This window comes from Stegostoma tigrinum, chromosome 24 (assembly GCF_030684315.1).
Source record: "Stegostoma tigrinum isolate sSteTig4 chromosome 24, sSteTig4.hap1, whole genome shotgun sequence".
NCBI lineage: Eukaryota > Metazoa > Chordata > Chondrichthyes > Orectolobiformes > Stegostomatidae > Stegostoma > Stegostoma tigrinum.
This window is the reverse complement of record NC_081377.1, coordinates 21,801,275-21,869,178: the sequence shown is the minus strand read 5'-3', so window position 1 is coordinate 21,869,178 and position 67,904 is coordinate 21,801,275. Positions and strand designations below refer to the sequence as shown.

General features: G+C 39.2%; 1 protein-coding gene across 1 annotated transcript; it reads left to right on the top strand.

The window, feature by feature from the left end:
* The first annotated feature begins 37,621 nt into the window (after positions 1 to 37,621).
* On the top strand, positions 37,622 to 64,890 carry psmb2 (proteasome 20S subunit beta 2). The gene is made up of 6 exons (XM_048558293.1): positions 37,622 to 37,794; positions 43,151 to 43,273; positions 47,086 to 47,156; positions 62,403 to 62,565; positions 64,076 to 64,125; positions 64,708 to 64,890. Exons 1-6 carry the CDS (start codon positions 37,704 to 37,706, stop codon positions 64,807 to 64,809), a joined length of 600 nt encoding a protein of 199 aa, XP_048414250.1. The 5' UTR covers positions 37,622 to 37,703; the 3' UTR covers positions 64,810 to 64,890.
* The last annotated feature ends 3,014 nt before the right edge of the window (positions 64,891 to 67,904 follow it).

Sequence of the window (67,904 nt, the reverse complement as noted above, 5' to 3'; positions counted from 1 at the left end):
TGGTGTCAATGTTGGGAGCCTAGAAAGTCCTGACAATGGCAAGTTGGAGAATCAGGTGAGTGAGACACCACAGGGTTGTGAATCATGGATAATAAGTCTGGGATGATAGAACTCTGGTTCTCTGCACATACACGTGACATGGGTTGACTGAACAATTTTAAATAGTGTCCTAGTGTTATGCAGCACAGAAACAGACCCATCAGTCCAAATAGCCTGCACCAACTTGATATCCTAAACTGACCTATGTTCCATTTGTCCCATATCCCTCTAAACCTTTCCTATTCAGGTACCCATCCAGATGCCTTTAAATGTCATAATTGTACGTGCCTCCATCACCTCCTCTGGCATCTCATTCCAAGCACGCACCACCGTCTGTATGAAAAAGTTGCCCCTCAGATCCCTTTAAATCTTTCCACTCTCACATTAAACCTATGCCCTTTAGAATCAGAACCCCTACAGTGCAGAAAAAGGCCATTCAGCCCATTAGGTTTGCACCAACTCTCCAAAGAGCTGCCCACAAAGACCCAGTTCCCCTACACTATCCACATAAGCCCACCTATACTGTGGCTAATCCAACTAACCTGCACATCTCTGGACACTACTGGGTAATTTTCTATGTCCAACCATGGCTAACCTGCACATCTTTAGACTTTGGGAGGAAACCAGCGTACCCAAAGGAAACCACACCCTCTTCTTCAACTATCTTGGCACTATGCCCCACCTCTTCCTCCACTACATCGATGACTGTATCCGCACCGCCTCATGCTCCCACGAGGAGCTCAAACAGTTCATCCACTTTACTAACACCTTCCACCCCAGCCTCAAGTTCACCTGGACCATCTCTGATACCTATCTCTCCTTCCTGGACCTCTCTATCTCCATCTCTGGTGGCCACCTCAAAACTGATATCTATTTCAAGCCCACCGACTCCTCCAGCTACTTAGACTACTGCTTCTCTCACCCACCTTTCTGCAAGAATGCGATCCCCTACTCCCAATTCCTCTGCCTCTGTCGCATCTGCTCCCAAGATGAGGCGTTCCGCTCCAGAACATCCCAGATGTCCTCGTATTTCAAGGTCCACAAGGACCGCATCTCTGTATTTCCCACACCTCTGCCCTCAGACCACCCCCCACCAATGAAAACAAAGACAGAATTCCCCTTGCCCTCACGTATCACCCCATTAACCTCCAGATTTGACGCATCATTCTCAGCCACTTCGGCTACCTGCAATCTGACCCTACTTTGTAGGATATATTTCCCTCCCCACCCTTATCTGCCTTCCAGAGGGACCACTCTCTCCGCAACTCCCTCGTCCGCTCCACGCTCCCCACTCCTACATCTCCCCCCTCACCTCCATTCCAGGCCCCAAAAAAAACCTTCCACATCAGACGGATGTTCACCTGCACATCCGCTAATGTGGTCTATTGTGTCTGCTGTTCCTGATGTGGCCTCCTGTACACTGGGGAGACCAAGTGGAGGCTCGGAGACTGCTTTGTGGAGCACCTGCGCTCAGCTCGTGACAGACTACAACACCTCCCAGTCGCAAACCACTTCAACTCCCCCTCCCACTCCCTGGATGACATGTCCATCCCGGGCCTCCTCCAGTGCCATAATGACACCACCCGGAAACTGCACCTCATATTCCACCTTGGGAGCCAACAACCCAATGGTCTCAATGTGGACTTTACTAGTTTCAAAATCTCCCCACCCTCGACATCCTCCCTCTCATCCCCACCTCCCTGACCTGTCCATCTTCTCTGCAACCTATCTGCTCCTCCCACCTCACTGACCAATACCCATCACTACCTACCTGTGCTCACCTATCACCGTTCCACCTACCTTCCCCAGCCTGAACCACCCCCATATATTTCAGAGTGTCCTTCCCCTCCATCATTTCTGAAGAAGGGTCCCATCCCAAAAAGCCAGCTTTCCTGCTCCTCTGAAGCTGCCTGGCCTGCTGTGTTCCTCCAAACCCACACTGTGTTATCACAGACAGAGAGAGAATGTGCAAGTTCATACAATCATCTATGGCTGGAATTGAACCTAGGTCCCTGGCACTATGAGGGAGCAGTGCTAACCACTGGACCACCACGTCACACAAATAATTTTTTACGGAAACCCTACAGTGTCTGGTTTTGAACTCGCCTACACTGAGAAGACATTTGGCTATTCACCCTATCCAAGCCCCTCATGATTTTATAAACGTCTATAAGATCACCCCTCAGCCTCTGACACTCCAGGGAAAAGAGGCTGAGCCCATTCAGCCTTTCCCTATAGCTGAAATCATCCCAGCAACATTTTTATAAATCTTTTGTGAACACTTTCAAGTTTAACAACATCTTTGCAAAACAGAGAGACCAGAACTGAATGCAGTATTTGAAAAGTGGCCTCAGCAATATCCTGTTCAACCTTGCTAACCAGTCTACCATGCGAAACCTTGTTGAACACCTTAATGAAATCCACACAGACAACGTCTACCAGTCTGCCTTCATCAAACTTCTTTGTCATCTCCTCAAAAAACTCACCGAAGTTGTCTTTGAGTTATTTTGACTGAGAATTTTTGCTTCAGTGTTGCTGGGCAAGGCTGGATCACATACCAGGAAATCTCCTGCAATGATTTCTCAATATAGTTATAATAGCAGAAAAGTCTTTGTTTGGAATTTCTCCCTATCCCAAAACAGAGCACCATGCTAGTGTAGAAAATCCAACCAGAGGACAATATATTTCAGTTCTATAGTTAACATTTCAATAATCAAGTTTTACGTGAGTGACACACAGAGCTCAGAATTTCACTGACCCTGTATGATTTTTATTGCTTCTTCTTTATCTTTCACAATTTTCTATTTTATCTCACCATTCCCCCATACCACAACTCACCCAATTTCTTTGATAAAAAGAATAATCAATCACTGTTCTTTATCCACTTTACAGTCACTCGGAATTTTGTATGTGGACTCGTTAGTGTTTTCTTTGTTCTAAAGGAAGTTCCTCCCACTCTGTGCTTTGCTTGCAGACAATGTAACTGACAATGTAAGCCGAGATAATGGGAACGGCAGATTTTGGAAGGTGCTGTCTGAAGAACTTTGGTGAATTGCTAATAACAAAGTGTGGAGCTGGATGAGCACTGCAGGCCAAGCAGCATCTCAGGAGCACAAAAGCTGACGTTTCGGGCCTAGACCCTTCATCAGAGAGGGGGATGGGGAGAGGCTTCTGGAATAAATAGGGAGAGAGGGGGAGGCGGACCGAAGATGGAGAGAAAAGAAGATAGGTGGAGAAGAGAGTATAGGTGGGGAGGTAGGGAGGGGATCGGTCATTCCAGGGAAGACGGACAGGTCAAGGAGCTGGGATGAGGTCAGTAGGTAACTACTTTAGTTAGTAAGGTTAGTAAGGGTCTAGGCCCGAAATGTCAGCTTTTGTGCTCCTGAGATGCTGCTTGGCCTGCTGTGTTCATCCAGCTCCACACTTTGTTATCTCTGACAATGTAAGCCCACTGTTGGAAGCTTCAGGTGCAAAATAGCGACTCACTTCCCCTCTTAGGGCAGGATTCAAGTATATCTTGCTAACAGGTTTGCGTTGCATTACATGGCATGGAAAATGCCACACAATATAACCAAAAGAGATTACTAGCTGTTCCAGAGGTCCTTCATTTCTTTTCCAAATTATTCTAACTAAACTGCCTGAAGTAAAATGAGTAAATAGGTTGGTTTACTTAGCCAGCCTTTGAAGAGTGTGGATCATGTAATAGGCAGTGCATGATCCGAGACAACATACATACAGTCCTTCTCTGCAGTGTGTTCATGGTGTGCTATGATAATGATTGCACCCATTGTTTATGCAATTCAGAGGCATAAACCTGTTTCAGATTTCCTCCCAAAACTGGTTCCTGGTTGATCACAGTGTGTGCTTTGCTGCTGTGGTCACTTTCTAACCACAGCACATTGAAAAGACTGTGAGCAGCCGCCACCAAAAAGATGGGTAAAAATGGACCACAAAGTCAAAAGGACAATTGCTACACTGATCAATCAGGATATCCATAGCACCTGTTTAATATATAGAAGTTCTCTTGTGAGGAAATAAGGATTTTTAAACCGAAATTAATAAAGTCTATTTCATACAACATCCATATAAGTGGCTACTATGGCCTAGCGCATTATCTGGAAATTGGTGTCACAAAAAACAAGGAAGATCCTGAGTCTTTACTGGGTCAGAGAGCGCTGAGGCACAGGGTACCAGAATTAGCATCAGTGCTGTTGATTAAATAATGGAAGCCAAAGTTCTAGCTCCTGCTCTGTAGCAAGGCTTTTATACAGCAAATGTACGTGCTGGTGAGAATCACTCCTTTATGGATCACAACTTGCAACAGGCAATAAAGGCTGAACAGTGCTCATGGAACACATTTTGATGAGGAATTTAGGTGCATTCAGCTGTGGCCGAGGGAACTTGATGAGAAAAAAATAGATTTTTATTTTTAAAGTATATTAGCAATTAAATGGAATAAATCATTGGAAAGATAGCTCGGGTGGTTTCTATAACAAGAGGCTAATCCGCTGCATCAGCTTCTATGGTTGAGTGAGGTGTTGCCTCCACAGCACACAGACCTCGGGACAGATCTACTGCACGTCAGCATTTTTTGAAAGTTTGTGATCTGTAAAGAAGATTCGCAAAGAGGAATCCATTGATGTTGATGTTTTCCCTTAATAATGTATTGCCATTAGTCAAATGAAGTAGTCCATTCAAATAGCCACAGAATCAAATTGATCGATGATTGTTCAGCCACACCTCTGTACATGATGAGCTTGTTAAAATTCTTACCATTCATGCAAGTGAAGTCCAGGCAGAGCTTCAGAAGAATCACTGTTGGAAGCAGCTCATTGATTCTGAAGTCAAAGTTGGCAATCCACTGCGTCACGGGTTAGCTGTTGCCTTGACATATTGTGCCCAAATAGTGGCGATAGTCTGAGACCAAGGGGTAAGCTTTTACGTATATCACAGGGGTATATTCACTTCTTTCCATAATGGAAAGCAACCTTTGGACTACTGTTAAAATATTGTACACTAATTAAAGGTAAATTGCCCAAATATGATTGACTGACAGGGTGATTATTATGTAATGGACTAATTTCTTTTTTTTGATCTCTATTTCGCAGATTCTATTATGTTATTATCTCATCATGAAATTTAACTTTTACAAATGGAACGCCCGTCCAGTGCTTTCAAAAAGCTTTGAATACAAACCTCTATTATTTGTATTTAGGAATATAGTCCTGCTGTTATCCCTGCTGTACGGCTCCTTGCATTTGTAATGAGTAAATTAAATTAATTAATACTGAGCAATTTTTACTGACCTGGAAACAAAGATGGCAGTTGCAAACAGCAGTATTGAATGCTCCACTCTCCCACATATATGAACCATAATCTAAGATTCCGGGCTATTGACTACAAGCCCTGTTCATTTTACTTTACACTGTGGAGGTATTAGCATCTAAAACCCGTTAAATTGTGTGGACGTAGTTCAGTTGAGACATTTGGTAGTTTTTAAGTGTATTTTTTGTTCTGCATCTAGTCAAATTTTCTGAGCTTTAATGTTAGAAGTGCTACAGAATAATGTAATAAAATGACACTTTTTTTATAGAGGAAGTTAAGGCAAGAACTGAAGACATGGCATTGACAGGTTTTGTTCTGTTACTTTTTTTCTGCACTAAGTAACAGCCTGCAATATTTATCAAAAGTGTCACAAAATCTTTGGTGATCAATTCATCAATGTTTCATGTATTTTGTTGATGCATCTGCCTCCTGTGTTATGCAACTCTGTGTATTGATTATCTATGAGTATAACTACTGAGTTTCTCCTGGTTATGGGATTAGCTCTATAGAAGTTGCTGTATCAAATGACTACTTCCAGCACTAGAGAAGGGACAGCTGTTTGCATCCAAGACAATTTTAAATGAATTTCTATTAGATAAGGACTACCTTCTGAGTTAGTTGCCATCAACTCATTCTTTTTTTTTAAAAAACTGTGATTGGTAAGAGGTTAAATTGCTACACATAACAAAAATGCAAACTTGCATGCAAAGCATTGCTGAAAGGAATTCTTCCCAAAGATTAAGCTAAGCATAAGACAATGGGCATTTATGGTCTTAGAATATTTTCTTCATGGTTGCCAGTAGCCATTTGACAAGTAAGCTTTAGCCAGTCCTGATTTCAACTTGCCATTTGGTACCAAAGCCTCTGTAGCAGCTTTAATGACATTCATGAGGCATGTTTTTACTGAACCCATGGTCTGTATAATTCCAGTTCTTTACTGCAGGCGCCATTTATTCAATGGAAGACTACAGGCTGGTCAAAGGCAATTTTATGTTGTTTACTCATGAGAAGTGACAGTGTGTTTGTGTATCATAGTCATGTGACCCAGATCACCTTGGACTATCTACAAGAAATATAATTCCTCATCACATTCTGACTGGGGTTCCAGCCTCCATTTCAGGAAAGAAATACATTTCATCATCTGATGATATCCTGAAGCATTTTCCAGCCAATGATGCACTTGATGGAGTGTAGGTATTATGGAAATATAGGAAGAGCTGACTCACTAGGTTCTTCTTCCAATAAAAATTGAAAAAGGGGATCATCAAGCACCAGGACTGTTATCCCTTTGATAACTCTGATTTTCATCCTATGATTCCTTACCAGTATGATTTAAATGTCCAATTTGTGCGTATCTATTGTGATGGCTGATTCAAATTGGTATGGTGCTGGTCAGTACACTGACAGGTGTATTATTCAAGTTCTGCAGAAGAACAATGGTTTTCATTTCATGTTGTAAAGACAGAGGATAATAAATCATGAGTAAATAAGGACACATCCATCTGACAAATGCACAAACATGGTAATCAGAACTATGTTCTTGGACACAATCCCTGCATGTTGATATGACTATGCAGAGTTTGTGCCAAATACAGAATATTTGAATACTATGGCTCATGCCACAAATTCTTCCAACCACCATTAATCCTGCCAACAATGGACTGCACATCCCAAACAGCTAGGTAAGTGTTACTTGAAACCAGTGTCATACAGTCTCTGCAGATTTAATTATAAATACATCTTTTCCAATAACCTCCACTGCTATGACGATTAAACATTAAACCATGGAAATTCTGTCTTCAGTACTTTTTTTCTTTCACACAGGGAAAATGTAGAGCACTTCATATGCATTTTTTGTATTTCCGTGGCATTTGCTGAATCAAGGCTGACATCTCTGGTCGGGACACCACCTCCTTGCATGCCTATATATCTTCAACAACTCTGACTCCTTTTTCACATTCAGATCGATCTGTGCCATCCTACTGTTATATTAATACCTTAACCTTGTGTTCTTGCATTCTTTTTCCAGATACCATTGCATCTGCAAGTTGCTGATACAGAGGTCACCACCTCTATGAAGTATTCTTTATCGTCCATTGCATATTTAGGATTCACATTCCTTCCACCAATATTGACTTTGCTATGCTCCATTGCAGGGTACATGAGAATTAATTGCACCTAGCCAATAAGATGAGACCTTCTGACATTGTTGTGCCATAGTCTACTACAGTTGCAAAGCGCACAGCTAGACAAATTTCCAGTATTTATACCAATTAAATGACTCATTAACTGCTCAAGAAGCATTAAATAATTATTGCAGGCAATCGCTGTTCATTATTGTCATGAAAAAAGTGCACTCTCCAAAAATATAATATCCAAGATATTAGTTCCCACAATTCTTTAGCAGTTTGTTAGTCTTGATATAAAAAGAAATGGTTTGCCTATTTTCTTTTAAAATTTCTAGGAATTTCAACTTCTTCACTGCTATTCATTTGAAACAGGAACCTCCAGAACAGCCATAAGTTACTAATAATTGAAAAGGATAAACCTTTCACCTTCAGCAGGAGATTCTGTTGGCACAATCTCATTGCAGTAGTGACTTCCAAATACAATGGATTTGCACCATAGGACCAAAAATGAAATGGAAACTACTTGTGACTAAATCAGCAAGTCAAAGTCACCAGTCAAGGACATTACTCCAGGATATGCCTAAAGTTTTGCTGAAAGATTGGAACCCCACAGTTGCAGCAGATTATTTCATTCATAAAGTTAAAAAAAATTTCCCCCAGCACCAGTAATTTTCCAGAGTGGCAGCTGAAAATGGACTTTCTAAGCCACTTGGTATAAACCAGTGTTGTTCAGAAATAAGGACACACAGAAATAACACATAATAGGTTAGGATGTAAAGGTAGCTTGCCTTCATACATGTGGTACCTATAAACTGTTTAACTATACAGATAATGTCTATATACTGTACTTATGTCACAGATTTGCAGACATCAATCTTAAGTCCATGGTAGCACTCTTCCCTGTGAATCAAATGTCATGAATTCAAGTCCTATTCCAGAAACATAGCCACCCAGCTTAGACTGACATTTCAGTGCCAGAGGTGCTGTCTTTCTTGTGACATGGTAAACCAAGGCACCATTTGTCTTCTCTAATAAATGTGAAAAATTCTATGGCACTATTTGAAGAAGGGTTAGAAATCATTCTATTTGTCAGGTCAGTTTTTGTCTTTTATCTAATAGCACTAAAACACAGATTATCATTATCTCAATGCTTCTTGTCGACTTTGCTGTGTATAAATTAACTATTGTGTTTCTCAACATTACAACCACAAATGTTTTAAAATATTTTGTTGGCTATAAAATATTCTCGACGTTTTGCGAAAGGTGCTACTTGTTTTAAGTCCAATCTTTATTCCTTCTATCAGTTCTAACAGCACTAATTGAAGAATAACTTAGATCTTGCTTGCAAATTTACTTAGGCCAAGGACGTTTTTGTATTCTACCTGCATATATCTAGGACAGCACGGTGACGCAGTGGTTAGCACTGCTGCAGCACTGTACCAGGGATTTGGGTTCAATTCCAGCCTTACGTGACTGTGTGGATTTTGCACATTCTACCTGTCCCTGCATGGGTTTCCTCTGAGTGCTCTGTTTCCTCTTACAGTCTGAAGATGTGCAGGTTAGGTGGATTGGCCATGGTAAAAATGCATGGTTACAGGGATAGGGTAGGGGTTGGGATGCTCTTTGGAGTGTCACTGCAGACTCGAAGGGGCAGAAGGCCTCTTTCTGCAATGTAAAGATTCTATGATCTGAAATATCACGTTGTTTCAGCCAGCTTCTGCACGATATCTGAAATAAATCCACACGGGTTAGTATCCTGTCACCAAGTCATCCTTTCATACATTTGGAGAGTTCTTGTCACTGATCCAGGTCACTCAGAGCCAGCTGACTGACTGAGGAGCCAGGCATATTGTGCTCCCGCACCATTTGCAAGTTTGCAGCTTTTATGGGGTTCATGCGCTTGTTCAGGACGATCTTAAACTTTACACATCACTGGACCTGTCCTCGTGTCAGCCATGTCTCTTATCCATGCAGAACCATTCCTATGGCTCCTACACCAAACTTTGTCCGCTAAAATAAACTGTCTCTCTCACTTAGCAAATCTTGTGTCTGGCATTGGCATTTCTGATGGCATTTTATCCTCCCCCAGGTCCAGCAAGATCAGATTTAACCTGGTGCAGTGTCTTCCCCCCATTAGCAACTCTGCTGGAGCAATCCCTGTAGTTGCATGAGGGGTGCTCCTACAATCAAAATAGGAACGAAGACAGTTTGGTATCTACTGATGCTGTAGGCTGTTTCTTTAAGTCAGCCTTCAAAGTTTGAACCGCTGTTTCTGCAAGACCATTTCATAATGTATGGTGTAGACTTGTCTTTGTATGACAACAACCAATCAACTTTATGAAATATTCAAATTCCCTGCTGGTAAACAATGGCCTGTCATCTGTGACCAACATTCCTGGGAGTCCATGTATTACAAAAGATGCACGCAGTCATTATATCATTGCCCCCATGTTTCACAAATGAATTTCCATGCAAGTCCAACCATTTTGAGTGTGTGATCATAATGTCTAAAAACATTGAGCCGATGAAAGGACCTGCATTGTCAATGTGTAACTGAGTCCAGGGTTTACCTGACAATTCCCATCAATGTGAGGGAGATGCTAGCAGTAATTCCTCCGTTCAGGATATGCTGAGGGTGAGGCTTTGCAATTGCCTTCGCTCAACTGGTGTTCCCAAGCTCAGTCGAACAAGCAAGGGTGCCCACTTCCATCAGAATACCCTGCAACTCATCTGCAGCACTTGCCACATTTTCCAAAGATAAAGCTAGTTATAGTGTCTCTTTGATGTCTAGCTGGGCTTCAGCTACTAGGGCTTTTACATGGTTACGTTATTAATCCCATATACCAAACGGTCTCTCCGTATCTTGTTAAGGGTTAAACCAAAGTCATATGCCTCTGCCAGTTGTCTTAACCTCATCAAAAATCCTGACATGGATTTCCCTGGTTCTCAAACTGCCAAGTGAAACTGATACTATCTCTGAATTAGAGGAGGTTTAGGGTCATAGTAGTCCTTAACCAAATCCATCAGCTCTTAGCATCTGGTGCCTTAGGGAAAGGAAAGCACCTAATAACTGAGAAAGCGGCAGATCCACAAGCTGTCAGGGGAATTACTTGTGGCTTTTCATCTGCCCCAATGCCATTTGCCTGGAAAAAAATGATGCTTTCTTTCCACATACTGGGCCCAGTCTTTGACAGCAGGGTCAGACGGGTCAAGCCACCCAAATAATGGTACAATGCCAGAAATGCTTACCCCAACTCAAAGATACCTGTTGCAACCAAATTTCTTCAATAGTGTGTTTTTCTCTCATCACTGCTGAAATAACTCCACAGAAGCCTGTATCCCAACTCCAAGTCACCCTTTATTTATGTGTGGAGACTTCTTGACACTGATCCAGCTTCTTCAGAGCCAGCTGTCAGACTGAACAGAACCTCTGACACTTCTGTTTATATCTGGCAGCCAGGGCTCCCTGATTGAACCAGGCTAACAGCCCCAATCAGGGAAGTCATATTCTATGTGGTTCACAAGGCTAGCCTCGTTACAATCACTACAATATCATTTGTACTGCGTCTCCTTGGAGGCAAATGAAAGGGTTAAATATTTTCCTTTTAAATCACAATTATAATTCACAATGCCTGGAAACATAACTGTGCGGGATAAAGTTGAAGATTAAAGTAAATGATTAAAATAATTAAATACTTCAAGTTGACAAGCAGAACTATAATTTTGCCTTCAGACATTTGTCTGTAATTAGTTAATTAATCCTAACGCAAATTAGGAACAATAATGAGCCAGTGAAGCTGAACACATCAGGCAATTCAGAATTTAAAAAATCTTTTCTTTCTGCCTGAGCTGTGCTTCAGTCTTATGCTAAATCACCTTTTTGCTCAGGTACACTGTAAAATCATTCACATTATAAAGACAGTTGAAGACTAATCACACATTAGCAGCACTGTGTATCCTGTTACAGACTTATAACTTATGCGTACGTGATATTAGTATCTTCCTACTATCGTACTTCATCCTAATCAGAATTTACATGGCTGACAGAAAGAACTCCTAAGACAGAGATATAATTTGGGAGTTTACCTATGTTATGAGACTAATATTGTTACCTGAACACTGATTTGGAATTACCTTCTAACCCCATCTTTGCATATACATTTGGTATGAATTTCCTGAGTAATCAAATGCACAATATTCATTAATAAACCAAGCATCATTGTTATCTTAGATAATAAAATGTGAGGCTGGATGAACACAGCAGGCCAAGCAGCATCTCAGGAGCACAAAAGCTGACGTTTCGGGCCTAGACCCTTCTCTGATGAAGGGTCTAGGCCCGAAACGTCAGCTTTTGTGCTCCTGAGATGCTGCTTGGCCTGCTGTGTTCATCCAGCCTCACATTTTATTATCTTGGAATCTCCAGCATCTGCAGTTCCCATTATCTCTGATATCATTGTTATCTTACGCATGTTGCTATTCAGTTGAAGAAATTGATACAATTGCTGTGAAGCACCATTGCTGTAGTGGCAGCCACGTCAGGAAATGTAGTGAAAATTTCTACAGAGCTTGAACAAGCAAAGTATTATCACATTCTCAACCAAAAACTGACACAGAAAACTGGAATTTACAAAGGAATACACAATGAAGGGTTCATATAATATTGTTGTTAAACATAAGAGAAAACATTGAACAGAATATTAATGTCATCATCTGAAATACAGGTAAATTAAGACGTATAAAGACCCTTGGCATGATACATAAAATTTACTGACCTTATTTGGGTTGGAATTATAAACGTTTCTCTAATGTGATGACTACTAATGAAACTGATGTTGCTATAGAGTTAACAAGATATGTTGTGACTGCAACATCACTAGTTTTTGCAAAAGCAAAATGCTGCAGATGCTGGAAAACTGAAATAGAAATGCAAAATACTGGAAATACTCAGCACATCTATGGACAAGTGAGAAAGGTTAAGCTTCGGGTCCGTGATCTTTCATTTAGGTTTATTGTTCCTCAACTCACATTTACAGTGTACATTATGATTTCAGAAAGAGGTTTGGAGCTAGCAAATGGTTAATGCAAGTTACATTAAATCATGTGTACACCATCTGTAGTAAACCAAAGTGATCTGGTCTGATTTTACTACTTACTAAAAGGAAATCCATTGCATTTCATGGATTGATGGATTTGTAACATTGTACATATCATACACTATTATAAATACAGGTAATTTTCTAATAGAAACTGTAAAAATAGCGTTTAATGGACACCTGACCACGATTACAAGACAATGATCATGAAACTCAAAAGTCATTATAAATTGTATTCGTGCAACTTGCAGTTAACAATCAGAAAATGAACTCAACAATGAGATTACAGTATGATAATGATCAATCAAAGATGTCTGTTAATGTTTTTATGTTGTAATCTCTTTCCATTTTATGTGGAAGTTTCAGTCTGATTTTATGATTTTATGTGCTGTCATTGCTAATGTGTGATAATGTTCACCCTGTAGGGCTGACAAATAAAATGTCATTAAACTGACCTATTAACTATCAAGTGACATATCTGAGGCTAAAGTTGCTTTGGTCTGAGAGTATGGTGAAAGGATACAAGCGCTATTCAGGACACTTGTATGGCTAGAATCAGGAAATCAACATGCACATCTGGAAAAATGCAACATTCAGAGTTTTAAATTCTCCCACTTGCCTGGATGTGGGTGAGGGGCAAAGAAAAGAGGGGTCTGTGTAGATTTCCAGGTCACAGCAATGGGGCAGGCAGGCATTGGGGATGTGCCATAGTAATGCAGCTGCCCTCCCCCTTGCTCTACAAAGCCTTGCAGGCTTAACACCAGATGGCAGATTTCCATTACAATTGATAATATAACATCCTATAGATTTGTGGGCTTTATATTTACAGTAGTACACACTGTGCAACAGAACAGGTCTGCAACATCACTGCAGTGTCGGTTTTGCATATTTAATCATCTGCATCCACTGAACAACCACTACAATTTCATTATTTTATTAAAGCTCACATAAAAATATTGTCATTGAATAAAGTCATCAACATAATGACCGTATTAAACCAATCAGACATAAATCAAACTGAAACATAATTTTACATGGAACAGCTGATAATTGGTGCAATGTAAGGACTTCTCACTAATTAGTGATCCATTAAAATTCACTCAGATAGCTTTTATGCTCGTTCAGTTGAAAAGCATTAGTAAGTCTAATGTGGAAGTGACCCATTCAGACCAGCAAAGTGCCGGGTTCTTTCTGTATTGGTGCGATAAAAAAAACTGATCTCAAACAGCAATTGGTAGTTACAACTGGCCTCAGTAGCCTTGTGCAATGGAAGGAAAATCAGTAAGAGTTCCTGATCCCAAACGCTATCGACTGATTTCTTCTGACAAGTGTGATTTTATCACCTAATGATCAAGGCACAAGATCAGACTAGGCTGTCAACAGCTGGCAACATTAATTGTTAAAGTCACTGTTGGTTCATCAACTTGTTGTCAAGGACTTAATGAAAAACCATACAGTTGAATCTTAACTGGGCGATCTAATATCCCACCACTTAAAGTGGAAGCTGACCAAGCTCATGTTGGCAGTGAGGACACCAAAAGGCACTTTTCTGGAGATGGCCAATTAAGTCAATCAGAAGATTGAAAATGGCAGGGAGAAATATAAACGAAACAGTTCAATTTCAACGGAATCACTTTACCTACTGCAAAGAAGCTGAGTAAATCCTGTCTCCTTGTTTTTTTCTGGTGATCTCATTAAGGAAATAAACTGCAGACTCCAAGTTCAGCTAATATCCAAATACCGGAGAGGATACATATGTTAGCTGGAGACTTTATTGCCATCGCAAACTACTTTACCAAGTACCCCCATCATTCACCAATTACAATATACATCAAGAACAACTGTCATGTATGCTCTAAACTCCATTTTTAGCTCATTCAAATCTCCCAAAAAGATCATTATGGACAGTAGTCCACAATTTACTCATAAACTCTGCCAGACGTGTGAGAAATGGAGTATCAAACCACACCACATCTTTTCCACATGATGCCTTGCCCAATGGACTTGCTGAAAGCATGATTTGAACAGTCACAAATCTAATCCTCAAATGTAGACAGTCAAAGCAATTCAGTGTTAGAGATAATGGGAACTGCAGATGCTGGAGAATCCGAGATAACAAAGTGTGGAGCTGGATGAGCACAGCAGGCCAAGCAGCATCTTAGGAGCACAAATGCTGGCACTTCGGGCCTAGACCAAGGGTGTTGATTCAGCCAGTGTTCATCCAGCTCCACACTCTGCAATGTTATATTTGAAAATAGTACCTTTAAGTGCAATCGCTGCGTCTCTTGTGACGCTCTGTCCATGACACCTACTCACCTACATTAAGAGATCTCGCGGCCATCCCTGATGAAATTTCTGGGGCACTGGTGATAAAGAAGCATACGGCATGCTTGCCTTCATCAGTTGGGCCACTAAGTATTAAAGTTGAATTGTTGTTGTTTCTGGAAATCTGAAACAAAAACAGAAATTGCTAGAGAAACTCAGCAGGTCAGGCAGCATCTGTAGAGAGAAAGTAGAGAAAGTGTTTTGGGTCCAGTGACTCTTCTTCATTAGTGGAACTTGTGTTTGTCAGACCAGTACACACCAATTTACTGACATGACCTAAAGTACTCATTTTGAAACTCAGAAAAGCTTGTAAAACTGCAAAACAGTAGGTCCACCATGCATGATAAACATGCCGGAATTAAAAGTAGGACAACAAATTTACATTCAGGACCCCGCAGTAGGTACATGACAAACAGCCAAGGTAACAAGGAAGTGCTGAGGACAGAGATCCTATGAGATGCAGACAGAAGATAGTGCAATGGTGAAATGGAACCAAGCACAAATGAGGTCTAAATACAGTTTTCTAAGTGCCTTCCATTCCATTTTACTGGATCCTGAACACAACATTATCACTGAGATTGTGGGTGAACAACAGCAACTCCAAATAAAGTTGGAATTTATGATTTATAACTTCTAATTAGTTGTACTGTTTTAACTAAATGAAACCAGGAAGTTAATTAATCCCTGATGAGCGACTGTTTATTAGACTATATTAAACTATTGTTCATTGATTAAATGATGCTAAATTAATCCTTAGTCTGGATTTTAATGGCAGGTCAATGATTAAACTGAAGTCAGACAGCCTTCCTTTCCAAAAGCCGCCCAGCAAGCGTTATCAGCTTTTCTAGTAACCTATTCAGTTAGGTTTGGAAGGGACCCTCATTATTAGGTACATATACCTGATTGAGGGGAGTAGGCACTGGGAAAGGGAGGCTGCTGAAAGCCATCACTCACATGCAATCTGTCGATTTTTGATTTTAGAAGGAACTTTGGCCCCTGACACTTCTCTTGTGACGCTCTGTCCATGACACCTACTCATCTACATTAAGAGATCTCGCGGCCATCCCTGATGAAATTTCTGGGGCACTGGTGATAAAGAAGCATACGGCATGCTTGCCTTCATCAGTTGGGCCACTAAATATTAAAGTTGAAAAGTCATGTTGCAGCTGTATAAAATTTTCGTTAGACCACATTTGGAATACTGTGTGCAGTTCTAATTGCCACACTATAGGAAGGATGTGGAAGCTTTGGGGAGGGTGCAAAACAAGTTTACTAGGATCAAAAACAGAAGTTGCTGGAAAAGTTCAGCAGGCCTGGCAGCATGTGTGAAGAAAAAATCAGAGTTAATGTTTTGGGTCCAGTGACCCTTCCTCAGAACTTTTACAGCATCCACAGTTCTTTTGGTTTTTATTTAGGTTTGCAAGGATCTTGCCTGGTTTGGGGTGGATTAGCTATAAGGAGAGGTTAGACAAAATTGGATATTCTTCGTTAGAACATCGGAATCAAAGCTGCGATCTGATAAAAGCATATAAAATTATGAGGGGCATGGATAGGGTAAATAGTCAGACTCTTTCCCAGGGTGGAAATGTCAAATACTCAGGGGCATAGGTTTTAAGGTGAAGGGTTGAAGTTTAAAAGAGATTGCAAGATATGTTTTATACACAGAGGGTAGTAGGTGCCTGGAATGTGCTGCCAGGTGAGGTGGTAGAAGCACATATGTCATCAAAATTTAAAACGCATTTAGACAGACACATGAATAGGCAGAGAATAGAGGGATACGGACCATGAGGAGGCAGAAAGGATTATTTCAGAATAGCATCGTGGTCGATGCAAACATGGTGAGCCAAAGGGACTGTTTCTGTGCTGTATAGTTCAATGTTCTATGTTGTCTCAGCAGACAGAAGTTCCGTCATTGAGGTCCTAAACTGCAAGGAAGGTCTAATGCTGGCCACTTAATTGTCTCAGAAGGACTTAATTCAGTCAGGCGTCTGACATAGAGGGACACAGATTTCCCACTGGCTCTCAAATCGGTGGGCAGAGCCCACGTTGGAAACATAACATTACTCCCAGCATTTCAAGTCATTGACCTTTCATCATGAAGTGTGCCATTTGGACAAGGTGCCCTCAGAATTAGATTCTGAAATAAAAAATTAGGAAGCCAATTTGAGTGGGGAAGAAGAATGATCAAGTTTGTCAAAACAAGTGACAAAAAAAGCTTAAAAAACCTAACACCAGTATTTTCATTTACATTATTAATACGGTCAGCTGCATTATCTAAAGAAATATTTCAGCGATCTATGATTAATTCCAGTTAAAGGATAACTTTGATCTTCATCTCTAATACTACAATCTCAAATTCATTATTTTGTCTATTCGCACTTTTGCCCAGTGGGAAAGGCTTTGGGACCACCCTAGAATAAGAATTCATCTGATTAAAATTACGTAGTAGTCCTGTGAATGCAACATCAGGGTATATTTGACCCTGTGTATATACTTAAAGCAAAATAGGAGAGGCATTATTTTGCAAGACAGCTGAGCAATATGACTTCAGTGCCTGAGACTTTTGCCCCTTATCTTCCACCCCAGGCAGCTTCCCAGGTGTGAAACATTTTAATATTTTAAACATAATTTCCTACCTCCTTTGGGAATCTGAACTTGGAGGAGGGAAGTAAATCAGTGCAGCTTTGGTTGCCGTCTAGGTTGGCTGTATGAGGCAGCTGAAAGAGTCAGCTTGACTGAAACATTTATTAAACTTCTGAAGCCTGAAAACTTGACATAGCCGTTTTAATTCCCCGCTAACCTACATCTTCTCTTCACAATATAGAAATGCTACACATCAGGGCACATAATTTTCCTACCAACTTATAACAAATTATTGTCATTGGCTCAATGTCAATACAAAATGGTTACCCACACAACTGCGGACGTATCACACTGGTGAAAAATGCTGGAGATGGTGATGAGTGTTCATTATATTAGGCTGGGAACTGACCTATCTCCAGTGGAAAATGGTCAGTCACCTCCTAAATGAAATTATCCTTTGATCTTAATGGATGCTAACTAAAAGAGGCCTTCCTTCATAATCAAAAGCAGAAATTGCTGGCAAAACTTAGGAGGTCTGAGAGCACCTGTGGAAAGAAAGCAAATCTAATGTTTCAAATCCAGTGACTTTTTATCAGAACTGATAGCAACTAAGGAAAAGTGGCATTTTATGTTGCAGGCGAGTTAGGGTCATGATACTGGGGGGAAAGGTGCAGACAGAGCCTAGAGATTTCATAAGACAAGGAAATTATAAAAGGACTTTCCTTCAACTGCACATAAAAAGAAACGTATAACCTTCCTACAGTTTCTCATTAAACACACTCTGAAAGCATAACATTTGTTCATAGTAGCAAAAGAGATTTGATATCAGCACCTGCAAGTTTCTAGCCAAACCATAGACCATCCAGGCTTGGAACTGTATTGGTGTCCCTTTACTGTCGTGGGGTCAAAATCCTGGAACTCCTTTCCCAACAGCTTGTGTGTATACTCCCAGACTGCAGCTGTTCAAGAAAATATCTCACTACCATTTTTTCATAGGCAATTAAGACTAGAAAATAAATATTGAGCTGAACTGGGTTAACCGAAACAAATGAAATCTCACAAAACTTAAGCACTATTTAGAAATTGCAAGATAGTCAGTTCCTTGATGACTTAATAGCAACATAAAAGACTCCTTTTATCAAGGCAGCAAAACATCAATATCTGTACCAGTCTATGGAACAAAGGTGTTAAAGCTAAATACTAATAGGGATCTTGGTTTATTGATGTATAGTCTAACAAGCACCTTGAATTTTTTTTTACACTACAGTAGGTGTAACAATAAATGAGTGCTAATGCTTGCCAACACTGAGAAGGTACAGCATTATTGAAAGTCCTAAGCTTTGAACGAGAAGTTACATAAAGACCATACCTGCCTGTTCTGTGGGTTTAGATGGATGTTAACAAATTTTTCATACTGTGAGAAAGGGAAGGCATGTCCTGAATTGCCTGACTACATTTCTACCTAAATTGACGTGTTAATACTTACATTTTCCAAATGAATTCACCAGTGTGATCATAACTAACATTTATTGCACATCCCTCGTTGCCCTTGAGAGGTTGTTAGTGAACATTTCACTTGAACTGCTGAGTCTATGGTGTCTATATATTCCAATAGTGCTACTACTGTGGATTTCAAGGATTTTGAAGAAGTAATATACGTCCACTTCAAGATGGTATGTGATTTGTTTGGGTATTTGACAGATGATTGTGTTACAATGCACACAAAGGCAAATTTGTCTTTCCAGACAATGAAGATCATGGGTTTGGGAGTTGCAATCAAAGAAGACTTGCTGAGTTGCTACAGCATATCCTATGGATAGTACATATCAAAGGCAAGGTACAATGGTGGTGGAGAAAATGGATGAGTTTCGTTCAAGCAGATTGGTTTTTATTCCCAGGCTTTTTGTTAATTATACAGTTTTTCTAAGACATAATGACTGCCCCATTCCAAGCTGATGCATTATATATTGAGGGCTTTGAAAGATCTCTGACAAAAGTGAAAATACGCTATACAAGTAGAATTTTATATTTTTATATACATTAATCATATTTTGGGACTGCACCATATTTTGTTGTCTAGATTCCATTTCTGTAGTAACATCCACACCAGATAATAAAATGTTAGATGATTTTCAGTCATTCAACACTCCTCTGTTGGTCTAGTTATTTTTACAGCCATTGGTTTTGCCTTACCTTTGTTACAAACATCCACGATCTAGTTCCTGTTGCTGATGTTGCTAGATCCACATTATAGACTGGTAGCAGGGTTAAAGAGCAAAATAAAATTAGATTCACAAAATAGCCATTGATCTACAAAAGAGTGTTCAACTACATAAATATCAAGAGCTGATACACAGACACCAATCTCTAATAACAAAGGAAGAACAAGGACACTTTCTATTTACACTACTAAGAATTTGCCTCATAGAGGTACATTTAGGGTATCAACACATGGGGGAGAGTTAAGATATGTTGAACAGAAACCTTTTGTTAATTTTGACTTAATAAACACCATGGCCATTTCACAAGTTCACATGATAGAGACAAAATAATTGCTGCAGTGTGAATTTTTGCTGTATGATGTCTGCAGTATTAAAATACTGTCTGCAGTAGTAAAAATCATTAAATATTGTGTAGCAAAGCCTGTTGCATTATGGGAACTATTTTATGTGAACTTTAAGTTTGGACGGAAATCAGAGGTGGCAATGGCCAAAGCATGTTGCAAACTAACAAGTATGTCTCCATTCCCCTACATAGAGGATGAGGCTGAGGAAATTTTGACATGGGCTCCCACTCAAAACCAACAGGCAGGAATTGAAATTCTTAATAGGTCAAGCTGCCACCAAAAACTCATGGAAACAGTCCCCTGAAAGATATCTCTGCAATCAGGCACAAGCAGAATGTAAAGAAAGTAGAGTGGGGGGGTGAAGGAAAGAAACCAGAGGCAGATAGTCCAAGTTATTCTTGTGGTACTCCAGCTCTTCCATTGTTCAAGTAATCTTTAAAAAAAAGTCCCAAGGCCTTCGGTGGCAAGGATCTTGATGTCAGTTGTTCCTCACAGAGGCAACAAGATGTGTTCAGTTGGTGGCAATGCAGTGAAATTGGTGTTCACATCCAACTAGAATGCTACATTGCCATTTAAATTAGGTGCTCATTCCTCTGAAGCAAGGGGATTACAATGTCAAAAATCAGGTAAGTTAAAGTGTGGGTAGGATTGTGTTGGGAATACAACGCAAAGGATCCACCATTTAAACTCCAATCCTCTGTCGACATTCCCATCAGGTGTCAGGCCGGATGTTCTTTAAAGTACATGTTTATTCCCATGGAAGCTGTATTAACAATCAATTTTGGCATTTCCTACTCCAAACTGTACAAAAACATTGCTAGCCACCTGAACATATATTACTGATGGTGATAATGAAGGCATTTGTGTTAACCACACTCACTATTAGAAAGAAAATTCACAAGAGTCAGGGTTGGCAATTAAAACAAGAACAAAAACCACAGATATCAGAATCAACTGGAATAAAAAAATACAAGCGTCAGATGTCACTACTTTTAAATGACTCGCCATACTCTGACTGGATCAAAAGTGACCTTCAAAGAAAGAACAGAAGGCATTTTTCCAGTGTTTTTCCTGAAGCAAGTTTTATGTGGCTGATGTGATTCCTTTTCTTATAATTTATTACCAATGACAGCTGAAAATGCATTGCCCAGCAACTGGACGTGAGGATTGTCAGATGGAATCTGTTAAGGGCTGAGACATCATCAGCGTTCCTGTACTCCACTCCATGTCAGTGGTGATTATGTGACAACTCAAATAATGACTGACATCTCCGAACCCACTCAACTGTGCATTTCTACAGCACATCTTCCGCAGTCTGTAAAGCCCATTTCACATCCCATTTTACATAAATCTCATCATCAAAATGTTATGATTCAAGAAATAATCTCCAATGTTTGACAATGGAAAGTCTTTCCAATTTTGTTGCATGTTTATGCAATAATGCTTTATAATCAATATTTATTGTTCTAATTAAAATTATCACAAAGACAAATTAGACACATCATAAGGGTTTACTGGATGCAATCAGATCTAGACAAAAACAAATATGATGCTAGTATCTCAGAATATTTTATTCACTTTCCTCTTATGGAACTACAATGCACTGTAGAGGGCGCGCATTCTATGGAAATGTAATGCATCTTGTCCCTTCTCATTTTTTTGGAATACTGTATAGGTAAAATTCAGCAAGGACAGAGACTCAAAAATAGATGGAATCAAATTTGCAGAATATGATGCAATACAACTAATATTCAATTCAACTGAAGGCAACAGAAATGAATATCAGTACAGCATCTTTTGAATGATCAACACAATAATACCTCTGTAATTCCTGTAAGCATTTTATCCCCCAGCTCATTATAACACTTCAGCTGAATGTCAGTATATGCAAATATAATGCACTTGTTCCTCTTCACTCAGTCATTTCATCATGAAATAAAACGTGTTGTTTTCTTGTCCAAGTGAAGTATGAATACACCAAGCCCTGAACTATTGCACTGTTGCTGTCAATCTTTACCACAGGTCATATAAAGCAATTTGTTCCATTCTTGAGCTACATGTGCTTGACTAGTAATCCTAGAATGGGAGCAAGGAAAGCACGAGTACATAGATAACAGCATGGAAACAGTGAAAGATGTATATGAGTTAAGAGTAATGCCAAATACACAACATTAAGTGTATCAGCTTGAGTGCTATGTTATCTACTGCATATAACAACAGAAAGATGGTAAAAATGAGAATCTGCCCAATGATCTCCAATATAAAGTAGGCGAAAACTCTAAATTTCCAGAAGTGCCATTATAGCATCCAGTTCTATCTATTCATCATCTATCTCAATACATCCACTATCATTGATTTGTCATTCTGCTTGCCAATATCCACTACTGCAGAAGCAAAGAGTTTCTCCAATTAAATGTTGCAAACTCCAAAGCCAGTGTCTTCAGTGTTTGCTACAAATTCCATTCCTTAACCATAGTTTCATGTCCCTCTCTAGTCACTGTTGAGGCTGAATCACAGTATTTACAACCTGTGAATTTGACAGTTGAGCTTCACACTTTCTATCTTCCTTATCACCAAATTCATAGCATAGTCAATCTGCCACCCCCTCCTCCGTTCACCGGCTGTTGAGACCATCATCACGCATTTAATTGCCTCGCTACTTGACTACTCCAATGCTTTCTTAGCTGGTCTCTCAGCACATGCTCTCCATAAACTTGACCTCAGTCAAACTCATCAGGTGTTATGATCTAAAATATTAATTCAGTTATTCTTTCCATTGTTGCTGTCAGGCTAGTGCTGTCAGGAGTGTTTCCAGAATTTTCAGTTCCTATCTTAGATTCTCTGCATTTTACAGTGATAATTCTGTACAATTAAGTATTAGTCCCCTAGATTGATATAATTCTGTTGACAATTGGAGTTTTACTTTCACTCCAAGATTTGAAACTACACATTTTAAAGCTGTTTCCAAAGCAGAAATTACATTGCCAGCAAAAAAATGAAACCAAACTATCCACAATTTAACCTTTTTAATATATAGCAAAAATCTGCTTCGTAAAACTTAAGTGTGCAGTTTGGAATCAGATTTGTTTTTCTGCTGCAACCCAACTATGTCTTACAACACAAGCATTTAATGAAAGTGGCTAAGATCTTTCACTGGCATTAGATTATGGGGTTGTCCTGTAAACCTTTGAAATGATGCCAATACAAAATCATAGTGAAGTGGCAAAACTCACACCATTTCAGGGTAACCATAAATCGAAAGAAAACATTCAAATATCCTCCATGTGAATATGCCTTAAAGGGACCTGTCAAGTGTAGTGACTGTGTCTGGATTACATTCACCAGAGACAAGAGAAGTGAGTGAAAGTAATTTCCCAATAACTTCAACCTTTTGAAGGTCAATCCCAGTTACTGACCCTCTGCAATCCTGACAGACTATTAGCTCTAGTAAAGAGCAGTGTGAAGAAATGATAACTGTTTGATTCAGCCTGTGACAGGGGATAGGTGAGAGTCTCAAATACCATGTAAAGGTTTTTACAAAAATCACAGTTTATAAATTTAATACCCCAGAGTCCATGAATCTTTGAAGCTACATGATATGGGATATGATGTTGAAAGCCTTTAACATTGTGAATTGAGTGATATAATCTGACAACTACAGTGTCATTCATAATTAATTGAAACAGTACTTCAATTAAAAATATTATAAGGACACTGAGTGATAACAATTCATTATACTTCTGATAGAATTCTACACTTATTCCTGAATAATAATTGATTATTGATGTATACCTGAGAGATTTACACCTACTTCAAACTGGGCATTGGGCTGAGGAATAGCCAGTTTAGTGTTGAACCTATAGATTTTGTATGGAAAGAGATTTTCAGTGCGATAAATACATCTATCTCTAAAGCAAATTTCCCGTGAACATGTCCATGATTTGCAGCTAAGCAGGCTTTTTCAGGATTGGAATGGTCAAGAGGGTAGGATAGCATTGATACTGTTGAGCTATTATGATCATTAAAAGAAAGACTAATTTGCTCTGCTTTCAGTTTCTGTTTTGAGTCTATTCAGCATATTTTTCTGTGATTTAGTAAGACCATAAGTAGGCTATTCAGCCCATCAAGACTGTTCTGCCATTTAATGATAGTATGGTTGACCTGGTAATCCTTAACTTTACTTCCCTGCCTTTTCTCTATGACGCTTGACCTTGTCCCTCCATAGTTGGTATCATCCTAGTGAAATTTTTCTGGACTGCCTCCAATATCTTGCCTCAGATAGAGTTCAAAATTGTACACAGTATTTCAATCTGACTAAAACTTTGGATACTTTTAGCAAAACCTCCCTAATTTTACCATAGTATCCCCACAGTCTTGGAGCAGGCCATTTGGCCCACCAATCTACAACACTCTGAAGAGCATCCCAAACAGACCCAGGTTTCTAACCTAACCCTGTAACCCTGTATTTCCCATGGCTAATCCATCTAGTCAGCACATCCCTGGACACCATGGGCAATTTAGCATGGCCAATCCACCTAACATGTGGACTGTGGGAGAAAACCAGAGCGCCTGGAGGAGACCCACAAAGACACAGGGAGAATGTGCAAACTCCACACAGACAGTCACCCGAGACTAGAATCGAACCCAGGTGACTGGCACTGTCAGACTGCAGTGCTAACTGCTGTGCCACCGTGCCATTTTATATTCCATTCATTTTGAAATAAAGGCTAATATTCTATTTGCCTGCTCTATTACCTGCTGAACTTGGAAGCTACATTTTTGTGATTCATGGATGAGGACTCGCAAATCCGTCTGCAACTTTCTGTATTCTTTCTGATTTGAAATTTAATTCTTCAGTGCTCTATGCAAAATAATTCTCACCACAGTATCATTTTACAAGTCCTATAATTCACAAAGTCCCGTGAGGTAACACAAAATTGACACTACTTGCACATACAAATCCTGGTGTCCGTAATGTTTCCAAACTCAAATGAGCTATGAAGTTGTTCTCATTAAATCAGAGAAGGTTAACATGACATTTAATAGAGATGTCCAATATTATGAATTGTATTGAGTAAATAGAGGGAAATAATGGCAGGAAAGTCAGTAACTAGAGTAAAATGATTATCCAAAGAACTGAGACACAGATCAAAAATTTGTTTTAATGTGAAAGCAATAATTGAAAGGATGATAAAAGCAGATTCAATTGTATCATTCAAAGGGGAATGCATATATGTTTTAAAAGGAAAGAATTACAGAGCTATGCAGAAAGATGGGACTGGATTGCTTTGGGACAGCTCTTTTAAAGAACAAAAACAGGAACACTGGGGTGATTGACTTCCTTTTGAACTGTATAATACTAAATGGCAAGAGTAAAGATGTATCTTCTTCATCAGGATAAAAGGGAAGTTAAGAGGATATGTCTGTATCTATACTTCTTGGCTTGCAGTTTTTTTTATTCTTTTACGGGATTTGGACATTGCTGGCTAGGCCAGCATTTATTGTCCATTCCTAATTGCACTTAAGAAGATAGTAGTGAGCTTCCTTCTTGCGCTGCTGCAGTCCTTGGGGAGTAGGTACACCAGAGTTCTGTAAGGAAGGGAATTATAGCAAGATGAAGGAACAGTAATATATTTCCAATTCAGGAAATTGTGCACTTGGAACTTGCATTCGGCAGAGTTACCACACGTCAGCCGTCCTTGTCCTTTTAGGTGGTAGAAGTCACAGGTTTGGAAGATGCATATAAACAGCCTTGATGAGTTATTTCAGAATACCTTTTAGATGGTACACACTGCTGCCACTATCAGTTGGTGCTGGAGAGAGTCAATATTTAAGATGGTTGATCATTGCCAATCAGTGAGGTACTTTACACTGAATGGCATTGAGCATCTTGAATTGTTTTGGAGATGCGGTTATCCAAACAAGTGGGCAGTATTCTGCCACACTCTTAGCTTGTGTTTTGTACCTTGTTGATGATGGACACTCTTTGGGGAGTCAGGAGGTGAATTACTTGCTATGAGAATTTCCAGCCTCTAATCTACTTTTGTGACCACAATACTAATCAACTACACAGTTAGCCAATAGTGTGATACAGGGAAAGGGCCTACACATAAAATGTTGTCATCAAGATTTCATGGAATTGTAATGACGGGTAAGCGATATGTTTATCCATGAGCTGAGAAGGATGTAGAAAAACAGTCCTTTGTGTCGGTAGAGTATTTTGAGGTTTATAAAACCACCAGATTGATATATTGGTGGTATATTAGTTGATCCCCGGTGTATCACACAAGAAGTGTCCAGCATCACACAACATTAATGTGTTCTAGTTTGAGTGCTAGTTCTCTTACTGTGTATCGCTGATATGTTAAATATCCCAAGGGTTACGAAAGGAGGAGGAAAGAAAACACTAAAATTATCGAGGAAGAAATAGCAACGTAAGAGGATTGAAACATACAAGTAAATTACATCAAATATTACAAATCTAAATCAACATATTCCATCCTTCACTTAGTCGGCTGTGGTGGGGTGTGGGGTTTGGGCTCTTCATTACAACTAATTAGGTCTTGAATAGCTCAGCAAAGAGGGTTCAAAAATTTTTGTAGAATTTGCAAAAATTACCAAATTTCTGATCCTTATCTGTTACGGTTCGGCCTTCAGTTGTTTCTATGATCTCAATTTACAACCTTATCAACTAAATAGGCTTTTGTCTGTTGTGCACAACTTCTTTAATACGTATACGTTTCAAACATGAAATAAAGGAAAATAATGGTTCTTTTTCTATGCAAACACATGGATTATTGTCACACATTCTAAATGCTCACTTGGACGAAATTGTGTAGTTTTTTAAAAAAATCTCCTTATTTTGCCCTCCTACTACAAAGAAATGGAGTCATATTAGACTTCCCCTCTCATTGTGTTTTCTCATATAACAATTGTAAGCATATGGTGGTCACTGGCATAGCCAGATTTATTGCCCATCATGAGCTACCCTGACCTTTTAAGTTTTCTAATTCACCATTAACTTCATTGCAGTTACCATAATGTAGCCATTCTCTGTTTTTGATCAAGCAATAGTCAATCATAAAATAAACAGTAAGATACCCAAATGAAATAATCCTTGTTCTGTGGACATTGCTGGCAAGGTAAACATGTTGTAAATCCCTTGCTGCTCTGAGAAGGTGATGGCAGTCTTGTTGAACTGCTAATGTTAAGCTTATTTATTGCAACAGTTTGTTGTAACTGCCTAGCATTCAAGATCGTTTCAGACAGATGTTAAGAGTTCACATCTGGATCAAGACTGGGATAGAAACAGGGAAAGACTGGAATAGAAAAGAATAAAGAACAAAGAAGATGCAGTGTTGCGTTCAGTTCTCAGGAATGAGGTGAGAAAAGTTGAGCATGTTTGAACGGGAGAACATTTGAGGAACAATGAGCATAGGTTCAAGGGGCTGATTGGACTACTCCTTTTCCTATGCTCTGATAATATCAACAGATTTAAAGTAGCCCTGGAATAGGTCAAGATGCAAACAAAAAAAAAGCACATTGTTCTCCTTCAGTAAACTTCACTGAATCCACAAGAATTCTGCCTCAGCTGGATTGGAATCAAAAATTGCTAGAAACACAATATTTGTGGGAAGCCCTCAAAAGAAGAGATAGAATATTTACATTTATACTATTTAGTCCAACAAGTTCATTCCAATCTTCCAGACAGCAGCCTGGCCCTCCACAACAAATCATCTTCATCGGCATCCACCGAAGTGGGCATTCTGTATTTTTAAAATGATTTTATGGCGGTTTGGTACATTAATAATATCTGACAATTTAATGACAAAAACACACAATACTAATTGGAGCAGCACACATATTTTCGTTCTTTGTGAACTGCTTTTCTATCAAACATCCACTCATTCCGTTTTCCATTATCGAAATCAATACTAGACACTTTTCGGTGAATGGAAAAGGATAGGCATTTCTGCCTTGCATTGCCATTTTGCACCTTGCCCTCTCTGCCAAAGATACCAGGTTCTTCTTACTTCTGACTTGTCTCACTGCTGAAACCAAACAGAAAGCTAGGACATTTGTTATGGTTGTCGGCAGGCCTTAGTCAAGTCAAGGGAGATAGCACTTACTATCTAACACCTTAAATCAGGGGGAGCCTCTGACACCAGACCAGGGGCATGGATATGATCAGTCAGCAACTTGGGCCAGTCAGAGTCAGGATGTTCTTCATGTAATGGGTAAGAGCTGAATATCAGGCAGCCCGCCATCCATCCAAACTCTTGGAGACTGCTTTCCTCCTGGAATGAGACAGAGATTGATATTACAAGAGATGAAAATAGGTGCACAGGTATTAATTTGGTGCAGATGGGAAGGTGTCCCAAGTGAGTGAGTAGGCTGTGCTGAGTGCATGCAGGATTAGTGGGGCTAGAGTTTGGTGAGGGTGACAGCGAATGTGGGAAGACACTGCAGGCAATAGTGACAGAGGCAGAGTATGAGTCTGGGTGAGAAGTGGGTACAGTCGCAGAATAGAGTTTAGTGTATCAGAGACAAGGTGGCAAATTGGACAATATCACTGGCCTTTTTCCTACATTGTTGGGCATTCGTTCAGGTAGGTTAGTCTGTACTGGCCTGGATAGCAACCTTCCACAAGGTTGACATGCTCTGGACTCACAGCCTGCGCTGCAGAGAAAAGGTCACCCATGTCTGTGCCACCCTGTCAATCAGGGCCCGCAGGTCCCAGCCTGCAAAGTAGGAAGATGATGCTCCCTGTCTGCCATGTCAACGAGAAGTAACCATGCCAACAGTTCCAGACTTACAGAGCTGGTTTGGGTGCACAAGAAGCTTCTAAAGATGGGACAAGTTCCAGGAATGCCAACCCTTCAGTGGATATCCACTGAGTAACAAGTCGTCCCAGAAACAGCATGTTGTAAAAGGCAGACAGAATCAGACATGAGAGATGTCACAGGAGCTGGGCAGGGAGTTAATGAGTTGAGTTAATAAGATTGGGCAAAAAATCTCGCTAGGCTTTGTGGTGAGAAATCTTCCAAAAACTCAACACAAGTCACACTTAGCCAAAAACAGACAAAATATTCAGGCCAGAGATGTTATAATGAGTAAGAAAAAAACCCCTACGCTGATGACAATGATAAGATCCAAGTGACACAGATAATCAAGCCAAACATAGGAATTACTCAAATTTAATACTTGGAGAAGCAAAGAAACAGTACAATAGATTAGCAGCTAACTTAAAAGGACACCCAAAACTTGTTTTTAATATTGTACAATATTATATAAACAAAAGAACAGTAGCTATTGACCAAGATCAAAACTATCCTCATGGCGAATACATGTAATACTTGAAATTCCAAATTAATATTCTGGATCTGAATTTATAAGAACTCATCAATTTAGCAGTCAAAGAAGAGGCAGCAATGATATTGGATATGATAAAAAGAAAAGATGCCATTGATGAGGGTCGAGCTGTGGATGTGGTGTATATGGACTTCAGCAAGGCATTTGATAAGGTTCCCCATGGCAGGCTCATTCAGAAGGTCAGGAGGAATGGGATACAGGGGAACTTAGCTGTCTGGATACAGAATTGGCTGGCCAACAGAAGACAGTGAGTGGTAGTAGAAGGAAAATATTCTGCCTGGAAGTCAGTGGTGAGTGGTGTTCCACAGGGCTCTGTCCTTGGGCCTCTGCTGTTTGTAATTTTTATTAATGACTTGGATGAGGGGATTGAAGGATGGATCAGCAAGTTTGCAGACGACACAAAGGTTGGAGGTGTCGTTGACAGTACAGAGGGCTGTTGTAGGCTGCAGCGGGACATTGACAGGATGCAGAGATGGGCTGAGAGGTGGCAGATGGAGTTCAACCTGGATAAATGCGAAGTGATGCATTTTGGAAGGTCAAATTTGAAAGCTGAGTACAGGATTAAGGATAGGATTCTTGGCAGTGTGGAGGAACAGAGGGATCTTGGTGTGCAGATACATAGATCCCTTAAAATGGCCACCCAAGTGGACAGGGTTGTTAAGAAAGCATATGGTGTTTTGGCTTTCATTATCAGGGGGATTGAGTCTAAGAGTCATGAGATCTTGTTGCAGCTCTATAAAACTTTGGTTAGACCGCACTTGGAATACTGCGTCCAGTTCTGGTCGCCCTATTACAGGAAAGATGTGGATGCTTTGGAGAGGGTTCAGAGGAGGTTTACCAGGATGCTGCCTGGACTGGAGGACTTATCTTACGAAGAGAGGTTGACTGAGCTCGGACTTTTTTCATTGGAGAAAAGGAGGAGGAGAGGGGACCTAAGTGAGGTATACAAGATAATGAGAGGCATAGATAGAGTTGATAGCCAGAGACTATTTCCCAGGGCAGAAATGGCTAACACGAGGGGTCATAGTTTTAAGCTGGTTGGAGGAAAGTATAGAGGGGATGTCAGAGGCGGGTTCTTTACACAGAGAGTTGTGAGAGCATGGAAAGCGTTGCCAGCAGCAGTTGTGGAAGCAAGGTCATTGGGGACATTTAAGAGACTGCTGGACATGCATATGGTCACAGAAATTTGAGGGTGCATACATGAGGATCAATGGTCGGCACAACATCATGGGCTGAAGGGCCTGTTCTGTGCTGTACTGTTCTATGTTCTAATAGGTGCCTGTCCTCAAACAGAAATGTCACCTGGTCCAGATAAGATTTGTTCTAGGTTACTTAGGGGAGTTGGAGCAGAAACTGTGGTCATGTCCACTCAACATGAGTGACTGTTAAATTTCCATCATCTGATGCTGTAAACAGGGCTCTGGGCCACCCTAGTTCTCGATTGCTCATACCCCATTTTGTGACTCCTAACTTATTGCAAGGTATTTTTCAGTCCTGAGATCTGAGATGGCTTTGGCCTGTCCTCACTTCAAGGGTTCCACAGCAACACCTTACATCCTTTTTGCCATTGAACATTGCACAGAAAATGAGAAAATGTAACACACATCCAGTATAAGCTGTTGGTAGAGGAAAGAGCAGAAGGGTGAGAAAGGCTCCCAGCAAAATGCACAGGGAGCAACGATATTGAAGTTTATTTTTGCATCGTGCCCAGATGAATGTTGTGATTGTCAGTGTCTGTATCACACTCAGATATGCCATGTCAGAAAGGAGTTGTCCAGCTAGAAGTTCTCCTCCTCTACACTCTCTCTTTTGGTGGCCAATGTAACTTCTGAGGTAGGATCTTCCTTCATGATGGCAATATGGGGAATGAGCTGCAGACTATAACAAATCTCGACACATGTTCTGCTGAGTGCTGCAAGGATCCTGCAGGTGGTTTGGGCAGCAGAAGCATTGTTTCAGCACAGTAATAGTTTCCTCTATCATTTTGTGTTGTAATGCTGATTTCATTGCGCACATGCTATGCACATCTGCATGATCTGTACACCAGTCACATCATTTATGCATAGCTCGACACTCAAAAGCCATCCTTTTGTTTTCCATGGTACTCCAAATTGATGTCACTGGCATCAAATCACCATTCTGTATTGATTAATGTCATAATGGCATCGTTCCAATGATCCTCAGCATTCACATCCTAAACTCACCAAAGTGGTGCAGCCACCACTCACCACTGTAAGCTATTTTGACCTTCAAGTTGTATCTGAATCAGCCAGATAACTGACTACACTAAGTCAATTTGGCATCCACAAACTATACATACGTATTATATGCTAATATATTTATTCTCAAGGAAGCCAATTCAAGGATAGTGACAAGCTGTCCTCAGTAACCGACGACCGGTCCTGGACTTTTAGTAAATGTGACTGTTCAGAAGGCACAACAATTCCTCTTCTTCCTCAGGCAGCTCAGGAAATTCGGCACGTCCATAAGGACCCTCATCAGCTTTTACCGATGCACCATTGAAAGCACACTGTCCAGGTGCATAATGGCCCATATGGCAACTGCTTGGCCCAGGACTGTTAGAAACTACATCCAGCCTCAAATAATGTAACCTGCAGTGTAACCTCTATGCTTCTAAGTCTTTTTGATTTGTATATCCTTTGCTGGGTGTGATCTGCCTGTACCGCTCATAAACAAAGCTTTTTACTGTAATTCGGTACACGTAACAATCAAATTAAATCAAATCAAACTGTGTATTCAAACATAGTTTTCTAAATATTTATGAAAAGCTCTCACTAGACATAAGTTCAAAGAGCGGGTCTCATTTTATAAATGCTTGAGGTATGTTGGATAGGATTTGGGGGTCATGTGCTGCAATTCAAATCTCTCCAGATTTCCTAGCTATATTTTGTTCCAATCACACCTGCAGATCAATTGATTGGAAAGGAAGTTAGTGATAATCGCACGAGCTGTTGCTGTGGATAGCAAGTTGGAATCCATTTTCACCTTCAAATACAAATCGATTTCTCATGGTTTCCTCTGCAATATTACACTAAAATAACACTTTTCACAGATAGAGACTGGCTGTGAAGAGTAATCATTAACTCTCACACACTCTAAAGAACAACATCATTCAGATTAATTTTTCTGGATGCACTTTATCATGTTTTGTTGTAGGTTATTGGGTGCATACAAGCTGTTACTGTCCATTTTCCAGTTTCCAATTCTGATTGCATTGTGTCCTATATTGTTAGCCAGTTAATCTGGTTCTATACAAAATAGACTTTGTGACATCTCAGTATGTGGCATCATTCTAAACGTCTTTTGCAACTTTCAACGCAAGCAGCATATAAATTAGAGACAACTGATTTTCTATAAACTCCAACTGTGGATATCATTGTAAAGTACCACAGAAAATTACTGCATTAGAAACCTTCCAAGCATATAACAAAACATGATGGCCAATGTGGCATTACAGTCACTTTTCCTAAAATGATCTCAAAGTAGGAACTACTTAAAAGTCATACCTTTATGTACAAGGCAATTTCATATCATAACAAATCAGATCTATATTCACTAATAACGATTGAAAATATTACATATTTTGGCTTTTCAGTTAATCTGGTTCTGTATAAAATATATATTTGCTGAACCAGGCAGGCATACTTCTTTTTAAGAGGATGGGGAGTATAACTACTTATGTGTATCGTGGCTCTTCACATAGGGTTTAGAGACTAGATACACGAAATTGTGATGGAATATAAAGATATTTGTCCTCATACTGAGAAAGATCATCATTCTGGAGCTGCCATTAATCGCAGCATATTAAGAAACATCATCAATAAACAAAATTATGCATTATCTTTCATTACTATACCTCATCAGAACAGTTGTTCCTCCTCCTTGAATGAGAACTAGAAATTGGTCTAACACCAGTTCATACAATGGACATCGCCTATAACCCATTTCATGCTACTGTCAAATTCTTTGAAATATTCAGCTGAGGGATATTATTTTGGTTGAATTAACAGAAATGGTTGATAGTGTGTCTATTATTAAATAATAATAGTGAGTACCTATTTCAATATGTTACAAAGATATAAATGGTAGTCCTAGCACCATCCATGAGTCTGCACAACACACATCGAGCAATGATGTACCCTACTTCAGCATCAAACTCACACAGTCAGCAAATGGCTCCAGTCCTGTTCACAAGGTTACCAATTAATGCATGGAGCTGTGGAAATCCCAGTGTGTATGTTAATCAGTGAATGCAGGCTTGTGGTAGACAACTGAAGAATATCCATGTGAGCAAACTTCTCATCAAGCACATCAAGGAGAAGAAAATGTGAAAAATACCCAGTCTACCTCAAATTATACTGGAAGGAGAAAGTATCTGAAAAATTTCCACAACTAACGAAACTCATCATTTCACATTAATACTATGCAGTAGTAATGCAGCAAGTATTTTCCACTAATAGAAAGCTGCAATTAGCAAACAATTAATTTCATCTAACACACAAATGCGCAATGTGATATGTGAATTTCAGCATCAATGTGATGTGGGTACATAGACCCAAAGTCCCAACTACTAAGAATCATATCAACATCAAATCCCTTCAACTGTTTGTATCAGGCAACCTGTCCTCAACCTGTTATACATGGATATCCCAGAATGCAATCTCCAACATTATCTGCGATTCCATGGCTGGATAACACTCACTGAACAATACTGAATGAGATACAAATTACACCTACAACTAATTTAAGATTATTATGGGCCAGACCAAATCTCCTCAAAATATATCATGGAAGTAGCCCAGACCATAATTTTTATCTTATTTAAAGGCAAGCATAAGGTTCTATGTTCCAAATGTGATTTGTTTGGTCCACTACACGGCTTTAAGCAAAACACACTTTATTTTTATACCACAGTTAAAATATAATCAAAACAAAAAGAAAAATTGGCATAATTTTAACTCTGTTGAAATACTCAACAAAAGAATATATTATTTATCTACTAGTCATCAACTGTTCCAACTTAACCGCATCCCACAAACACACCCTTGGCAATGAAGGGTCTAGGCCAGAAACGTCAGCTTTTGTGCTCCTAAGATGCTGCTTGGCCTGCTGTGTTCGTCCAGCTTCACACTTTGTTATCTTGGATTCGCCAGAATCTGCAGTTCCCACTATCTCAGATTTTCTCATGTGCTAAGTCCAGTCCAGGAGAAAGGAACACCAAAATAATAAAACTGGCAGAAAAGATAGAACTCAAGCTTTTAGCTTCAGTACAGAGAGAGAGAGCTTCAGTACAGAGAGAGAGAGAGAGAGAGAGAGAGCTGTATCTAGCACCTTCAACAGTCAAACTCCCAACTTTTAGTGAAAGAAAACTGTGTCTGTGTGAGCGTGATTCCACCTAGTCATGCTTCTTTTTTTTAATTTTGAGAAAGCACTCAGAGCTCAGAGTTGTTTGTCTACTGCTCCTGAGGTAGATATTCCAGCACCACTGACAACAGCTCTCTGAAAGAGTACAGCACAGAGCAAACTCCTTTAAAAGGCACAGAACCGTCACATTATCTGCCAGGCTTACAATGTGGCTTCTACACTTGTGACAAGTGACATTTGCAGGCCTCTAACCTATACATGTCCAGGCAATGTGCCTCCTCCAACTGAACAAAGACTCAGAGAAATAACTGCTTCTGGTTCATTCTCCAAGACAATTCCATATAAGGTTGGGGGCTCTGGGAGTAGGCAGGGATGGATCATCCATTTGGCACTTCTGGGTGAAGATCAATGCAAATCCTTCAGCCTTGTAATTTTCTTTCACTGTTATGTTGCTCTCCCTCAACACTGAGGCTGGGGATGTTTGTGGAGTCTCCATCTCCTATTAATTGATAAATGATAATTCTCTTCCACCATTCACAACTAAATATGGCAGGAGTGCAAACCTTAGATCTGATCTACTGGTTGCAGGATTGTTAAACCTTATCTGTTGCATGCTTCTTACACTGCTTTGCATGCAAATCATCCCGCACTGTAGCTTTACAAACTTAATTTTTAGAATCAGACTGCAGCAGTTTAAGAAGGCATCTCACCGCTGCCTTCTCAAGGGCAACTAGAGGCAACCAATAAATGCTAGCCAACCAGTGATGCCCACATCCCACAACTGATTAAAAACAATGTATCTGATATTGCTCCTGACATGTCCCCCTACATTATTTATTGAACCAAAGTTGGTTTCCCATCCTGTTGCTTATGGTAAAGTGGAGATATGTCAGACCATGAGGTTGCATATTGTGGCTGAATGCAATTCTTCTGCAATGGATGGCATACACACCTGCTGTGTGTGCCCAGTGTTGCTACATCTGTTCAAAATCAGATCCATTTCGCACACATTAGCAGTGCTATACAATGGACGATATCCTCAATGTGAAGATAAAACTTTACCTCCATAACAACTGTGCGGTGGTCACACTTACTGATACCTTTAGGGGTGGCATGGTGGCTCAGTGGTTAGCACTGCAGCCTCACAGCACCAGGGACCCGGGTTCAATTCCAGCCTTGGATAACTGTTGGTGTGGAGTTTGCACATTCTCCCCGTGTCTGCATGGGTTTTCTCCAGGTGCTCCGGTTTCCTCCCACAGTCCAAAGATGTGCAGGCTAGGTGGATCAGCCATGCTAAATTGACTGTAGTACTCAGGGGTGTGTGGGTTATAGAGGGATGGATCTGGGTGGGCGCTCCAAGGGGTGGTGAGGACTTGTTGGGCCAAGGCAACGAAGGCAACAAGTGGATTGGTAAATATGAAGTCAAGAAGATTATTTCCTCTTGTTGGTTCCTTCACCACCTGGCGTATATCCAGTTTAGCAGTTATGTACTTTGGGACTTGGCCAGTTTGGTCAGTAGTATTATTACTGAGGTACTCTTGATGATGGGCATTGTAATCCCCCACCCAGTGTACAGCACAGAACAAACTCCTTTTAAAGGCACAGAACCTGTTACTCTGTGCAGAATAGTGACAATCTTAAACAAGGGTTGTTAGTGTAATTCTTAGCACATTCAGGATTGTGTATCAATTATTGTCTAATCTTGGAATCACATCTAATTTTTGACACTGTGTTTTGATTCTTCCAGTGGATTTTCTGGTAGTTGTACTATCTTATCAATGTAAGAAAAACACTAAAAATGCAAATTTATTATCTCATTGCCCACCTCATAAAAGTATTGGTGAGAATGAAAAGAAGTCAGAAAAAGCCCTAAAATCAAATGCTAGTGCTCAGTAAAATCTCCCAAAAAGTTTTCCAATAGAATATTGTAACTACTGCAGACAAAGTTGTTAACGTCTAAAGTTCTCCTGTCTTTACAACCATCCTGTATTTTCAAAAGTGAAGTGTCAAGTGTACATAAGAATAAAAATACTCGAACACTTTGTGCTCCTGAGATGCTGCTTGACCTGCCGTGTTCATCCAGCTTCACATTTTGTTATCTTGGATTCTCCAGCATCTACAGTTCCCATTATCTCTGAACTCGAACACTTTGTTGCTTAAAAATTGTACTTTTCCTGCCATCTTTCACATTAACCTAGAGTAGACCAGTTAACTATGTTGTCTGTTTAGTCAAATACATTATCGAAAAAATTGCGTATCACAACACGTTCACAACCTATGCTTAAAATTCGGTATAACTCGCCCTGACATTGTGATAATATCTCAGCCACCAAGAGCAACATCTTTCGCCTTCGATATCAGACCACGTTCTAGAGATAATGGAAACTGCAGATGCTGGAGAGTCCAAGATAACAAAGTGTGAAGCTGGATGAACACAGCAGGCCAAGCAGTATCTCAGGAGTACAAAAGCTTGCGCTCCTGAGAAACTGCTTGGCCTGCTGTGTTCATCCAGCTTCACACTTTGTTATCTTAGACCATGTTCTATTTTGCTTGTAACAAGTAATAATAGCTTCTGCTGACATAGCAATTTTGTGCAATAAAGTATCTTGAATGTCATGACTTAACTAGGAAAAGTACACTCTGCGTTTATTGTACTGCTCTATCACTGTATCACTCTCGAACTGCACCTCCGTTACTCTTAACGTATCACCGTATTCTGGTACCTGTCTCAATGTATCAATTTCCCGAAGCCCCGCCCACCGCCAGCGGGTCACGTGACGCCCCAGTTCTCGCGGTGCCGCAGTTCCTGCGCAGGCGCTCTGTTGGTTTTGCTGTCTCAGCCCCGGCTCGCGTTGCTGTATCCCTTGCTGTTTTCCGGAGACCGTCATGGAGTACCTCATAGGGATACAGGGCAGGGACTTCGTCCTGGTGGCATCTGACAGAGTAGCGGCTAGCAGTATCGTCGCCATGAAGCACGGTACGGCTGCGGGGAAAGAAGGAATGAAGGCGGGAGGGAGCCTCCTGATGCTAGGCCATCCCCTCGGTGCCTTAGGGTGGAGAGGGGTGTTGTTCCTAAAGGGTTTTTAGCGGGGGGAAAGGGGGAGGTTTGAGCTGATTTCCCAGGGTTTATTGGGCCGTGGGTAATGGAGCTGACCGCCCCCCTCCCCCCCCCCCCCCCCCAGGGTTTATTGGGCCGTGGATATTGGAGCTGATCCCCCAGGGTTTTGAGCCGTGGGGATTGGAGCTGGTCCCCACAGGGTTTTGGGCTGTGGATATTGGAGCTGGTCCCCACAGGGTTTTGGGCTGTGGATATTGGAGCTGGTCCCCACAGGGTTTTGGGCTGTGGCTATTGGAGCTGGTCCCCCCTGGGTTTTGGGCTGTGGCTATTGGAGCTGGTCCCCCCTGGGTTTTGGGCTGTGGCTATTGGAGCTGGTCCCCCAGGATTTTGGGCCGTGGGGATTGGAGCTGGTCCCCCAGGATTTTGGGCCGTGGGGATTGGAGCTGGTCCCCCAGGGGTTTGGGCCGTGGGGATTGGAGCTGGTCCCCCAGGGGTTTGGGCCGTGGGGATTGGAGCTGGTCCCCCAGTTTTCTTTTGAAGCAATAGGTATTGGAGTTAATCCTTTCACGGATCCTTCCCAGGGAGGGGATGATGGAGCCGAACTCACGGGATTTAGAAAGTGGATGTTGGAACTGATCCTTTGAGATTTAGAGTATGCAGGTTTCCAGCCGATCCCCTGGAGTATGCAGGTTTCCAGCCGATCCCCTGGGGTGTGAGGGTGTTGTTGGATCTGAGCTCCTGGAGTTTGAGCTGGTTGTTAGTGTTGGTACCCCAGGATTTAGAGGTGTTTTGGAGCTGAACATCTGGTATTTTGGGTGAGGGTTCTGGTGGGGTAGGGTGGTTTGTAGCTGATCCCCTGAGGTTTGAGTAGAAGGGAGTTGGAGTTGATCTAGATAGGGGACAGAGGATAATGTTAAAGTTCCTATTCCAATTAGACAATAAAGGGCCCATAAGGGCAGCATAGATACCTAAGTAGCTTTGGGTTTGAAATAGTTTATGGAGTTAAGGGGGGGGAAGATCAGGAAAGTATTTGTGCATAAGAGTAGGATGTCTAAAATGAAGAAATTCGTTATCCATTGAGCACGTACATGCTGTTATAACATGGACAGCAGGTTTATGGAGTACTAAACATGGGAAGTGGGCCAAAAACAGATTAGAACTTTCATAAACACAGATGAGAGTTTCATCAGCAGATGAACCAAAGTCAGATGATATTTTTGAGGCATAAATAAGTGGTCGAAGTCTGAAGTTCTAACATTCCTGTGTGACACCAAAGTTGTGAACAGTCTGAATCGAGCTCTCTCAGTTGTATTGGAAGGGTGATGGAGTCAGACATTAGTGAGTAGAGGTTGTGGTAGGGATTAAAGAAAATGCTTCAGATAAAGTTAAATGTCGTTGGTGTACATGTAGAACCTGATGTGTTTGTGAATAGTATTGATTAAAGGCAGTAAGCAGATGAGAAGTAGGAAGATGTTACAGATACATATCCAAGGCGGCATTTACACTGAATATCAATTGTGACTTTGATTCTTATGACTTTTGCAGCTGTTGCAGTGTGGTCTGCTCTGAGAGATTTGTATGTAATGTTGGATCTAGAACAAGCAGTCACAGTCTCAGGATATGTGGTAGGCTATTTAGGACCAAGGTTTCTTTGCTCAGAAGGTGGTGGACCTATGGAATCCTCTACCACATATATATACTGAATATATTTTTAAAAATAGATTTCTGAAGGTGTACAGGACTATGGGGAGAATGCAGGAATAGAGTACTGAGGTTGTGGATCAGCCATGATTATCTCGAATGGCAGAGTAGGCACAATAGACTAAGTGGCATACTACTATCCCTAATTTCAATGTTAGTTACTGGATCGATGAACAGTGATTTGCATGTAAGTCTGATTTTGATGTTGGAGGAGACACAATGTAACTGTTACTACATAACTGGGTGTTCTCACCCCTAAGTGTGGATTAGAATGATGGCATAGCATTCTCTTATTACATTTACTGAGGCAATAAATGCATTGGATTGATAGCTTGCAGGCAATATCCCACTGTGACTTTAAAGTATACCTGAAGTCTAATTCATGTCCAATTAACAATTAGTGTAATAAATGTCCTGTTATGTCCTCTTAAGAGTTCTTTTAGATGTTTTCAGCAAAAACATTTAAGTAGTCCAACTTATTTGGTCCTCTTCTACCTCAAAATTCAATATTAATCTGAAAGTTGTAAGAACAATCAAACATTGACAGAAATAGTTATCATTGTTAGTTCATCAAAAACCTGGTTTTAGTATTTGTTGAATCATGCTCCTTTTAAGTGAGGCAAAACATGTTTAAAAACAATCCTTTTTTGACATTTTGAAAATAACGTGAATTATACACCTGTGAAACATGTCTCCAGTAAACTCTCAAAAGCATTGAAAATTTTGCTTGTATCAGCTGAAACTTAAGAAACTGGATAATTATGGTACTTTGGTTGAATTGTATTTTAAGTTGGGTCAGTGTAGGTCTAATAAAAATAGTGACCATAATTTGTTGCATGGATGAGTTCTTTATGAAACAAAATATCCTCAAAGAGTAAAATTTGCAGTTTTTAGCAAGAGACATTCATAAGTATTGTCCAAGGAGATTTTCATTCAGAATCATCGGCATTCAGCTAAGAGTTACACTTCCATTATTTCAGTCTACTCTTTCAGGCCTTGCTTTGCCTCACGGTATTATTCAGCAATATTTAGAAAATTGAAAGTGAAAGTATAACTGAGCAATAGCAAATACTGATTTAAAAGTGGCAAAATAGAGTTCTGCAAATATTATCAAAACTTAATGTTTGCCCTCAGTTTACTAAGTGTGTGTGTGTGTGTGTGTGTGTGTGTGTATGGGCGTGATGTTGATGGGGGATGGATGGATGGATGGCAAGACAAAGACTGGTTAACCCCATAACAAAGTGTGGAGCTGGATGAACACAGCGGGCCAACCAGCATCTTAGGAGCACAAAAGCTGACGTTTCCGGCCTAGACCCTTCATCAGAAAAGGGGGATGGGGAGAGGATTCTGAAATAAATACGGAGAGTAGGGGAGGCGGCCCGAAGATGGATAGAGGAGAAGATAGATGGAGAGGAGAGTATTAGTGGGGAGGTATGGAAGGGATAGGTCAGTCCAGGGAGGACGGACAGGTCAAAGGGGCGGGATGAGGTTAGTAGGTAGGAAATGGAGGTGCGGCTTGAGGTGGGAGGAGGGAATAGGTGAGAGGAAGAACAGGTTAGGGAGGCAGGGATGAGCTGGGCTGGTTTTGGGATGCAGTGGGGGGAGGGAAGATTTTGAAGCTGGTGAAATCCCAATGGTGATACCGTTGGGCTGCAGGGTTCCAAGCAGAATATGAGTTGCTGTTACTCCAACCTCAAGTTCACCTGGACTGTCTCCAACACATCCCTCACCTTCCTGGACCTCTCTTGTCTCCATCTCAGGCAACCACCTAAAAACCGATGTCCGTTTCAAGCCCACTGACTCCCACAGTTACCTAGAATACACCCCCCACCCACCTTGCTGCAAAAATTCCATCCCCTATTCCGAATTCCGTCACCTCCGCTGCATTTGTTCCCAGGATGAGGCATTCCACTCCCGTTCATCCCAGGTGTCCTCGTTCTTCAAGAACCGCAACTCCACCTCCACTCCACCACCCCCCCCCCCCCCCCCCAACCGCCCCGCGCGGTTGTCGAGAACACCCTCGACCGTGTCTCCTGCATTTCCCGCAACTCATCCCTTACACGCCACCTTATAACCACCAAAAGAGAATCCTCCTTGTTCTCACATACCACCCCACCAACCTCCAGATACAACGCATCATCCTCTGACACTTCCGCCATCTACAATCCGACCCCACCACCCAAGACATTTTTCCATCCCCACCCTTGTCTGCCTTCCGGAGAGACCACTCTCTCCGCGACTCCCTTGTCTGCTCCACACTCCCCTCCAACCCTACCACACCCGACACTTTGCCCTGCAATCACAAGAAGTGCTACACTTGCCCCCAATCCTCCTCTTTCACCCCCATCCCAGGCCCCAAGATGACTTTCCACATCAAGCAGATGTTCACCTGCACATCCGCCAGTGTGGTATACTGCATCTGCTGTACCCGTTGTGGCTACCTCTACTTTGGGGAAACCAAGCGGAGGCTCGGGGACTGCTTTGCAGAACACCTTATGATCGGTTCGCAATAAACAACTGCACCTCCCAGTCGCGAACCATTTTAACTCCCCCTCCCATTCCTTAGACAACGTGCCCATCCTGGGCCTCCTGCAGTGCCATAATGATGTCACCCGTAGGTTGCAGGAACAGCAACTCATATTCCGCTTGGGAACCCTGCAGCCCAATGGTATCACCATTGGGATTTCACCAGCTTCAAAATCTTCCCTCCCCCCACTGCATCCCAAAACCAGCCCAGCTCGCCCCTGCCTCCCTAACCTGTTCTTCCTCTCTCATATTCCCTCCTCCCACCTCAAGCCGCACCTCTATTTCCTACCTACTAACCTCATCCCACCCCCTTGACCTGTCTATCCGTCCTCCCCGGACTGACTGATCCCCTCCCTACCTCCCCACCTATACTCTCCTCTTGACCTATCTTCTCTATCCATCTTCGGTCTGCCTCCCCCCTCTCCATATTTATTTCAGAATCCTCTCCCCATACTCCTTTTCTGATGAAGGGTCTAGGCCGGAAACATCAGCTTTTGTGTTCCTAAGATGCTGCTCGGCCTGCTGTGTTCATCCAACTCCACACTTTGTTATTTCGGATTCTCCAGCATTTGCAGTTCCCATTATCTCTGGTTAACCCCATTTTTTTTGGTTTCTTCTTCCTTTCATTGTCTGTGTTGAGGTTCAGATTCTCTACTGTCTCACTGCCTGGGATATAATCAGAACTTACCCAGACAACCAGAATTGTTTTCTATTTTTCTTTCGCTTTTTGAGTTTGTTACATTTTGTGGACAGCAGCCTCCCGCCCTGCAGGTCTTGAATGATATAGGCAACCCATTATAATTGTGAGATAGACTCTGACACTTTGAAATGAATGACTATCACGTGCATGTCAAATGACAAAGCCAACAGTGATGATTTTGAAAATGCTTCAATGTCAGTTTTGACCCTTTGCTTTCTGTCATAACTATATGTATAATTGTATTTTTCTGAGCTCATTAAAGTCATCAGATTTTGAAAGATGGATCTCTGGATTTTATCAATTGTTGCCTTGGGATTTTTAATTTTCTAATTTCTTTTCCTTGTTTAGATTATGATAAAATGTTTAAACTGAGTGAGAAGATCATACTGTTGTGTGTTGGCGAAGCTGGGGATACTGTCCAGTTTGCAGAGTACATTCAGAAAAATGTACAACTTTACAAAATGAGAAATGGTAGGTAACTGGTATTCCTCATTGACCTCTTTTAAGGATTTGTTGAGGTTTCAAATCATTTTTTCTTTTTAATGAACATTACTTAGGTATTTGATAGTGGGTATATGTAATATACGTGCAGCAAAAGTTTTTTTTTGGTTAATATTGTTTCTGCAAGTAGCCTAAACTGCAAGGTCTGTTGAGAGCTGCCCTGGGTCCTAGCTTTTGAGGCCACAAATGTGAATTTAAAATTTTTCCTCATTCTTAATCAGAAACTACCTTAAACAGAATCTGTGCTGTTGTCATATTTCAAATAGACACCTTAAAGTGCCTGAACAGCTGCTCACAGCATGTTCCCTTTTAAAGTTTCTGCCTGTTCATTGGGCGAAACCTAGTGTTTTAATCTATCTGATCAATTTGCTTAACACATGAAGAAGACAGAATAAAACACAAAAGCAAAATACTGTAGATGCTGGAAATCTGAAACAAAATCGGGGAATGCTAGAGAAACTAAGCAGGTATCTGTGGAGAGAGAAACAGAGTTAATGTTTCTCCCTGAGGGCCCAGAACTAAGTTGGTGAGCGCAAAGGCAGCAATGGCCAGGTGCAGCTCCACCCCTCCCTCCCATGTGTCTCCTGTTCCCCGGCCCCTACTCACATAGATCTTCATAACCCCATCCTGCTCTCTCATTTTTCAATGAGGGATCATGACAGTTTTCAAGCCTTGAAATAGGGTCACAGTGAACAAGGGTGTGGGAAGCACCAGTTTAACGTCTTAACAGCAACAAATGACAGAGTAATTATGATTCAGAATATAAACATTATATATATGTGTTTTATACAAATAATGATTTGTTTTTGCTGTAATAGAATGCAAACACTATGTTTATATCTTTTCAGAAAATGATTTTCTACCAAAATCCTTATAGTACTTCATTTTGTGTTGCTGTTCTATGTTAACTCCATAGTACAAAGAAGTATAAAAAAATTTCAGTTTAGGAATGTGTTGATTTAATAAAATTCTGCTTCACATCTTCATTGCAGCACCCATGTGTTGATGGTTCCATGACACAAACTTGCAGTTGAAAAGAATACAATATTTAAATCACTTGTAATTTGTAAGTCTCATCTTTGCATGCCCAAGAATCAGAAAATTATGCAAAAGATATCATGCTATATCTATGCTGATTGACTAGATTGTAGATTGATTCATTTGTTGAATTGCAAAAAATTAGCACATTTCATTCTTTTACAATATTAAGGAACTTGGGAATTTGCCGGTCGTGGACATTGTTCATTGCTGGATGTGAAGTGGTCAAAAGTAACATCTGATCTCAGAATCCGTATAAAGTGTGCAGATTTGGGACTGTGCTTAGTGTTCTTCATGGTAAACCACGCAATCACAGTCAAAACATTGTACAGCTATAACAAATCAGAAATCTCTTTTAGATTGTGAGACTGAAATTTTGCAATAGTGTCCATCTAGGCTCATAGTTTTGATGGAGAGCATTACTTCTGTATATATTTTATCCAAAAAGAATTCATTCCAAAAAGGGGTTGGTAACTTGGCCATGTGGCGCATCAGATCCTGTTACATACACAGGCATTCTTTTGCTTTCATTTGTTTTGAATATTTATCACCATGAAAGATTGTTAGCTCTGTCAATACTTCAGGACGGTGTTTTATAAGCACTAGCCTTCGTAACTCATAAAGGCTGCCAAGACTCAAAATCATTTAGTGGTGGGGAGATAACAGCATGTGTCCTCATTGGATACGCCTGCAAAGTGTCATTAAGCCAGTTTCAAATATACCTCCATTTTAAAGAAAAATATTTGCTAACTTTATGGAAGCTGAGAATCTCTCATGTATAAATCTTTTTACTGATTAATCACAAGTGCTGAATTTCAGTTTATAGCATGAAGTTTAGGTAGTAGTGAAATCAGTTCTGAATGTTGATCATTTTCCATGCTGTGCGTGCATTAAATTTGGAAAACATCTAAATTCATGAACATTTAGTCCCACGTTATAAGGGCAATCCACTCTTTCTTACTCAGCCCCTTGCAGTCTGTCTCCTGCTATGTCACTCTTTAGATTTTTTTAAGAATCCATCTGTTCGGACATGTTGTGACATACCTCTGGAGCAGGTGGAACTTGAACCCCACCCTCTGGTTTAGTGGTAGGAACACTGACCCACAAGAGCTCAGTTATGTCTATTTTTATACTGATGATCAGTATGTTTCTCTTTGAGAGTTTCAATTAAATGAGTACTTATCCATACTACTGGGTCCTACTAAACAGGTGAAATAGGCCGTTACATTGATCACTGATATGGCCTACATTTCATTTACAGAACACTACCGAGCATGCCATATGGCACACGATAAAATCTTCTCTGAACTCAAGCAGAAATATAGGATAATTCTCAGCAAGCGATTATTTTGTGAAAAGCAAAATACAGATTTCTGTGAACAAGATCAATTAAAATCAGCTTTTTTGATTTCTTCTGTAACTTTCCTCATTTGATTTTTGTCCCTATTGGTAAATTTTCTCTCAATCAATTTTTTCCTTGAACTTAATAAAAACCAAAAAACTGTGGATGCTGTAAATCAGGAGCAAAAACAGAAGTTGCTGGAAAAGCTCAGCATCTATGAAGAAAAAAAATCACAGTTAATGTTTCAGGACCAGTGACCCTTCCTCAGAACTGGAGGAAGTCTGGAGGAAGGGTCACCAGACCTGAAACGTTTAGTCTGATTTTTTTCTTCACAGATGCTGCGAGACGTGCTGAGGTTTTCCTTGAACTTTTCCCACCAACGATCTAGGGAATTAAAACTGAAATGTCCATGTATAGTAACTGCATTGTTTCGTTTTTGTTTTCTCTGTGAGTACCACGTCATCCACCAAAAGAAAACATTTTTCCACACTTGTTCAGTGATTGTTTTATGGCATTTCAGTAAAACAACAAGTGCACCCAGTCATCTTTGTTGAAGCTTTAGTGGAGCCTGTGGAAATCTCAAGTTGCATTACATATTGACACTGCAGAGTACATCCACATTGTAAACTGAAGCAAACAAAGTTTGAGAAGCTCAGCAGGACTAACAACATTTGTGGTCAAAGAGAGTTATATTTCTAGTCCTCAGGGAGAAACTTTAACTCTGTATCTCTCTTCACAGATGCTCAGTTTCTCCAGCATTTCTGAGGGTGTTTCAGATTTCCAGCATCTGTGGTGTTTTGCTTTTATCCACATTGTGAACTTCCTACCCAGACTCGTGAAGTAGTAACTTCTGTGTGGACGATTTGTTTCTTCATATATGCAGTTCTGCAAATTCTGCTCAGGATCTGGCTCAGATGAGGCCTGAAATACCTTATAGATTTCAGTCCCAGCATTGTTCCATTACTCCAGTATAATAAAACAGGGTTTTTGTCAGGACATTGGGAGGAACACTGGCTAGGAATAGTGTTATGAGGTCTTTATACCCATCTGAACAAACAGATTTTAACATCCCATCCAGATACTATTCCAGCCTTATCTCTACACTGTTTGCAACGTTCAACCGAGATAATATCCAAGTGCACTTGTCAGTTGTGTTTTACTAACTGAGCTAAATGGATACATTTCTCCTTTTATTATAGCTTAACATTCAATAGCATGACATTGTTTTCATTATAAAAGTATCATCTTTGATTCACCATGCCTAATGCCGCAGGAGATATATATATTTAAATATTACAATAAAAAAAGTAGTTTCACATGTCATTTGTTTTACACATTGCACGTTTTAGCACCACTAAATCAGATGTGGTACAGACCAGTAATTTCTATTTCATCATTACAGGTTATGAACTATCCCCTTCAGCAGCTGCCAACTTCACTCGCAAAAACCTGGCAGAGTACCTCCGAAGTCGGGTAAGTGAACAATTCATTACAGGAATGGACAACTATCAATATGTGACAGACTTCTGTTATTTACCTGCCCCGAGTGGACTGCAGCAGTTTGTCAATGCACCTACATTTTCGAAGGCGAATGGACGATAAATGCTGACCTAGCCACCAATGCATATGTTCCATGAATAAATAAAAAAACTCTCTTCCTTGTTTAACCTACCACAATAATAACTCGTAATCTTGTAGACCTCTGTCATTTTGCACACAACATTTGCAAGAGGTGCGGGACAACAAGTCTCTAACCAGATAACCTACGTATCACCTCTTGATATCCAACATCACTGAAATTCTGCACTGTCAATATCCTGGGGATATTGTCCAGAAATTGAATCAGACCAACTATTTCAATGCTTTGGCTGCAAGACCAGATTAGAGGCTAGGAATTCCGCAGTACATTAGTCAGGTCCTGACTCTCCAGAACCTGTCCACGATCAATAAAGCACAAGTCATGGTTGAGTTTGAATGCCTTACACTTGCCTGGATGAGTTTAGCTCTAATAACACTCAACAATCTCAATATCACCCAGGACAAGGCAGCCAGCTTGAATGGCACACCATCCACCCCTTTGAACATTCTGACCCTCCACCACTACACAGTGATAAGTGTGTGCCATCTCTATAAAATGCACTACATCAACACACTAATGTGCCTTCAATAACACCTTCCAATATTGTGATCTCTACAACTAGAAGGTCAGGGAAGCAGTTGCAGTGGGGCAGTGTTACTTGCGAGACCCTGTCTAAGCCACATGTCATCCTCAGTTGGAACACTATTGCTATTCCTTTACTGTCGATGGGTCAAAATCCTAGAACTATTTTCCTAACAGCACTTTGGGTATATCTATTAACTCTCTCCACTCACAGCAGTTCAAGAAGGTAGCTTATCAGCACCTGCTCCAGGTCAGTTAAAGGTGGAGAAAAATTGCTGGCAACACCCACAGCCCATGAACACACTTTTTAACGTTTGCCCTGAACTTTATTGGCACTAATAGAAGTGCTTGAGTTCTTGGTTATAGAGTTGTTGCGTTGTATGGCACGGAAACAGACCTTTCAGTCCAATTCGTGCAAGCCAACCAGATATCTTGTCCTATTTGCCAACATTTGACCCATACCCCTCTAAACCCTTACTATTCACGTACCAATCCAAATGCCTTTTAAATGTTGTAATTGTACCAGTGTCCACTGTTTCCTCTGGCAGCTAGCTCAATACATACACACCCAAAGCATGATAAACTTGCTCCTTTGATCCTTTTTAAATCTTCCCCCTCACACCTCAAACCTGTGCTGTCTGGTTTTGAACACCTCTGTCCTGAGGAAAAGACCTTGGTTGTTCACCCTATCCGTGCCTGTTATGATTTTACAAACTTGTGTAAGGTCACCCCTCAACCCCCAATGTGCCAGGAAAAATTGTCCCAGCCTAGTCAGCCTTTCCCTATAGCTCAAATCCTCCAACCCTGGTGACATACTTGTAAATCTTTTCTGAACCACTTTAAATTTCACGATATCTTGCCTACAGCAGAGAGACCAGAATTGAATATGGTATTCCAAAAGTCACCAAACCAATGTCCTGTACGGCCACAACATGACCTCCCAACTCCTTTGCTCAGTGCAATGACCAATAAAGGGAAGTCTACCAAATACCGCAACTCGACTTTCATGGAACTACGAGCCTGCACTCCAAGGTCCCTTTGTTCAGCAACACACCCAAGACCTTGCCACTAAATGTATAGGCCTTGCCAAAATGTAGCACCTCAATTTATCTAAATTAAACTCTGCCTGCTACTCCGTGGCTCGCTGGCTCATCTGATCAAGGTAATGTTTTACACTGATGTAATCTCCTTGACTGTCCACAACACCACCAATTTTGGTGTCATGTTTAAATTTACTAACTGTACCTCCTATGTTCAAATTAAATCATTTATATATATGTTGAATGGCAGTGGACCCAGCAGTGATTCTTGCGACACACCACTGGTCACAGGTCTCCAGTCTGAAAAGCAACCCTCCACCACCACCCTCTTCTTTAAAATTGTAACCTTTCTCCCATCCAATTGGTTAAAAACACCTGCAAACCAGTTTCCCAATTGCTGTTACATCAATATTCCAACTTTATGATCTTTCCTGATCTCTGGAGCTTTCACCGTTTATAGGCCCAAGTATCAAGAGTAATTAGATACTTCTGTCCTCAATTTCATTTGAAATCTTGTAATTTTTATTTTTGTCTTTATTCCAAACTTTCAAAATATAGTTACTTTCATTTTTCTATAGAGATCTACATCTGTCCATGTGCAGACATTCTCTTCCTATTTTTTTTGAAATCATTCTAATTTATAGTTCATCTGCTGAAATGCCCCATCTTCCCATATTCTGTCTGTAGAATACAATGCAATTATGGAAATTATCATAAATCCATAATAAGTGTATATTTTAAAATTAATTCAGCAGCACTCTTGTTGATAATGTAGTGTGTTGTAGCTTACCAGAGCGAAACATGGACCTGTGCCACTTCCCAGTGCAGGAGAGTTTCATAGGAAGGCACCAAATAGTATCCCAAGTTTATCAAGGTAACAGGAAGGGGAGGGTGGGGTGTTTATCTGCAGCACTTGGCACTATCAGGCGACTAGTTTTTGAGCATTGTTGCCAAAAGCTTTAAAGGTCAATGAGCTAGTTAGAGTAATGTACTTGACAGTGAGGTGTGTGAACTGGAGAAAATGTTCTAGTTTGTGAGGATCTGTTCCCAAATCTGTGCAGTTTCTAAAGAGGCCTTAAAAAGAAGAGAGAATGATCAAAAGTTGAAATGCAATTGTCCCCTTTCTGTGAGGACTCAAATTTTAAAGCAAAGGTATTGTGGAACAGTAGTAGCTGATTTCTTAATAAAAATCCTCGTAAAATCGAGAAGCGTTGTGACTTTTGTCAGCAGAACACTATGAAAAGTAAAATCTGTGACAATTTAATTCATTTATAACAAGGTGAGGAATATCAAGTTTTTTTTAAAATTTCATGTTTGTCACCACGCAAGGGTCTTATTAGACAAAAATTGGCAAAATCAAAATAGGACATAATAGAAGAGGATGACCAAGAACGTCATCAAAAAGTTGGATATTGAGGAAACTGGAAAGAAGACATGGACATAGATGGTCTATGGTGGGATTTCCAGTATAAATGAGCCTGAATAACAGGTTGTAGGACTGGCGCAGATCAGAAATAAGGTGGAATAAAGCCATGGTTTAGGTAGAAGTTTTAGAATTTTTAATTTTGAGGCTTTGAGATAAGAAAAAGCAATTTTGGACCAACAAGAACAGCATTGAGTATAAAGGACTCTGAGCAGAAATGTTTTTCACGCATGATTTCATGAAACATTGACTGTCTCAACAGCTCTCTACCTACCCTATCACCTACTAGTGATGGAAGGAAATGTTCATATCATTTAATACATTAAAGCTTGATCCATAGTAACTGCTACTGTTCATTCCTATTTGTTGCATTCAGAAACTTAAGTGAGAAATTAAAAACAGTCACTTATTCAACCTAATAATGAATTTTCATTTATTTCTCTATGTAAATCTGTATCTAAGCAAGCAATGTTTGATCCATTCCAGTCTCTCAAATCTGAGCATATGAGAATACTTCTAACATTGACCTTGACATACAGTTGCTGTCCCAACCTCCCTTCTCCAAACAACTGACACCATCTCCTGAGTAGATTTAGGAGAAATAGTAATGCTGCTCTGGATAATGCCAAGCAATGCAAAAATGTTCAGTACAAGACCCAGATGATTGCATTTAATAAGATGATGTTTGGATATTATACAACTTTAGGAATGCCTGTTCTATGATCTTGCTCTGACATTTTGCTTCATGTAGTGAGTGGTTAAAAATTCTTTCATGATCGGCAGATTTAGATTCAATGTTGAGTATGAAGTGGGGATTTACATTCTGTGTTTCTGGCTTTGTGGCTGATTGGCCCCTTTGAGTAATTTCTATTTTGTCATAAAGTATGAACCTATGGGAATTCGCAGAATTACTCAAGCAACTTTATTTACCAGCACTTGCTACAGTATAGACTGGCTGGTAGTGAGAATGTTCAAACGTTACAGTTCCAATGCAGAAATAGTTCAAACATTCACACACTTGCTTCCCGAGAGAACCGACTTTTGGTAATGGGACATGATTTGTTAGAGGAAATGAGTGCGTAAGAAATCCTACTCAAACATGAACTGCCTTGGGAGTTCGCTGAGAAGCAACATTCAAATGCATATGAATGTTTCAAGATTAGATGACTGAATTTTCCTGATTGAAGATTAAGGAATAACATCTTTTACAATTCATTACTTCAATTTTTTTGATGGTGTATTCCATTCCTCATCCTGGCCACAGCCAAAAAGGAGTCACTTTATATATTATTGATGGATTTTGATCAATCTATCATGGAATTGCTTAGAACCATTCCAAAAACCTTGCTACAGTTTTTTTTTGATTAATCAGTTTACCATAACTGGTAAATAATTATATGTGCAGCCATTTAGCTGCCATTCATGTTTTATTGTATAGAATGTTTATGGCAGTTTTTGGTTTCTATAATTTGTTGTGATATGTTATGTAAGACAAAGCAACAATGTAAAATAAAGATGTATTAGAGTTGTCTTTATTCTTCAAAAAATGTACATCGTCAGTACATTTCCTTGCCACTGCAAGCATTTACCTTTATAGTGAAGGAGAGATTATATACAAGTGGTGAAATTCGGACCATCTCTAGTTCAGAATGAACTGCCACAAAGGCATGGGCAAACAAAGAATGGTATCATATATTGCACTACCTATTTACAAAACTCTGACAATATTTTCAGTTTTTTAATGCAAATTAGGTGATATCACAAGAAATAAGAAATAGGGTTTTATCACCGTGCACGAGAACTTTATCATTGAAGGAAGTCGGCTCTTCATGTGTTCGCTTGTGTTTTAAATGTCAAGATCATATTCAAATGAATAATTATTATAATACTTGCACTTTCCTACAAAAATTGAATTTACACTAGAGGTAACAATGTGGAGCTGGAGGAACACAGCAGGCTAGGTAGCATCAGAGGAGTAAGAAAGTTGACATTTCGGGTCGGAACCCTCTCTTGAAATTTCACCAAGTATTTTGACATTCAAAAGTGCACTTTATTACTTTAATGAAAAGATGGAACAAATCTGTTGTGTTTCTTCTTCCAAAAAACAGTTAAAATTTTGTAAAAACATAAATGGGAGCAGGAGCAGGCCATATGGCCCCTCAAGCCTGCTGCATTGTCCAGTAAGTTCCTGGCTGATCATCTTATGGGCTTAACCAGGCTATTCTTGCTCAACTGCTTAATGCTTAATTGCTTTTTGGATCAAACGTCTGTCTAACTCTTGAGTATATTCAATCACTCAGCCTTTACTGCTCTGAGATAATGCGTTTCAAATGTTTTGAACCCTCTAAAAGAAGAAATTTTGCTTATCGCTGTCTTGATTGGGAGAACCCTTATTTTGAAAATGTTGTAACAGCCATTTTTATTACTGTGAACTTCACCAGCTTCAAGGTATCACCATCTGAAAGAGCAAATAATTTTATCACATGCAACTGACGCTTACATCAGCCACCCTCATCCCCACACATTTCCAGAAAAGCACATCTGCCCATGCCAGTGCTCTCCCTGCAGTGTAGTCCATCTGGAGCAGGCAGGCTGTCAGGCAAGTCCAGGCATGGCAGACTGCGGGGAGCAAACACAGGGGACCTCAGCTACACCTTGCGACCTCCACTAACCAAAAACTTGTTAATTACCTTATTACTGAATTTATTTTAATCAGTTGTAACAAGTCACAATTGCAGTGTTCTGGCAAGGGAGTACAGGCTCAACCATTCACAGCATTTACCTGTGCCATATGTTGCTAATCATGTGATGTGTGTCAGACACCTAATCAGCTCGTTTCATCAGGTTCCCCCTCCCCACCTTGCACTTTGCACAGAAGGGTGGGCAAAACATCCCAATTAAATTATCCATAATTGATGATGATGTATTGGCACTGAACCTTGCCCTCCCTTGACACCTAACGTTTTTAGTTAGCCAGCTGTTTAATTTTCCCTGATGGCTTGGAACTGTGATTTCAATGGAAGAATGTGTTTAAAGCGAGCTAAAGGATGGAACGACACTTATTTCTCAGAACTGCAGTCGCCGCCTGCCCTGGATTCTAGACAGCGCAACCAGCTGCAGCTATTAACTAGACTCTACCCCCCTCAAGTGATAAAATTCATGATGTATAAAATATTTGATAGGGCCCTAACCTCGAGCCTTAAATCTCTGTATTTTTTCGGAGCAATGAGCATGATCGGAGACAACAGCGTAAGCTTTAACACTTTCACAGTAATTTTTAAAATGCCTTAAAGTCTGAGCACTATGTTATATTTACATGTAAGGCCAAGTAGCATATCAGGTTTCCGGTTATTTTTTGGATTTTTTGCTATTTGAGACAAAGTTTTGTTGAGAAGGCGATTGGCAGATATGATTTGTATGTTCCATCCTGATTCAAACTGTGAAATATTTGGATTTCTTGAATGAATTGACAGAATAGTACTCTGTTAAATATGCACTCGAGTTGTGAGCAGTAACATTATGTCATCACGCTGAACAAGTCCCAGCTCGTTCAGATTATGTTTCTGAGTTCATACTCATTTCAATCATCCAACTAATACATTGAGGTTAAAAGCATGTCCTTGTTCAATTTATAATTTTACCTTGATGTCAACAGTTAGTCGCATACACCCAACCTGTAACCAGCCAGTGTATCTTCAGGTTTCTTTCAGGGAATTTTAAGAAAGATTTATTTACCTTATTTATGTGAATTTTAAAAATTCTGAATCTTGTGCAACAAATTGTTACAACATGTGCAATGTGTTTTTTTTTCAAATGGTCATGCTTTAAAAATATAGTGGCAAATGAAAATCACTACTACAAACATGATTTGGAACTCATTTCACTCAAGTTAGACCTGAATTGTTAAAAATCTTGTGTTATTGCAGCTAATTAATACATTTTTCCATAAAATCATATCCATTGCTATTGAGATGGGCAACTGAAAATCCATATTCATAATTTGTCAGAGGTGGGATATTGAACTTTAATGACCAAGTTTGCAAACTTTTTCATCAATTTCCATGTGTAAAGCCAAGTTCTTGGAGCAACTCCAAGCAATTTAATTTCAAGCTGTGCCCCAAGTTTTCAGGCAGACATGCTCTGTGCAATTCTTTATTTGAATAGGACATTGAAGCAACAATAGTTTTAACAGCTGGTCAGAAGCATTTTGTTTTTGATTGCTAGTGACCATATCTGAACATTCTTACTTTATCAGCCAAAAACATAATTGTGTATTTGCTGTTCAATGTTTAAACATGAAAGAAAACTTGTTTTGAGAAATCACCAAACTAGCAAATAGCTGTGTGGAATGGGAGAGTTTAAAACCTCATGTAGATAACATGTGAAGGTCTCCCAGTCATTCGTCTCTACTCACAAGTTTAAAGCTCTGTGTATCATGTTATAGAAACTAGCCAATTCATTTAGTGAGATCAGAAAATAGTTAACCCACAACAATGCTTCACTTTGGATAGAAACGCAGTTTTGATTTAGACGCTGGATAAATCAATGAACCATATTATAATCAGCCTTCTAAAGGCAAACATTGATAGTAGGAAGTGAGCAAGGGAATTTTTTGTTCCCCAGATTTGTTCCCCTGAATTACTCCAGCTAAGAAAAACCGTAAAACTTAACTCGTACTTTCTAAGTGGTATCTCGGAACTAAGTCTGAACTAGTGAAGCCGGTATTTCCTGATTTGCATATCGATGTCCAAATATACCAAATATAAATAATTGAGTACTAAACATAAATAAGTGCAACATTTCTGCACTGTTTTGTTCAGTATCAAACTTAATGCATCAGGAATATCTTTGCACTGTTTGTTTTGTTCAATGTTATTTTCATTTCTATATATGCTGTTTCAGGCTATAACCAAAATTTGAAAAAGTCTAGTTGGAGGCTGGATGTCTAATTTGAAGCATTCACCTCCCATTTATGAATCTAAAAAAATGTCTGTTTTGAGTAAATCATGGAAAATTGTGATGCAATCACATGCATTGTACAAGGAAATCAAATTTAATCCCAGTTATTTAATGATTAATATTTAATATTCATGTCTGTCTTTTTCTGGTGATCCTTTGTGAGTGTGGACCATTTTAAATTATAATGTTGGTTCCAAGTAGTTGAAAAATTTTCTTTTTGCAATACTTTTCTGCTGGTACTATTTGACTCCTAGGGTATTTAAAATTTGATGGACTGATTCAGGGGCTGGTTATAGTAAATCTATTGATCAAATGCTATAATGTGAGAGACTATTATTTGGCATTCGTTGACCAAATGTTAAACAGCTTAAGTGCATTTTTCATGGGACGTCTTCTGTAATTATGCCAGTTCTTATGTCTGAATAAACCTCTACCTTCTCTCTCTCTCTCTTTTTCTCTCTCTCTCTCTCTCTCTCTCTCTCTCGTGCATGCACACAGACACTTTTAAGGACAGATTTGGTAACAGCATAACTGCTCCAAAAGCATGAATGCAACTCCAAAACAATTATGCCTATCCAGTTCCGGTTGAATTTTCTGTTTTATTATTGTGGTTGAGGCCTACCCCATGTCACGGACAACCCATACAAGATACTAACATCAAAAATGCACAGAACCAAATGTTCAACAAATTCTGTCATACCACCTCTTTTGATCCCTTTGCAAATTATGGAACTCAAGATAGGATTATTTCATCAACACGGAGGACACATTGCTATCTTTGCAGAACTCTTGCATTGTAGAGGTGGTATAAGATTACCCTTTGACTTCATTGCAAATTATCTAGTCTTTATGTGTGCAAATATCATGTTCAGTGTCTTGAGATATTCTGATATTTCTGTCTATATTCTTAGAGAATATTTACAGAAACATTATATTTCTGTCTATATTCTTAATATGCTTAGTTTTGTATGTGGTACTCTTTCTATGACATTAAACATCCATTTGAAGGCAGTTTTTAAGATCAATTTTAACATGCTTTCTTCTAAATGTGGGTTTAAAATGAAATTATCTTGCTTTAATTGCCATCTGAAAAAGTAATAACTAAAGTAATAATTAAAAATTCAGTAAGTTACTCTGCTCTTGCTAAAAATGTTATTGTTTTTGTGATTTACAACATTTTAAAACATCATATGAACTTCACATTGTTTTAATTTTGTATATTAATGAGAATGCAATGGGCCGTGAATACACTGAACTGTTTTTGGGATTTTCACAGTTGACTGTCAAGCCAGGTGATTTTCAAGATGGAAAGCAGAGATTGAGTATTAAATGCACGGGGAGTCTGAGATTCACATAGAACTTCATTCAGCAATGAATCACATAGCTAATGGGTTGTTCAGAAAATATGCATTCTGAAGGTTACCATCAGCCACTGTAGGAGGAGTATTAGAAATGTTTGTAGCTGTAAGTGAAATTGTGCAGGAAGTCAATTTTTGGCTCTAAATAGTTCTTGTACTGTTTTTAAGGGTGACTACGGAATGTGGTGATCGTGGGTTTTATTTTCCTTGTGGTAGCTGATAGATTCAAATTTATGATGTTTAAATGTGCTTGTATTGAAATCTGGTGCTTTAAATTCCTTTCGCTCTCTGACTACTTAATTACAGCTGTAGCAAAGCTGAGGGGGGTATAGTTATGCGACCTGAAACACTAAGTAGGAAAGTAGTTACGAGCACCACTGCCAAATGTATATTACTGGTTTTGAAACATGAAAGCTATTTACTGTTCATACAGTGCATATTCATACTTCATGGATGTAATGAATAGCCTATATTATCTGACTCAAATGGAAGAAAGCAATGCAACTTCTGCAGGAGCTGTGATATGTTATTTTAAAACTCCAAAATGTTCTAAAATATTTTACTTGGACCCTTGAAAGGATATACTTGAAAACATTACTATAAAATAAAAGTTTTGAGCTGTCAGATTTTAAATAAATGTCAGAAAAATCTGTAAATAAAATCAACGTTTAAACTTTTCAAAAGCTTCCAGCAGTTAATAACTTCAGAAATTAAAGAGTATTTTAAATGTTAAGCTCCAAAGTTGTGAAAACGGTTATCTTTCATTCTTAAAATTAGCACTGATGGATTTTATTTTAAAATGGCGGTCTGAAACAGATTTATTTAGTTTTCACAATTGTGACCTATTTGATATGCTTCGGCTTTATTCATCTTTGTTCTGAATTTGACTCAATATAAACTCTTTTATTGTCAAAAACAAATTCATTACTTAACAGTTGATCTTTACGCTGGAGTAATGTGCAATAAAAGTTCTAATTTATTAATTTCATCCTTTTGCTCTGAGAAGATACTCCATTGTGGTTTACACTGAAATGAAGTGTATAAAGTGTCGAGATAACAAAGTGCCTGTAATCCATGCCATAAAGGAAAACATTAAATATAACCACTTAATTAAGATTTGATGAAAGAATATTTAACTGGAGAAACTTGTCGCACTGTTAGTTGTAATCTGATGTACTGTTGGTATTCATTCATGTTTATACTATATTCCATATAAAGGTATTACTTTGTTGAGGTGGACAATTGTATTGCTACAAAAAAAAATTTTTTAGTGGAACTGTTTATACTGTGCTTATGTCCTTTAGTTACCTTTATTCCTTTTTAAATATCATCCGAAGCTTTTACCAATGTATTCCTGTTAAATCTGTTGCTGTTAGTTTTGAAAGATGAAACATCCTGTTTCTAAGTGTGTATGGTTGGTCAAAAGAGGTACAACCATATTTCCTGTTCAGAAGTAGATTCTTAAAGCCACACCTGCGAACTAGCTTTCCCTAGCTAATCAATGTAGTATAATGTAGGCACATGAATTAATAAGTATTAGTAGGTACCACATCAGAACCCAGTATTGGATTCAAAATTGTCCCAGTTGTTATATATTTGCAAAATTATGACTGGTGCTGTTTATGGCAAACACTCAAGTTTCTGGGCCTGCAATACATCATGCAATATTTCTTCAGTTTCGGAAACTGTTTTTGACTACAAGGATTTCATTATGGAATTTAAAGTATATAATTTTTTAAGAACATCTAACTTACCAATCAAGATTCAAATTGTTCCGGCAGCATCTTAGGGAATATGTAAAACATTGGTTATTTTTTAAACATCTCCTGCATAAATAGCATTCAGCTCATTTATGCCATTTTTAAAAGATGTTTAGATGATTGAACAGTCATGTTTACTGCAATAAGGGCATGTTCTGTAACACATCTGGTGTTCTTTTAGAATGATCTAAATCAGTACTACCTTGTGTTTACTTGTTCAGGAGTTAGCCACATTTAGTTAGTTACCAACATTTTTAGGGCAAAGTACTAACTTGATTCAGGAAGAATAATTTTTTCTATCAGGGTTCATTACAACTTATTTGAGCTCTTCAAATTTTAGAAATTTTTCCCAACTATTGTAAGATTAATTGTCCTATGTGCAAAGATATATTAAACTGACCTTTTCTGCAGGTCTGTTATTTCTTGTTTAGTTTGACCCTTTCTGATGTGAGGAAACATATTAAAACTAATGATTTTCTTTTCATGTTCTGAGGAACGTATAGGTACGTGTGTCTCTATAATTTAATGATTTTCTACTGATTTCCAGTTCCAATGAATAAACTGAAGGAGGTTGTGTGGAGACAAGTATCTTTGCATTCCTAATAGTATAAAATAGGTTTGTTGTTTTCTTTTAACTCTACAGAATTTGCTTTTTGCACAATAAAATATGGTTGGGTTACTCCTTTGGAGAATGGAATAGATTATTATACAATAATAAGCAGCATCAACTTTGCAGTTTGCAAAACTTGATTTCTTCCCACATCACAGGCCTAGTTACACTACCATGTATGCTGACTCTGAAGAAAGCTCCTGTTTCTACACGTCATTTTCATTGTACTCTAATTCGGTACAGTGTATTCCTACGAATGCACTATATCTTTAAACCTTTTGTGCGCAAACGTGAACATGCAATATCTTAAAGAGAACAACTTCTGTGCAGCCTCACTACATACTTGTTTACACGCGCACTTCATAATATGATGCCACTAATGTGGAAGTCCACTGAAACTGCTGTGCATTAATTTCAAATAGTGACAGAAGTAGATCTCGCAGGAAAGGAATATTGTACTATAATGGTACCATATAATTGGCAGACTGCATTGAAATTGGAGTTACTTTGCTGTGAGATCCTTAGTTAGTGTCACAGCTTCCCAGAAGCTTGAGTCTTGTGCAGCTGGCTGGAAGGCAAATGTTACACTGCAGTGACTCATTAAAGCTGGCTGCCAGGAAGACTTACATTTAGGTGCTTTTTAACAATTCTTTGCAGTTTTGTATCAAGCTTTAAGTCCACTGTACAAGGTCCCTGCTTTTAGGAATTAATACGGGTCTTGAACAATATAAAAGCAACTTATGCTTGTCTAAAAAATATTAACGTACACCAGGTTTGTGTTTTGTAATCTCATGCCATCAAAGATCCAGGGTCAAAATTATGAAGCTACATCTCTGGTTACAAATCTCCATCTTCACTAGGAGTCCACTCAGCTCTCTGTATGGAGATGATTTTATTTGTCCACTTCCTCCACATACTGCATTGGGATATTCTTGCTAGCTGTTCAGCTCAGGGTGACATCTGCTTCCAAAGGATGTCTGAGCTTTCTTGGACTTACAACCAAATGAAAAATGTAAATAGATGATGTTGAGTAAAATGTCAGTGTTGTTGCTATTTATTCTATACTTATTTTCTAATTCTTCTGAGAATCAATTCTTCAATTCTTTTGTTTACCCTCTGCTTAAAAAGGCCGGGCTAAGGATTTGATTTGTTTTAAGCATAGGTTTGATTACCAGATTAGAGAAATTAGAAGCTAAATGGGTTGGCATGGTTGGGTGTTTGTTGTAACGTTGTATTATTCTGTTGTGATTGGTCAGGAAGTCAGTCAGTAAGGCTTCCCTCATCAGTGTTTTTTTTTCAAGTTGTGCCGGCTGTGGTGCAAGTTTCTAAAGATTTAATTATGGCTGCTGGGGGTTGGAAGAGTTCCAATATGAGATTAACGCTCCCGTTCCCCTGCTCAGTAGGATACTTCCTCACTCTCTGCCCGAACTGTGAGGTTGTTTCACCAGATGTCGCAGAAAATCTCATCAGTAACGTGGCTCTTCCCTCCCCAGAACCACCACCTTTGCTTTTACATTGCTTTATTAAATTGATTTTCAGGCCTGTGCAATTTCACACAGTTTACTTTCTAAATTTTAATATCTAGTGTTTGTTTTTCTTTAATCAAGCCTGACAAACACTTGCATTTCTTACAGATTTGATAATATGTCATTGTTTTAAAAAATACCTAATAAGCTCAACAGCTCAATAATGGTGGTTTTTTTATTTAAAGCTATTGGTGGATAGTGATAAAGGTCTATTCATTAGACATAATATTGTGTCCAAATTGATACATTAATAATCGGGTGAGAGTTGTTTATATAACAGCAACATTTTTGATCTTTGCTTGAGTTTCAACTGATGTCTTAAACTATAAAGATTCCTTAGTTAACAGGTAATTTAGATGCTGTATCTTGTTTTCTCCTCTGTCACATTCGCTTGTTAAATGGATGCACTGAATTAAGGACAGTTCCCAGATTAGAGCACTTATTCATTCTGTTCTCAGCATCAATCAATAGAATCTCACTGTCCTAAATTTTAATTAACATTAACATTTTACAGAGTTTAGTTCTTTAGTATTCTTTTTAAATGATCTGGAGTCTTAATCTGCCTGGTAATCATTTTTGAAAATTGTTCAGTCAGATTAGTTTAATATAGTCTTGAATGCATGTTTAAAAACCTTTCCTTTTGTCTGAAATTAGTAACAAGTATCCTGCACTGTGTGACCTATTAAACCAATTGGATATGTACCTCCTAAGGAACATATCTTGTCCATTTTGATTGTTCTACTTGATATATTAAGCACCCCCTTTTCATTTCCCATCAGATGCAGTTTAATTGTAGTTCTGTATCAGAAACGTTGTTCCGTTACACTACTGATGTCCCAAGCCCATTGTGATTGCTGGCAAACTGAGGTTATTCATCCTGTTTTCCACCATGAAGCTTTTGAAACAGCAAGGAAAGCACTGAGGATAAATGCAAAATAACTTATACATGCATGGGATTATTGTTTTCTGATTTTATGTATAAAGTAACTGCTATTTATCAATGTATAAGTTTATTAAATTCTGGACCATGTTATCTGTCTTTTAAGTGGAAAGATGCAGTTTCTTCCTTCCTTCCAATAGACTGTGGATGTAAGACACAAGTTGAGCTCAAACAAAAGTGACTGTAAAGCCCAAAAGCTACAAACTGGCTCAAATGCTAGTTTGTTAATTTTCATACTGATTGTAGTATTTTTAAAGAGATTGTAGGAACTGCCGATGCTGGAGAAATATTATTTTTAAAGCCTAGTTGTGAGTCTACTCAAGTACAGTGATATGGTGTGACTAGTAACACAACATTCTGTGCCTTCAAACCCCATGTTATGTTAGCAGTACTGCTGTATTACAAAATATAATGCCTATCAGTGAATTAAGGAAACCTAATGTATTTTTGTCAGACATTGACACATACAAAAGAAAAATTAATGCTTTAATTGTATTCATTTATGCCCAGACAATAATGCAGTTTCACAGTATTCAAGAATTGTGCTTTCTTTTAATTTGGTATTGGAACCAAAAACTACAGAGATGTTAAATGCCCACGGGTAAGAAATGTCATTGGCATTAAAGCCAGCTAAGCATGTTGTATAACAGTAATTGATCTGCCCGATTAACGGTGTAGTTAGTTGCTATACAAAAGTGTTTTTTTTTTGGTGTTGGCCACCATTGATTTTATCTGTCAGATAACAAATCATCGTAATCTTCCATTTTATTTTAAATTTGTTTTTAGGAAATTGCTGTCAAGTTCCAATTGTTACTCAGAATGCATGAAATACATACAGAATTTATGTCCAGAATTGAAAAGTGCCATTTATCAGAAGAATTGTCAGTTTGTTTTCAGTGGTAATTACCCTCATTATGACTCCAGCCTATTTTATTTTTTTAGACGCCCTACCATGTGAATATGCTTCTAGCTGGCTGTGACGAGCATGAGGGTCCAGCACTCTATTACATGGACTACCTGGCAGCTCTGGCGAAAGCCCCATTTGCTGCTCATGGATATGGAGCGTTTCTGACACTCAGTATCTTGGACCGATACTATAAACCAGGTGGGTGTAATTTATGATGAAAAGAGCTTTGGCACTGTGCTGCAGATTTTTATTTACATGCCCTATTTTCCAGCTATTGCACACCACAGGACTGAAAGTGTTTTTCTGACCAGATGAAAGCCAAGAGTTACACACGTAATAATGTGCAGTTGTCCTGTTTTTGCCAGCAGCTTTTCAGCCACTTTTGTTCCTCTAATTCTGTGTTAGACATTTTGTCAATCGATCTACACATGCTTTGACTTATTAATTCGTTTTAAGGCTTTTTCTTAAGCTTAATTTTCAACATGCGAGTTGCTCTTAGACATAGAGTTAACTTTAGATAAGTCCAAAGATACTGAAGTAACATTTTTTCGTATGGGGCAGCCAATTTACATTTTGTGACGCCAACTGTAAAGAACTTGTAGAAATGAACTTCCTGCATACCAAATGATTTTAAAAAATAAAATTGTTTTCTAAATTTAGTATTAAAATGATAATTTGGTTAATGTTTTTGTGAATTATTTTGCAGTCAGCAATTTGAATTTAATGTTTACCAAAATGCAGTTCACTGACTCTGACATTGTGTTGACATCTCTGCTACTAAAATATGTAGAAGGTTGCTCTTTAGGGAGGTGAAGAGAAAAAGAAAACATTTTAAATGTACTGTGGTCATTGTTTTATTCTTCTGCAATACCCTGTTCAATGCAGTTGCCAATATGATGAAAATTAGATTTTAATCTTGTTTTGGAATGTGTAACCACTTTAAGATGTTCACAAGCTGGAATCCTACTGAAGCAGCTTTAAAATAAAATATCTTCTAAAATTGAGGATGTACATACCACATGATCAACACAATTGTAATGGAAGTTAAAATGTGCAGAAATTATTGTATCCAACAGAAGTGGAATTGTAAGTCCACAAAAATTGTACTGCTACTAGACTTTTAAGTAGCCAAGGCCGTGTATCTGCACTCCATTTAAAACAATTACTAGTGCTTCAAGGGTTAAACACGTAGCCTGTTTTATAGATTGTAGTTAATATACTTGCTGTCACTGTGTTAAGTGGCATTGACTGTACTGCAAATAATGGCAGAGGAAGCACAGGTCTGTACTCTTAGAAGTAAAAAGCACGTGTCACTTGCATTGATGAATCTAATGCTCAGCAGGAGGCCGGTGAAAGAAGTGCGCTAACTGCAGCCGGCATCTGCAGATGGAGCTCATTTTCACACTGTTTGCAATAAATTGAATCTAAGAGGTGCTTGTCCTTTCCCCAAGTTTGGATCAGGAAAAGGAGGCGGATTCTGATGCGCTTCGATTTCTAAAAACTAATTGATTCGTTCCAGCTTGCGGTTTGAGTGGGACTGACTCTGTTTAAAAACCCTGCTTTACATATGGACTGTATTCAGCTGTGAGTCAGATAACTCCTGTTTTAAAGTCTGGACTTTATTTAATTTTGTGGGATGGGGAGGGGTGGGGGGGAGGTTGCTTTTATTTGAGAAGTCTTCAAAAATTGAAACAATGTGTGTTTCCAGATCTCACACGCGAAGAGGCATTGGAGCTGTTGAAGAAATGTTTGCAAGAGGTGAGGTCCAAATCTGAATACAGATTGTATTGAAAATTTGTTTGATACAAAGAACAGTATTCAGCTGTGAGAATACTGAAAGTTGCTGCATATGTTTATATTTTCAGACATGACATCAGCAGATGAAAATAAAACAGTCTATTCCCCGCATTTCCCTTGTGTTGCTGCATTCCAACCAGGGAGCAGTATTTATGTTCTAAACACAGCAAAATGTTTTCTTTTGAAGAGTTTTGTTTCACAGTTATTGGATTTACGAACTATCTGCTGTGGGTTCATCCTTCATTTATAAACAAGTGTTCTCTGACATCACTTGTGAGTGCATGAGAGTTTTCACCTGACTCAAAATGCTGAACTACTTATACAGGGCAAGTAAGGGACAGTTCCAGCTTCAAAGCAACCATATTGCAGTGTCCTGTTATTTCATTGTACAAATTTGTTACTGCTGAAAACCGATTTCGTACTTGCAGTAGAAAAATATTTTCCCATTGAATGTGCATCGGATTAAATGCTTCAGTTGTCTGAAGTTGTGGCTAAGTGAAATGTTAGTTTTGTAAGATCCGTTTATTTGTTCTTCTTTTCCAGATCCAAAAGCGATTTATTCTGAATCTTCCCTCGTTTACTGTTCGAATCATTGATAATGACGGTGTTCATGATATGGAACAAATTTCTGTGTCCAAAATATAATTTTACATTCAGCAATAATTTTTGTTTTTACTTTGAGATTTATGTATATGAGCTCAGAATAAAGCCTGAGGTTCACACTAAGTTCCAGAGTTTATTTGAAAAGACAGTGTTTCAGTTCTTTCTCAGTTCAAATTTTTATTGACACACTGTTAATTGGTGATATGAATTTTGAAAATAGAAAATCCTTGAACAATTTTCAGAAAATATAAAATGCAAACATTGTTGAAATACTGTGCATTGAATTAATTTTAATTTGTGCTAAATTATTTGAATTGCATCACTCATTGAATTAATTGAGATGGAAGGATGCCTTATCCAGTCATTATGAGCAAATAAATACTTCTTGTATAAAAAAGGATTTTGCAGCTACATAAAACATAGGGAATGTGTAACTGGTTCATGCAATCGTTACCTGACACAGGATTCTTGAAACTATGACATTTAAGAGACTTCACGTGGAGAGAAACAAGGAATGTTTCATACTGGACATGGACTTGTATCCTGCTAAACATAAATCTCATCGCAAATATATTTGCAAAACACAGGGTCTGACTGGAAGGGTGCTATCTTGCCCCGATCTTACTGGTATTGTCCTGGATTGAACCCACTTTTCCTTCAAAGCTCTGAACAGTTGTTTTCTATTATGAGGAGAAATGCTTCTTTCTTTTATTCAGCTAATTAATCCAAAAGTGCAACATCCATAAAAATAAAATTTACTTCATTATTATTTTCTGAATGAAGTGCTTCATTCCAGATAACCCTCATGGTAACAATGGGCCAAGTGGCATCTTCCTGTGCTATAACCACTCTGTAAATTATCATCTTGTCATATATTAATCATAGTCAAGAGATTGTTTTAATCTTTTTAATAGCATCACATCCATTGATAACGCTAGATTTAAAACCTTTTAAAACTGCGGCATTAGTAGAAAATTTTTGCAACTTCAATTGGACAATATTGCAAATTACTACTGATTTTTTTTTCAGTGAGGCCTAGCTGTAATCATTCCTTGAATGAGCTGTCAAAAATTAAAGTAAAACTTTAATATTTTGGTATTATTGCACTGAGAGTTGTCACTTAATGTGACACTGCATCCACTGTTGGAGTAATTCTAACATCCGTTGGGTGAAGAATACATTTTACATGAAGCTCAGGGATTTAGGGCTCTATTATATGGGTGAGCTATCATTTTGTAAGTGGAAAATATGGAACTTTTGAGCTCCCACTAATTTTCATCACTTATGCCTTCCATTTTTTGTAAATAGTTGAGGTTCACTGATACGACGGCAGTATAACTGCAGGTTCATTTACGGTTGAAGTTAGTTTCAATGTTTTTACTACTTTTTCAAAACTGAACAAATTACTGTAATTTTGACTGTCCGCTTCAATAGGACACAGTCATTTTTGATGCTTTCTCCTGCATTTCCTGATTTTTCATTAGCTCCCCGATCCTCAAAACCTTCCCATTTCCGAGAACCATAAATTGCACCAAAGCTGCTTTACTTTAGCTAGGGTATTCATCAAATTGTTCTATACCTTCTGTTTTCTTTGTAATGCTCCATTATTTCATCTAATTCATCAGTTGAAAGTTATTGCATTTTTTACTCTGATAAATTGATTCCTTGGAAGCCAGCCTTGTATTGAATCTGTCATTAAAGGAAAGGTCACTGCCGTTGTGTGGATCTACTGTATCTAATTAACATGGCTAATTAGAGTGGACATGTGCAAAGGTTTGAGTGATTTTATAATTGTGAAACAAAACTATATTTTTCTAAGTTAAATTCCGATCAGACAATTTGGCAGAGTGACATCTCAGCGCAATTGCTGATATTAGAGATGTAACAGAATTCTTTTCTGTGGCTGTTCACCTGTTCCTTTGTTGTTTTGTGTGTACGTGCCTCTGTCTCAATGAGATGATCTTTATTCAGTGGTGCTCATGTGCACAGAGGTGATTAATAGACATTTGATAATTATTGCTCCAAAATAAACTCGTATTAATCAGTTTGAAAGTAACATATGTTTCGCCTGAGGCTGGAGACCCTCCGGCTTCCCCGCTGAGAGAGGCTGCAAGGCAGCAAGAGTATTACTCCACTCTTTGCAGACACACAACCAGCCGGCAGCTTTCATTGAGAATTTCATGGCGTTCAAAATCTGAAATGGAGAAAATATGTTGATTCAAGGCGTTGTATAAACCTTTTTATAAAAAATAAACATTTGGAATTTGGCTGAAATGAAAGGATTTGATGGGCGAGATAAAGCTACTATTTTCTCAGGTGGAGGCAGACTATTAAAATTAACCAGGTCAATCAGGAGTTAAATGAGAAAGCATTTCTTCACACAAATATTTGTGAAAAACAAACTCTTCATAGAAGACTGTGGATTCTGGGTCAACTAAACTTTCAAATTTGTTTGAAAAATATTTGTTAGATTATGATAATAGAAAGTCTGGGTTTGAAATGCAGTTCAGTCGTCTAATTGAATGCTAGAATGTGCTTGATGGGCTGAATGGTCTCCTATTCATACATCTGTATTAAACTTTTCAAACCAATGATTGGTATTATACATCAATGTCGAATCATAGAAATGTCATTGATACTCACTTATAATGTTCACATGGTAATCAAAGACTTTGCTCAGTTTTTCAAATCTCCATAAAGATCTTCAGGCTTAGCAAATCTAAGATTTATTAATGGGTTAGTTTGTGCTGCATGAAACAGTATAAACAGAAGTTCTGCGAAGTATAAGATCAGTTCAGAAATGCAGAAGGCAAGCAGGAGTAATGTTAAAGTGCAGGTTGTGCCTTTGTGTTGTTTGTACCCTACCAAAGCGGCACTTTATATACGCCTGCATTGATCTCAGTTCCTCCAATAGATTTTTTAAAAATAAAACATCCTTTAAAATACCAAAGTTTATATTTTTATTTATAACTGACATGAGATTTGAAGCACTGTTGGGAACTTACAAATGGCTTCGAACCTGAAGTGAATTGAAAAACCTGCTACGAATCGCAAGTGCTACAAGATGAGCTACCAGAAGGAATTGTGTTACTTGTAGTTAGTGCATTCTGGGCAGAATTTGACAGAATTGTTATGCT

Bases quoted from the DNA above. Each gene is read 5' to 3' on its own strand.
- psmb2 (XM_048558293.1), top strand. From the start codon at position 37,704: ATGGAGTACCTCATAGGGATACAGGGCAGGGACTTCGTCCTGGTGGCA. The intron at 37,795-43,150 runs GTACGGCTGCGG...TTCCTTGTTTAG, and splicing joins TATCGTCGCCATGAAGCACG to ATTATGATAAAATGTTTAAA. The intron at 62,566-64,075 runs GTGGGTGTAATT...GTGTGTTTCCAG, and splicing joins GGACCGATACTATAAACCAG to ATCTCACACGCGAAGAGGCA.